The 72,089-nt window shown below is 45.0% G+C and overlaps 1 protein-coding gene across 1 annotated transcript; it reads left to right on the top strand.

Annotated features, from left to right (window-relative positions):
• The first annotated feature begins 5,088 nt into the window (after positions 1–5,088).
• On the top strand, positions 5,089–56,399 carry LOC138371271 (tripartite motif containing 13-like). Its single transcript, XM_069336070.1, has 3 exons — positions 5,089–5,408; positions 24,153–24,223; positions 55,473–56,399. Exons 2-3 carry the CDS (start codon positions 24,218–24,220, stop codon positions 56,232–56,234), a joined length of 768 nt encoding a protein of 255 aa, XP_069192171.1. The 5' UTR covers positions 5,089–5,408; positions 24,153–24,217; the 3' UTR covers positions 56,235–56,399.
• The last annotated feature ends 15,690 nt before the right edge of the window (positions 56,400–72,089 follow it).

The following is a 72,089-nucleotide window of genomic DNA, read 5'->3' on the forward strand; positions in this document are numbered from 1 at the left end:
TGAGTGTCATACCTTCCCTGATATCCTTAAAAAAGCAAGAGTAACGCCAGTTCATAAAGGAGGTAATCCGGCAGACATAAACAACTATAGACCAGTATTGAACCTACCCATTCTATCAAAAATATTTGAAAAAATTATCTACAAACAGCTCTACTCCTATCTCGTAAAATTCGACATTCTTAGCCCCTGTCAGTTTGGCTTCCGCTCTCAAAAGAGTACCAACGATGCAATTATTAGTCTCCTTCATATAATTTACTCAGCCCTTGACAAAAATGAGTTTCCGATTGGACTCTTCATTGACCTGAGAAAGGCCTTTGATACTGTTAATCACGATTACCTCTTATGTAAACTCCATCATTATGGAATCCGAGGCCATTCACTGGACTATATCCAATCCTATCTTAGTGATAGACACCAATGTGTAGCCATCAACAATATAACCTCTCCCATTCTACCAATAACCGTTGGAGTGCCACAGGGCAGCATCTTTGGACCTCTTCTATGTCTTATTTACATCAATGATCTGCCTAATGTCTCTAACATTCTGAAACCTATTTTGTTTGCTGATGATACTACCCTCATCTACTCCAACCACAACCCACATACATTAAATGATGTTGTTAATAATGAACTAAAAAAAAGTCCACTTATGGATGTCAACCAACAAACTAACACTTAACATAGAAAAGACCTACTACATCTTATTTGGAAGCAAATCTACAAATGCAATTCAGCTTCAGATAGACAATGTAAACATTAGCAATAAAAATGATGGAAAGTTTCTTGGCCTATTCCTAGACAAGAGACTCAACTTCAGTACCCACATACAACACATAACTAAGAAAGTCTCTAAAACAGTTGGTATACTCTCCAAAATCAGATATTATGTACCTAACTCTGCTCTCATCTCTCTATATTATGCATTAATCTATCCCTATCTCAACTATGGTATCTGTGCATGGGATTCAACCACTGCAAACCACCTCAAGTCCATCATCACCCAGCAAAACTCTGCCATCAGAATAATAACAAATTCTGCTTTCAGACAACACTCAGCCCCCTTGTTTAACTTCCTAAACATGCTAAACATAATCTCACTCCACACATTCTCTTGTGTCAACTACATTTACAAAACCCTGTTCTTAAATGCAAATCCTGCTCTGAAACTCTTCCTGGGCAGATGTAATAGGACCCATTATCACCACACCAGAAATAAATATCTCTTTGATATCCCCAGAGGTAAACTTAATCTGTGTAAACACTATGCAAATAAAGGGACCCAGTTTATGGAACTCACTCCCTACTGAATTGAAAAGCTGTCCAACTTTTACATCATTCAAAATCAATACTAAAAAGTACCTAATTTCATCTTCATAGTTTTTCACTTTTTGCCTTAAAATTGCACTGTGTCTATTGCTACCCAATCTCCCAACCTTTATGTTCCCAATTTGAACATCTTTACCATTGTGATCATTGCTGTCTTATATGTGCTGTCAATCTGCTGTATGGTGTTTAATATTAATCTTGTTTAAATTACCAATCAAGCTGTCAATGTAATCAATCAGAGCTTTAATATAACAATGTGCTTTAATATACTTACTAAGCTCTCTCATCTCATTTTTCTCTTGCAATGTATTTGTTATCATTTATCAATTCTGATAGAAATTAGCTACTTAAAATTATGTGTTAGATTAAGGACCTGCCCGAAACGCTGCGCGTACTAGTGGCTTTACAAGAATGTAAATACTGTACTATCCAATGTATTCTCACAAACCCAATGTACCTTCTTGTATATATATAAATAAATAAATAAATAAATAAATAAATAAATCGATCTTACATTCAAGTTAATTACAGAGATATTGTGATTATGTGTTAATACATTGTTTGCATCATGAGCTGTAAAATATCTGCAATTTTGATCATTAAAGTGATGATTGTCATAGATAGTGGATAAGAGGTTTAGTTCTGGGTCTATACTTATCTGCATAAAAAGGCTGGTTGTAGGAAAACAAGGCAAGAATGGCAATTACAAAACAAAATTTTGATATAAAAGGGGGAAAATTAAAATATAAACAAGACCTATACAAGACAAACACAAAATGAAGAAAAAAAAGAAAAATGAGGTAGATTGCGTACAAGTACTCTCAGGTACACTGTAAGTAATATTTTGCATTTTGAGACACAGGCAAAGCCAGGGGTACAATGGAGTAAGGGAGTATGGCGAGGCTAGGCAACAGAGGTAATAATGAAAGCAAAGAATAAAGTTGAATAATAAACATAGGCAAGTTTAATCTAAAGATTATTAACTATAAATAGTTTAGTTATGATCCTATAATTAATAAGAACTAAAGAAAATATTAAGGCACTCAATTAATTAAGTCCAATAAATGACTAATATACATTAAATTAAAATTTACTTTAAAAAAGTGTAACAAAGAGACTTAGGATACGTAGCCCACACTAGATGACAAGGGGGTTAATTATGTTGACTCAATGAGAGGGATAATAAGGTGAGACAAACCACATTGGGAGAGGAAAGTGTTGAGGTTATCCTCATTAGCAATTGTAAACATTTTACCTCCTGAGGTCTTTCTCACTTTAATCAAGCCATCTCTAACGAAGCACTGATGAATCGCATCTGGGTTTTGATGACGGATTTGACGCAGGCGGTGGAGGAGTTGCTGTCTTTTTCTAGTCAAGCACTCGTTGATGTAGATTCCCTTTCGTTGGGATGCAGCTGTCCGGACAAGATGCGATTTTATGGACTGGGAAGCTAGCTTGAGGCGAATTTTTCGCTGGTTCAGACCTGATGGAATCTTTTTGCCTACTCTGTAGGCAGCAATAATGTCGGTTTTATTTAGAGTGACACGCAATTCGTCTTTTATGAGAGCATGAACTATTTCAAAACACTTTTCACCTTCACGTTCCACAGGAATATTTTGGGACGACACAATAACATAGTCAAGCAGCTTTTGCTGGTCCTGTTCATCCTGGGAGATGGAATGTTGGGCAGATGACACATTTGCAGATAACACTAAGATCTATGATAAAGAAGGAAGTGAAAGTGATATTGAGACCTTACAAAGAGATCTACATAAACTCCACCAATGGTCAGATGACTGGCAAATGCTCTTTAATGTCGATAAATGCAAGACCTTGCCTGTAGGGCATAACATTCCACGTCACAACTACCAAATTGCCCACACTACCTTACAACAGATAGATGAAGAATGCGACATTGGAATCAGAATCCATCATTCACTAAAAGTTGCACAACAAGTGGGAGCGGCAGTAAAAAAGCGAACCAAACTTTGGGAATAATCAAGCGTGCCTTTACCTTCAAGTAAACTAAAGTAGTCCTTCAATTGTATAAGTCTCTGGTGCGCCCCCACCTGGATTATTACATACAGGCATTGAGACCTTATCTTCAGAAAGACATAGCTGCTCTGGAGAAGATGCAACACCGGACAACAAAAATCATACCAGAGCTTAGTCATCTCTCGTATCAGGAAGGGTTGAGGGCCACTGGCCAAACAACACAGTAAACCAGGCATGACAGGGCGGAGCTCATCGAAACACTTAAAATACTAAACAATTTGGACGATGTTGATCCGGACACTTTCTTCACAAGGTCAGATGTAACACGAACGAGGAGCAACGGGTTCAAGCTCAACAAGCCACAATGTAGGACAGAAAACAGGAGAGGCTTTTTCTCCCGTATGGTGGTAAACCCGTGGAACAGCCTACCCGCCAAAGAGTAGGTAAGGTAAACATAATAATAATAATAATAATAATAATAATAATTTTTATTTAGGCAAAGGTACATACATAAAGAGATTTTACAAAGTTTGTTGGCTTTATAGATAGAGCTAGTACATACAATGCCTAAAGCCACTATTACGCAAAGCGTTTCGGGCAGGAAAAAACACTACTGACTAAAGCTTAAAACTAATGGGTAAAAAGAAAAAAATGTGTTGAGTACAAATAAAAATAGAGGTAAAAGAGGGGGGGAACATTGTTGAAAAAACAGCACAAATACAATTATAAATTATTACAGAAAATTACATTAAAACAGCGTTGATTTGTAAAACAAACAAAAAAAAAACAAAAAAAACATACATGGGTTGACAATAGAAGGGTAAGGTAGGTTACATGGAATTTATTAGGTATAGCTTCGTTTTTAACTTAAACTGGTTGAGAGAGGTACTGTCTTTAACATGGTTGGGAAGGTCATTCCACATCCTGGGCCCCTTGATTTGTAGAGCATTTCTGGTTTGATTAAGTCGTACTCTAGGAATATCAAAACTGTATTTATTTCTGGTGTGGTGCTCATGGGTTCTGTTACAACCTTCTATGAAGCTTTTGAGATCAGGATTGGCATTACAATTTAGCGTTTTGTATATGTATAATACACATGAGTGAATGTGCAGTGACTTAATGTCTAACATATTCAGAGATTTGAGTAGGGGTACCGAGTGATGTCTGGGGCCAGAGTTGGATATTGTCCTAATAGCAGCTTTGTGTTGAGTAATTAGAGGACGTAAGTGATTTTGGGTAGTAGAGCCCCAAGCACAAATACCATAGTTGAGATATGGATAGATAAGGGAGTAATAGAGTCACCAGGGCAGGGCGTGGTACATAATATCTGATCTTAGAAAGAATGCCCACAGTTTTTGAAACTTTTTTTGATATGTTTAGAATGTGTCCCTGGAAATTCAGCTTGTGGTCAATGAGAATGCCAAGGAATTTGCCATCTAATTTGTTACAAATTTGGGTATTGTTTATTTTGAGATTTATTTGATTAGAGGATTTATTGCCAAACAGAATATAGAAAGTTTTGTCAATGTTAAGGGTGAGTTTGTTGGCAGTTAGCCACAGATGGACTTTATTTAGCTCAGTATTTACTGTGGCATTTAGAGCAAGGGGATCAGGACTGGAGTAAGTAAACGCCAAAACTCTACTGGGTTTTAAAATACAGATAGAAAAGATCGTCCAGGCAAATGGGTAGGACCTTTGACAAGCCGCCAACTTCCTGTCATCATTGAGGCCACCAATATTAGTGGCTCTCAGGTTAATTAAAGGTCGGCAAAGATCAGTAACCAAAGAAAATGGGAAGAGCACCGTGGCGAGTAAGCGAGCGAGCGAGTGACGTCATCACAACAAAGGTTGATATAGACGTCTCCACGACTCGTGAAGTTCGCCTGTCTTAAAGACCTGTGTCCACAATACCCGCCAAATTGTCCCTCCCACAGTACTCTCAGGACACTTATGGCAGTGTAAGTGTGTGGTGAGGCCACACCACTGAAGACATTGAGGATATACCACGAGGGAGAGACAAAACTGTTGAAGGAAGGAGTCACTGGCTCCACCTGACCACCTTGTTTCTTGCACTCTCATCATCCTCCGTAAGTACTTGAGTGCATTACTTGCTTGATAGGGTTCTGGGAGTTCTTCTACTTCCCAAGCCCGGCCCGAGGCTAGGCTCGACTTGTGAGAGTTTGGTCCACCTGGCTGTTGCTTGGAGCGGCCCGCAGGGCCACATACCCACCACAGCCTGGCTGATCCGGAACTTCTCTTAGAAAACAGTCCAGTATTCTCTTGAAGATGTCCACGGTTGTTCCGGCAATATTTCTTATAGTCACTGGGAGAACGTTGAACAACCGTGGACCTCTGATGTTCATACAGCGAAGAGTTAGGGGTGACATGATAGAGGTTTACAAGTGGATGAATGGACACAACAAAGGGGATATTAATAGGGTATTAAAAGTATCAGCACAAGACAGAACACGAAACAATGGGTATAAATTGGATAAATTTAGATTTAGGAAAGACTTGGGTAAATACTGGTTCGGTAACAGGGTTGTTGATTGTTGATTTGTGGAACCAATTACCGCGTAACGTGGTGGAGGTGGGGTCCCTCGATTGTTTCAAGCGCGGGTTGGACATGTAAATGAGTGGGATTGGGTGGTTATAGATAGGAGCTGCCTCGAATGGGCCAATAGGCCGTCTGCAGTTGCCTTTGCTCTTATGTTCTCTGATTGTGCCTATGGCACCTTTGCTCCTCACAGGTTCAATCCTGCAATTTCTTCCATATCATTCACTCCAGTACGTTGTTATTTTACTGTGTAGATTTGGGACCTGGCCCTCCAGTATTTTCCATGTGTATATTATTTGGCATCTCTCTCGTCTCCTTTCTAGAGAGTACATTCGGAGAGCTTTGAGACGATCCCAATAATTTAGGTGTTTTATCTCAACGATGCGTGCCGTATATGTTCTCTGTATTCCCTCTATTTCAGTAATCTCTCCTGCTCTGAAGGGGGGAAGTGAGTACTGAGCTTTCTGCTCCACCATTGTCTGCTCCAATATTGTCTTACACCCCTAACATACAATTGTTAATAATAAAAATAATAAAAATTTATTTAGGAAAAGTACATACATAGTTGCAGAGTTACAGTACAAACATTCTGTTTGATTTAAAGATAGAGGTAGTACATACAATACCTGAAGCCACTAGTACGCATAGCGTTTTGGGCAAGGTGAGGTAGGGAAAAAAACCCACTTAGACTAAAACTTAATAGTAATTAAGCTTAAAGTATAATTGCATTGAAAGAAAAAAAAAATAATAAAAGATGAAAAAAGGGGGGGAACATGGTAGAAAATAGCCAATATACAAGTTGGTCAACAAACAGCATGTTTTTTTTCTTCAACAAAAATGTTGGGGTATGGAAATAGGACTATGGAATTGTTGGAGGTGTGGACGTTGGCTAGTGGAATTGTTGGGGTAAATTATATGCCTGGCATTGTTGGGGTGTGGACATTGGCCTATCAAATAATGATAACTTTTATAATAATAATAATAATAATAAGAAATTTCACTGGGACTGTGTAGTGTTGCAAACCCATGACCAAGGTATTGCCAGCTGCATACTCTACTACTGTACCACCACTGACTTTCTTACAATTGGATTTCTGCTGATATCACAGGAACGGCCAAGCGGACAGCACGCGGGACTTGTGATCCTGTGGTCCTGGGATCAATCCCAGGCGCCGGCGAGAAACAATGGGCAGTTTCTTTCACCCTACGCCCCTGTTACCTAGCAGTAAAAATAGGTACCTGGGTGTTTGTCAGCTGTCACGGGCTGCTTCCTGGGGGTGGAGGCCTGGTCGAGGACCTGGCCGCGGGGACACTAAAAAAAGCCCCGAAATCATCTCAAGATAACCTCAAGTCTGTGATATCCTGATATCACAGTCCTGAAGCCAGTCCAAGTTTTATGTAAGACCCCCAAGCACTCAGGTGAAGGATAAAGTTCTGTAGTTCAACATTGTATGCTCAACTTCAGATACACAGAAAATCACACTGTGATATACATCAATGAACAATCCACTGAGGCTGTGAGGTGATGCAAACATTGCAGGTTTGCATCATCTCACAGCCCGAGTGAATTTTCTCATTGATGTATATCACTTTAGTGTGATTTTCTGTGTAAATAATAATAATAATATTATTTATTCAAAAGATTGTGTGTACAAAGAACATAAGAATATTGTTCAATTGAAGGGACAGAAGTTACACATACTAATAAAGCCACTATTATGCAAAGCGTTTTGGGTAAAATTAATAATAATATAGAAATTTTTTAATTAAAGTTGTGACGGGATAAAACACTTAATACTGTTAGAGAAGTAAGCTAACAAAATGAGAATGTTCAAGGAAAATAAAAAATGAATACAAAGAAGGTGATACTTAAGGATGACAAGCATAGACTATTACATTATGGAGTCAGTAGTTCTAGCAACAGTACAGTAGTTTATTTACATTAATTATAGAATGGAAATACAAGGTGTAATTTAGAAAAGCAAGTGAACTATTCCTCATAACATTTTCTTTGAACATATCAGAACATAGAGTAACATACTATAATTTAAGTTTAATTTGGCCAACAGTTTCAAATAACCAAGATCATAAAGGACACGAGTAAACACTTTATCAAAGAAATGCATGAAATTAAATGACATTAAATGTAGATAGTAAATGTAGAAATTAAATGTGTGTACTCGCTTGAATGAACTATATGGGGCATATGTGGGATATTTGGGCTTGATTCTGATTAATTAATAATTAAAGTAGTAAATTAAATTACGAAGGACCACCCGCTTTTAAAGTAAAGAGGGAAACTGAGAATTTCAGATCATTGGATAAAATTCTAGAGAAAACCAGTGACTATGGATATAACTAGAAAGCATGATCATAAGAATAATTAATGGGCTGTATTATTAAAGAAACAAACCTCAAACACCTACATTGGGGGGTTATTACTGGAGGTAAGTACGTCCAGGAATCAGTGTGATTCGTTCACTAATTCAATTAATAATAATCTAATCCTATAAATAATGCTGAATATAATATCATTCACATAAAGAAGAACATGAATATGAGCATAATAATGAGTTACAGTAAATCACACATTAATATCAAACATTCTGAATAAATCAAATTGCAAGGAAATGGAAAAAAAAAGAAATAAGCCTTAGCTTGAAGCAGATTCCTTTAGATAACCATAGTAGTCCTCTTAATTCTCCAGATTCGGTACACTGACGAGTGGTACGGGTTAACATGGAGGAGGCAGCCGGAGGGATTCTTCTCTCGGGCTGCAAGATAAATAACTACCAGTAGCAATTGATTTAACTACTCAATCCATATTCAAAAATATTAATAACTACAGATGGAATTCTAATCACCTGTTATTAGGTGTTATCCCGCTGCGTAACGAACAATCACCCTGCTATTAATAGACCTGTAAATGATGCATCAAATAAAGGAATACTTAGCTGTGGGCACTGTATAAGTATTAAGATTGCCGTGATTTCGCATCCCAGGCTCCGGTGAACCTATCCTGGATAGTGATGCGTTTCAAGCTGGCTGATCACGTGTCGTCAGGAACCAAGTCAAGGGGTCCCTTATTTAACACCAGCACTAGTTGAAGATATTATCTGCAAGGTCATTCACGCCTCACAGTGGCTGCTTTCATCTGAGGATGGATCACACCTGTCCTATTTGCTGGACAATGGCGTCTTTTATGGGTACGGTAAGCGCAGCTTTGCTTCCTTTCGGCTCTGCACGTGTCCGCGTACTAAGGGTGGTGGCGTCTCTCCAACCCACGCCGAGTCGACGTTCATAACACAAATTATTGTCACGAACATTAATATTTCTCGCATTCGCGCTTAAAACTTTAAAGACTGGACGGGTTTATTATTTAGAGGAACGACATATTATTATTTAACTATTTAAAAATAGTAAATATATAAGGGAGAGGAATTAATGTCTCCCCATGGCATTCACTGATGACGTTAACTCTATCGCGAGGTAGACGCTATGATTCTAACGCTCTATTCGGCTTTTAGTTAGAGGACAATTCGTCTGCAATCAGTTATCATACAGAATGCTTTAATTATGGAGAATCGTATTTAATTCTCACACAAATTGGATATAATGTGTTTACTGTAAGGAAATCTGACGCAATACTGGCGTCAGGTGACGTGAGAATTCTAGCCTAATGCACAGATGAATTATTAGTACATGAGAATTCTACGAGTTGTTAATTTTACTTACTACAATATTTAGTATGGTTAGTAATAAGTAATAAGAATACAACAATGTTGTATTCGGTGTTGGAAATATCCAACATAACTCCGGGGGGAGGATCCTAGGGTCGCAGTGTACTGTGTTGTACTGACCTATCCCGAAGTGATATTAAGATTAATACATTAGTATGTTAATATGTTAGTATGTCAGTACACACATAACGAACGTCCCGGATTTATCAAGGACTTACAAGAACTTGAGTCTTGCTATTTTCATGTCAACTGAAACATGTTGTTTGTAGCCTACACAATGTTTATAGAATTTAACTCTCCCAATTTAAACTAACAGAATCTACGGTGATGCGATATCCTGGGTCATAGTGACGTGTAATGTTTCGTTACGTGATATCACATCGTAGCATCATCACAGTTTTCTCAGTGGGAAGTGAAGGAAATTACTCTTCTTCAGAGTTGTAATAGGCTTGCAGTTTCCCTTAGTGGAAACATGCATGAAATAATGAAACATTAAATGATTAAGTTATCGGTAATCAGGAACGCTCTAAAGCTCACAATAAACTCAACAACTAGGGTTGCAGTGACATGTAATGGTGTATTACGTAGCTGCTGAATCGTAGGTAAACTCAGAATAAGTTCCTAAGAACTGATAACACTATTGTATGATTATACAGTAAAGTGTTATTAGTCATTTAAGATCAAGGAGACTATGACACTACAGTAAGGTCGCTGTGACTTGTAACTATTGAGTTACTAGACAATAACATCACGCAGCATCACGATCACCTCAAATTCAAATGAGGAAATTGAATTAAATGTGCACTGCCGTGCAGTAGTCATGCTGACTGATGGTACAACTAATTTGCTAACTAGCTAAAATAATAGAAAAGTAGAGAACTCAAAGTTTATTCATTAAAATCAAGGAAAATTCTGAGTCGACAGTGAGATTAGTAGCCTAGTCATTCTGACTTATGAGCTAATTAAATGGCAGCTCATAGGCTTGACACTGTAAACTGGTTAATACGAAATCACCTTTACATGAATTTGAGTTTATTAAATCAGTCTCTATAAGTATAGTCAACTGTAATTAATGGTGAGTACAGATTAGGCTAGTACTCAGTTGACACTACTAAAGTCCCTAAACCTACCTAAATAAATGGTTTGAATTTCGAACCTACCTAAGTGAGGGACTAAGCTAATTGTGAGCAAAAATGTACTCGAATTAACATTGTGAGCAGTATTGAGCTCATTAACAGGTCGAGTTATATTGAACTCGTGAACATGGTGAGCTACAGTGAGCTCGTCAGCAGTGCTGACAGGGTGAGTTACAGTGAACTCGTCAACAGTGTTGACAGGGTGAGCTACAGTGAGCTCGTTAGCAGTGCTAACAGGGTGAGTTACATTGAACTCGTCAACAGTGTTGACAGGGTGAGCTACATTGAGCTCGTTAACAGTTAACAGGGCGAGTTCAGTGAACTCGTCAACAGTGTTGACAGGGTGAGCTACAGTGAGCTCGTTAGCAGTGCTAACAGGGTGAGCTGCAGTGAGCTCGTTAACAGTTAACAGGGTGAGTTCAGTGAACTCGAATTAACGAGGTGGAGTTTTGTCATTCAATTGTCATGGCGAGCAATATTAAACTCGTACGCATGGTGAACAAGCACTCATATTATTACGTTAATTCTAAGGTGAGCTATATTAAGCTCAGGAAGCATGTTAATTAACAATGCTAATGTTTAACGATAATGCATTAAACATATTAGTTCTCTGGAAATTCACTTACATGTTAGTAAGTTTGCAAGTTTGTTCGTGCTGCGCTCCTACACTAAATAAGCAGAAACGAAAGAAAAAACAACTCAAACAATTTAATGCAAGTATTTATCACTAACTCTTAGTGCAGAAAACATGGTATTAAGAAGGCTTTCTTGGCAAACCTTTAAGCGCAAGTATAGTGGACCAGTGGTCCTAGTGAATTTATAATTAAATTCAGGAAATGCCAGTGGCATTAAGTGCTAGATTCTCTAGCCTAACATTATTAATTCCTAGGGAGTACTAGATTCTCTAGCCTAACATTACAATTTAACTAGGAAGACTGAGTGTGGTCAATTACTACTTGTCGAGAATAATTCTAGGTCTGCAGTGAATTCAATGGTTTGGTCGCGGTGACTTGTACTTGTTTGAGTACGGACCATTGGTTTTCACTGAGAGCTATGAAACATCTCGGCGAGTATCAATTGCACTACATTCAATCTGAGTTTATTACTCAGCTGTGTTTCTCCTTTTAGCTTGCTGCTGGAGAATTGATTTACTGCTGACTAATTTATTATTATTGTTAGCAGGTTTAGGCTTGTTCACATTCAGAACTTTACCAGTAAGTAAGTAGCCTCCTGCAGATTGGAGCATATTCATTCCCAATCGTTTAACATGTCCAGTTATGTACTGGTAATAGTAGTCGGCTCCTACTAGTACATCTACATTGTTAAGGCGGTCAGACATTAATTTGTTGTCAGCCAAATTAATTTCACGTTCCTGCAGGAAGTGGGCTGTGTACCCCAGACCCTTAATATTTAAGTCTAAAGGTATTTGATCTACAACAATGGCTTGGACAGCCTTGGCTTGACTACCTAGTCGTACAAGCGGTTGAACTACTGAGTATTCATGGGTTCCTCGATTTATCATGGACCCTGACAAGTTTAATTTTACCTGTCCTATTGGTTGTAAATTAAGTGCCTCTGCTGCCCTTTGAGTAATGAAAGTTCTCTGGGAACCTTGATCAAATAGTCCACGTGTGGTGATCTTGGCTCCTCTGTTCTTCACTTGAAGTTGGGCAGTAGGCAAAGCAGCATCCACTTGAGATGCTTGTGAAGTTATGCTGTACACATGTCGCACCTTGCAGCACTGTACTGGTGTAGATTCTCTACGTCCTATTCTAGGATTGACATAATTAGTCCTAACTGATTTGCACAGTGCAGCATGATGCTTCCCCTTTCTACACCTATTGCAGGTGTTCAGTGGGGTGTCACAGCTGTTAACATTATGTGGTTTGAGACACCTAGTACATTTGTGTAACTGTTTGAGTCGTCTGACTCTTGTGTCTCTATTAGGATAATTAGTACATTTGTACAGAGAATGTTTTTGATTGCAAAACAAGCATATTCCCCATCCTACAGATCGTTTAGGTGTTACCGGTTTAGGTAAAACAGTATTTGCAGGTTGTGATGGTTTTGCTGTTTGCATTTGCTTGTCATTTATTCTCTTGTGAGTACTTGGTGTACTCTGGGGAACCATTAAGAGGTTCTTGGGAGTGCTCTTTGGACTATTAGGTCTCTTAGGAGCACCTGTGAACTCATTGGGGGTGCTCTTTGGACTATTAGGTCTCTTAGGAGCACCCGTGGAATCATTGGGGGTGCTCTTCGGACTATTAGGTCTCTTAGGAGCACCTGTGGAGTTATTAGCAGTGCTCTTTGGACCATTAGGTCTCTTAGGAGCACCTGTGGGACTCTTAGGTCTCACTGATGAATCAGTGTTTGACTGATTTTGGTTACATGGATTATTAGCAGTGCTCTTTGGACTATTAGGTCTCTTAGGAGCACCTGTGGGACTCTTAGGTCTCACGGATGAATCAGTATTTGACTGAGTGTTGTTACATTGAGTATTAGCACCTTGGTTACCTAGTGACAGTGTCACTTTAGGAGTTTCAGGCAAGGAAACTGATGTAGGTACAGTTTTGGTGCATTCAGATTTAGCATTAATTGCTTGGTCTGCTGTATGATTGCTCATATTACGCAAACCTGTAAATATATCCTGCATTGACAGGGTATTACCATTCTGGCATACATATAATTTATTAAGTGTGTCACCAGACAATTTTCTCTGGATGATAATTTTATTCATCCACTCAGTAGTTGGGTGATCCACCTCTTTACTGAAAGAATTTATCAGTGACTCAAGCTGAAAACTAAAGGCTTGTAAAGAGTCAACTGATTGTTCTGGTGAAGATAAATTTAATAATTGGTGTACAAGGTTTATAATAGTCTTCTCATTGTCAGCACTTACTTTAGAAGGCTGTTGAGAGCAATTGTGACCATTACTTGTGTTGCTTAAGGCTTCTTGCTTAGCCTCAGCTTTGATTACAGCTTCGACTGCTGCTGCAGCATTAGCTTTATCATTTTCTGGTTCAGATTCACTGATCACTGCAGCTTTACTTGTTTCTCTGGGTTCTGGTGATAAGCTAGTTAATTCAGTAGCCTTATGTATTGAACTTATAGAATCCAAGGAACATTGAGAAGAGTGGTCTGAAGTTTGATCAGACTCTGTAAACAAATCATCACATGAAGCTGTATTAGATGAGAGGTTAGAAAATGAAAGTTGAACTTCAGTTGTTGATCTTATATAGTGATCAGCATTGATTAGAGGATTCTCCTCGTCTTGATGTAGCTCATGTATTTCATCTGAGCTGTGTGCTTGCTCGGTTGTAGTTTTTCTACAAAAACGTTCTATCCAATCAGGATCATTTTGTTTCGCAAGCACTCTTTTATAGTGATCTAACTTGTCTTGAATGGTATCTTCATATTCATCAAGATCATATTCGATCTGACTTAATTCGTCTGGGTCAGTAGTACTGCTAAAGAGTTTGTCTTTATAAGCCTCGATGGTCTCCTTCACCTGGACGTATTTTTCATTAGCTGCCTCTGTGTAGAGGTTGAACTCAAAGAAGTCAATTGGATTGTTTTCTAAACAGTTGTCGCAGTCCTTAAGTCGTCTTGATAGGTACCTTTGGAGACTTCTCAAGATAATACTGATTCTCTTTAATATTTCAGGAGTATCCATTCTGGATGTAAATTTGAGCCTTATAAGGCTTATATAGCTAGTGGTATAGCTATAGTCTGCTCCTTGATGCAGAGCAGGTATAATTATTGACAGCCTGATATTTCTTGAGGCTGGTTGTAATTTACCTCATTTAGAGGTTAGCTACCTACCTAATAATAAGTAACTAAGATTTGAGTGGTACCTTGGTTTCACTACAGGTGTTCCTCAGCTTAGCTCTTCTAAATCAGCCTCGGATGGGTAGTGGACTTACAGTAACACTCAAAGACATACATAGAAATATGCAATAAAATAATTACACAATAAATGGTTAATCCCACCCTTGATAGGGTCAGCACAAAAGAATAATATATGTGTCACTAACTAGCTCAAGCCTAGTCGTGAGAATTTCTACTTGAGAAACTACAACTTATATTTAGTCGGTGCTTGTGCCAAATTCAACACAATCACAGCCTAAATTGCTACCTAATAAGGTTGGCAAAGATTATATTATGGTGCAGTAATGTGCAAATAATTGTGCTGTGTTTTTGGGTTTTTTGTATTTTATATAATATACACTTGTGTAATTATGTGTATAAGAAATTAAATGAACACAAAGGAATTAATTGTGTTTGGCAAGTATTCTACTGCCGTAAATATTACCTAACTCCTGAATGTACTCCTAATTGTGGAATAAAATGTTATCAGGGTTAGTAATGATTAACTAGTATGAGATCAGTAATTTATATTAGTATACTGGATCCCTAAATGTTAATGATCCACTGACTTGAGTGAATCAGTAATTATATCATGGATTCAGGCTATAATGGACAGTCTGCTGACAGCCATATATTGAAACATTGGTATAGCCTAAATGATTAACACTTAATTGGTGTTAGTGATTAATATAAGGTTATGAGCTGTTGCTCTTGGTGACCTAAGGATTCTACTTCAGTATGAAGTGTAGGTCTAAATGTTGTGGGTAATTGGTTATGACCCACTAAAGCTATGTATAAGGTAGCTATGTTAGTGTGATCTAGGCTAACTGATGTGTTACACTGTTAGTTGACACAATTAATTAAATAGTTAGTCTAGTTTCTATCACACAAGGATTAGTTATTAATGGTTAATATTTTAATTATAAATTTAATGCCTATTCGGTTCGAAGGACCATAATGTGGGATATTTGGGCTTGATTCTGATTAATTAATAATTAAAGTAGTAAATTAAATTACGAAGGACCACCCGCTTTTAAAGTAAAGAGGGAAACTGAGAATTTCAGATCATTGGATAAAATTCTAGAGAAAACCAGTGACTATGGATATAACTAGAAAGCATGATCATAAGAATAATTAATGGGCTGTATTATTAAAGAAACAAACCTCAAACACCTACATTGGGGGGTTATTACTGGAGGTAAGTACGTCCAGGAATCAGTGTGATTCGTTCACTAATTCAATTAATAATAATCTAATCCTATAAATAATGCTGAATATAATATCATTCACATAAAGAAGAACATGAATATGAGCATAATAATGAGTTACAGTAAATCACACATTAATATCAAACATTCTGAATAAATCAAATTGCAAGGAAATGGAAAAAAAGAAATAAGCCTTAGCTTGAAGCAGATTCCTTTAGATAACCATAGTAGTCCTCTTAATTCTCCAGATTCGGTACACTGACGAGTGGTACGGGTTAACATGGAGGAGGCAGCCGGAGGGATTCTTCTCTCGGGCTGCAAGATAAATAACTACCAGTAGCAATTGATTTAACTACTCAATTCATATTCAAAAATATTAATATCTACAGATGGAATTCTAATCACCTGTTATTAGGTGTTATCCCACTGCGTAACGAACAATCACCCTGCTATTAACAGACCTGTAAATGATGCATCAAATAAAGGAATACTTAGCTGTGGGCACTGTATAAGTATTAAGATTGCCGTGATTTTGCATCCCAGGCTCCGGTGAACCTATCCTGGATAGTGATGCGTTTCAAGCTGGCTGATCACGTGTCGTCAGGAACCAAGTCAAGGGGTCCCTTATTTAACACCAGCACTAGTTGAAGATATTATCTGCAAGGTCATTCACGCCTCACAGTGGCGGCTTTCATCTGAGGATGGATCACACCTGTCCTATTTGCTGGACAATGGCGTCTTTTATGAGTACGGTAAGCGCAGCTTTGCTTCCTTTCGGCTCTGCACGTGTCCGCGTACTAAGGGTGGTGTCGTCTCTCCAACCCACGCCGAGTCGACGTTCATAACACAAATTATTGTCACGAACATTAATATTTCTCGCATTCGCGCTTAAAACTTTAAAGACTGGACGGGTTTATTATTTAGAGGAACGACATATTATTATTTAACTATTTAAAAAAAAGGAAATATATAAGGGAGAGGAATTAATGTCTCCCCATGGCATTCATTGATGACGTTAACTCTATCGCGAGGTAGACGCTATGATTCTAACGCTCTATTCGGCTTTTAGTTAGAGGACAATTCGTCTGCAATCAGTTATCATACAGAATGCTTTAATTATGGAGAATCGTATTTAATTCTCACACAAATTGGATAAAATGTGTTTACTGTAAGGAAATCTGACGCAATACTGGCGTCAGGTGACGTGAGAATTCTAGCCTAATGCACAGATGAATTATTAGTACATGAGAATTCTACGAGTTGTTAATTTTACTTACTACAATATTTAGTATGGTTAGTAATAAGTAATAAGAATACAACAATGTTGTCTTCGGTGTTGGAAATATCCAACAGCATAGCCGATTCATTCCAGTGTGGAATTCATTCCATCCGTTCGGCCCCAGCAACTCCCTTCCCCCCCCCCAAAAAAAATACAATCACATTAATGCATATGCCAGTCCACATTTGCCTTATGAAAAATTTAAATAATAAAGAATTTGTATTGCAATGAAATAAATTGATATTGCACGTTACAGTACTGTACTTACTCTACCAGTTGAGTTTATTAGTGCAAACTTTGTTAGCCTTAATATCCTGAGAGTGCCACACATATGAATATAAATTGTTTAAAGAACAGTAACTTTTCTAACAAATGTACATTATACTCTACAGTCTGTACATGAAGTACAGACCACTAGAATCACACTACTGCAGTACACTTATATCATATAAACTACACTTTGTATATTTAATGTCATTAGAACTGTGCTGTACAGCTCAATTGGTACTCCCAGGTAAGTTATGGCTAGTGCTGGGTGCTGGTCCAGTTGCCTGGGCATCCTTGGAAGGTGAGTCCTTGCTAGTGCTGGGTGCTGGTCCAGTTGCCTGAGCATCCTCGGAAGGTGAGTCCTTGCTAGTGCTGGGTGCTGGTCCAGTTGCCTGAGCATCCTCGGAAGGTGAGTCCTTGCTAGTGCTGGGTGCTGGTCCAGTTGCCTGGGCATCCTCGGAAGGTGAGTCCTTGCTAGTGCTGGGTGCTGGTCCAGTTGCCTGGACATCCTTGGAAGGTGAGTCCTTGTTAGTGCTGGGTGCTGGTCCAGTTGCCTGGACATCCTCGGAAGGTGAGTCCTTGCTAGTGCTGGGTGCTGGTCCAGTTGCCTGGGCATCCTCGGAAGGTGAGTCCTTGCTAGTGCTGGGTGCTGGTCCAGTGGCCTGGGCATCCTTGGAAGGTGAGTCCTTGCTAGTGCTGGGTGCTGGTCCAGTTGCCTGGACATCCTCGGAAGGTGAGTCCTTGCTAGTGCTGGGTGCTGGTCCAGTTGCCTGGACATCCTCGGAAGGTGAGTCCTTGATAGTGCTGGGTGCTGGTCTAGTGGCCTGGGCATCCTCGGAAGGTGTGTCCTTGCTAGTGCTGGGTGCTGGTCCAGTTGCCTGGACATCCTCAGAAGGTGAGTCCTTGCTAGTGCTGGGTGCTGGTCCTGTAGGCCTACTGTGAAAGCGTAAAAAAAGCTTTTGAATCTTAGTTTGTTTCTTTGTTGTGAGCTACATTATAATATCTTTCATGTCCTTTAGGTGCTGGTAATAATCTGTCAGCTCTTCATTATCAGTTACAGCAACCAAATCATTAACCTTTTGCAATGATGCAGCATATGGAATAGATAACACACTATCATCTTCCTCTTCCACATCCTCATCATTATTACCAGTAACACACTGGATAATCTCATTATCAGTTAATTCACCATAACCTGGATCATCAGCATCATTATTTAACCACTCATTCACATCAGAAAGTTGCAAATCTTCCTCACCTGCATCTCTGAATGTCTCAAAAATCGCATTATCAAAGCCCTGAAAATCATAGTCATCTTCGTCTTTATTCTAACCAGGTACAGACTCGGAATTTTATTCCATGCATTCTTTAATGTGGTGACCTTTAACTCGCTCCATTCCTTGGCCTAGTTGTAAATTGCATCTTTAATTGAATATTTCGTGAAATTTTCTAGTGTTCTACTAGCCTTCGTATCCTTATTAGGCATCTCGTCTTCCTCAGACAGCAGAACTTCCATAATATCTGAATTCATAGCTCTTTTATAAAGCCTTTGAGAGCATAGATAACCCCTAATCCATTGGCTGTATTACAGATGTAGTATTTTGTGGTAAAGCCATACATGTTATTTTGCCATCAGGTGATGTTAATTTAGCAATGGGGTGAGCTGGGGCATTGTCAGTCAACAACATTGCCCTTACCTCAGCTGGATGAATTCTACACATATTGATCTGCTGCTTTTTTACTTCTTTACAAAAGTGATTCTGGAACCAATCCTCAAAAATAATCTGTGTGAACCAGGCATTTTTTGTGTTGTAGTAGATGACAGGTAGTCTGTTCATGCAGTTTTTCAATGCTCTGAGGTTGGCAGATTTCCCAACAATTGCGTACTTTGTTCGGTGACTGCCATCTGCGTTACAGCACAATAATGCTGAAAATCTTTCCTTCTTTACCTTGCAACCAGGAATACCCTTCTCAAGCCTGAAGGCCAAAGTGTTTCTTTGAAGGTATTTCCAGTTAAAGCCTGTTACATCTGCATTGTACACTTAAAACCAGCTTAGATTATTAGATATAATGTACTGAAAAAGTTTATGCTTATATGCATTAGCACTTCCAACATCTGCACTTAATGCATCGCCACAATTTTTCTTGTTAATGATGCCATACCTCTCTTTAAATTGACATACCCATTCAATACAAGCCTTGAAATTGTCTATGTTTAACTTTACAGCAAGTCTTTCAGCTGCATTTCTAATAGAATCAACTGAAACAGCAATTCCTTTCGTACCATGCTGTGTAAACCATTTAAATACAGACGAGTCCATATCCGTATGCTTAGCAGACCTCAATTTTTTCTGTTGCTTATTGCATCAGTTTGAGCAAAGAATTTCTTAATATTATCCTTCTGCTTTTTTTATATCACAAACTGCAGCTTTACCGTTGTTGAATTCTTGGGCGAGTCGAGTGACAAAGTATCCATGCTCTACTTTCTCTGTCAAGTCAACTGTCTGATAAATTGACAAATATTTTCTCTTTTGTTTTATACCTTCAATACCATGAATGCTGCTCTGAGACATCTTGGCAGATTAAATGAGTTCAAACAGTAAAAATTGTTCAAATTTATCACGAAAATCCTTCGCGCGCGAGCCCGACATTTTTACCCCAGGAAGAGGAGAAGCACATGGTGCCAGTCATCTCATCCAGGCCCAATGCGTTGACATGACCTGTGCTTATTTTATAGGCATACTCAAAATTTAATGTACTGTACAAGTTACAAGTTGTCAAATGACTGTTACAAGTTGTTTTATTTAAAATATTATTACAATGGGGCCTCGACTTACAATGCTAATCCGTTCCCAGAGATGGATCGTAAGTTGAAGCGATTTTTCCCATAAGAAATAAAGGAAATTGAATTAATCCGTTCCCCACTCTCCAAAATATTAACTTACAAATACATTTTATACTGAGTACAATGTTTTTTTTTCTAACTACAATACAGTACTTAAGTTGATCTTACCTTTATGGAGGGGTCTTGATGACGTATGGAAGATGGTGATAAGGGGGGAGGAGGAGAGTTGTTACTGTTTGGAAGGGGAGTCCCCTTCCATTATCACATCAGGCAGTGATGTTTTCTCTGGGGTACTCTCTCTCCTACGTTTTTCCTGAATACCACTAGGACCTGGTTGTGGTTCAGTGCTTGTTTGTCTCACTACAAATTTGTCAAGAGACATTTGTTTTTCCCTTCGTTTTAACATTTGTCTGTAATGATTGTAATGATGCATCATAGTGTCATTGAATAGGTTAAGGCAACGATCTACTGCAGCTTGATTTGGGCGAGTCGTTTCAGCAAAGGTTTGCAATTCTTCCCATGCTGCACACATTTTCTTAATTGTTGAGGATGAGACATTTTGTACTCTTGTTTCTGCTCAATGGTCATCCTTACATGGGTTTTCATATGTTGAGCCTTACCACTGAATTTCCTGGGACTCATGGCGGGATATATAATAATTACTTTAATGTTCAAAATGCAAAAAATCACCACAAAAGCGGAATTTCTTATAGGCGCGATCGTCACTAAGTGGGTAGCTGTAGTAAACTGAGGCAGGTCGGCCGCGTGACTGGGAACCACGCGCTCGGTCGACCCGAATATGTACCAACAAATATCGGAAGTTGACGACACTATCTGATGTCGAGTCACATTTTTCGATGAAATTTACATCATAACTCGAAATTATCGTAAGTAGGGGCAATCGTATGTCAAGGTGCCACTGTATTGTTATAATTAGAGAAATATTGTTAGTTTTGAAGTTTTATGCATTTTATACAGTACAGTTCTGTATTAACCCTTAAGCTGTGCATGGCATACATATATGACAGGACCTGATGGCAAAGTTCAATTTCTCAAATTTTTCTCTAATGCTTTCTATTTTTTTGTGCATACTGGTAAATCCTGCAACTTTGTATAAATGATCACAAACGTAACTTGAAAAATAAGAAAATAAAAAATAATTATAAAATTGAATATTGAAAACTTCAGATTTTGAGATCAGCTGCAAAAATATAAACTATCACCAATTGTTCATTTGGTGTTATTATGCTCTCAGAATAGTATATGATCTTCATTTTCATAGATTTAGAATATATGTTTTCAGTTTAATTTACTGTAAAAAAATAGTCAATGTGGCATTTGAATTATGCGCCAAATTTAGAAAAAAATTGATAACTACAAACATTTAGGGTTTGTGAAAAATCCATTCTAATAGGATTGTAGAACAGACAACTATGCACATTATTTGTAACAATGGTGAGAATCGGTCAGAAACTGAATTTTTTTAAGCTGACTCAAAGTTTTAGAGATAATTGAAGTTGAAGTTATCGACAATGAATAGGGTAGTTCTAATTCATTAATTTACTTATATGTTTTAATAAACGTTGTTTGGCATTCGTACTCGAATATGTGAAAGTTGTAGGTCAATATGTGTTGTAATGATGTCAAGAAAAAATCCCCCAAAAACTAAATATAGGGAAATTTATAATGATTTAGGGAATAAAAATGTATATTTTATAAAAGTGATAAAGCCCTAATTGGGTCCCTAATCATCAAAACAGCCTAAAGAGACAAAGAAAATACAATCTGAAATCTGTGAAAAACTCAGTAAAAAAAAATCAAAAAATCAAATCAACTGGCAGAATCAGTTCTGCCAGTTGTGACTGATTCAGTTGGTGACCAATTTCATTCTATCTTGACATAGTTAGGGGATGGGTATGCACTCTCCAGGATGTAGAGGTTACAACAAAATGTGATAATAAACAAAGGAGACAAAAAAAAATGGACATGGGTGAAAGTAACAGATATTAACATTAGACAATGCATTTTTATGATATTTAACAAAATAGAGCATGATAACATACTCATTATTATTGGTATTATTATGTATTACTCAGCAATGCTATACAGACACCAGCTGCATATCTACTTTGTGGACACTTCTTGCTACTATTCTTCTTCTTTGTACATTGGACAAGTGCTTGCATCTCTTTATTACTGCATTATCCCTCAGTTCCAGTTAACAGGAGCTGTTCTCCTTATCAACAAAATGTTCTCCTTTTTTTTTTAAAATTGTCTAAAATACATTTCTGAACATATTGGAATGAAACTTTCATGATGCTTATGCCAATAAGTTGGAGATTTGTTTAACATTTAATATTAATTTTCACATACTGTAATTCAAATATTTTTTGCCCAGCCCCAGCTGCTACAGCCCAGGCTGTAGCAGCTTTAGGGTTAATGTATGTGGTTTGTATTACGTAGGCTTTTGTTTTATTATTATTTTCTACCACAGACGTGGCCACACATTTACAATGCTAACCAGCATATATACATTTTCTTCTATCCTCCATGGACAGGGTTAGAGATGTGTTAAACATATAGTTCAAGGGTTTATTGAACAATCAACCACAGAAGGTGATTCGGTGCTTTTAAAATGCTAAGCTAACCTACATACGTAAATACATAGATACACAGATTTACGTATGCCCTACATAAAGTGTTCGATGTGTCTTTTACTTAGTGTCATTAATGTGCATTTACAAAAGTGAAATGTAATTCTGATCAGCTTCCATATATACTTTATACACATACATATACATACACACACACACACACATATACGTACATATACATACATATACATACATATATACACACACACATGCATTCACATACATTTGTCTCTTTTACTCTGACAGGGTGAGATAGCTAATAGAGAAACTAGTGTGCAATTAAGCACTTAATCACTGAAGGTGATGAAGGTGCTTTTACAAGCTCAGGTTATATAGTTACATCACATACATACATTGTATAATTGATACATTACATGGTTAATCTTGGGTACAGTAGGCTGTTAGAGAGGGAGGGGAGGCAGCCGAGAACCCACCCATACCCCCTTCCCCTTTCCTGCCCACCCGTCCTTACTCCTGCCCACCCTCCTTACTCCTGCCCACCCTCCTTACTCCTGTCTACCCTCCTTACTCCTGCCCACCCTCCTTACTCCTGCCCACCCCTCCTTACTCCTGCCCACCCCTCCTTACTCCTGCCCACCCCTCCTTACTCCTGCCCACCCTCCTTACTCCTGCCCTCCCTCCTTACTCCTGCCCACCCTCCTTACTCCTGCCCACCCTCCTTACTCCTGGCCACCCTCCTTACTCCTGCCCATCCTTCTTACTCCTGCCCACCCTCCTTACTCCTGCCCACCCTCCTTACTCCTGCCCATCCTTCTTACTCCTGCCCACTCTCCTTACTCCTGACCATCCTCCTTACTCCTGCCCACCCTCCTTACTCCTGCCCACCCTCCTTACTCCTGCCCACCCTCCTTACTCCTGCCCATCCTCCTTACTCCTGCCCACCCTCCTTACTCCTGCCCACCCTCCTTACTCCTGCCCACCCTCCTTACTCCTGCCCATCCTCCTCACTCCTGCCCCACCCTCCTTACTCCTGCCCACCCTCCTTACTCCTGCCCACCCTCCTTACTCCTGCCCACTGTCCTTACTCCTGCCCACTGTCCTTACTCCTGCCCACCCTTCTTACTCCTGCCCACTCTCCTTACTCCTGACCACCCTCCTTACTCCTGCCCACCCTCCTTACTCCTGGCTGCCCTCCTTACTTTTGCTCAAAGCACAATACCTAAGAAAAATTATTAAATTTTTCTAAAAATTTACTATGTTTTGGTGGGAAAAATTTAGTCATAGAAACCTTAAATTTGTTTTATTTTGCCTTAATAGGTAATACTGCTTCCAGTCTCTGCTCGGCTACCCAGGACGATAGCAAACACAACTTCTGCCCATTAATGATGGTAAGGACAATTTTATTCTTACTGTACTACCAGTGTGTGTGTGTGTGTGTGTATCATGATATTGTCATTAACTAGTGATGGTAAGTATATTTATTATGTTGTCATTAACTAGTGATGCTGAGTGTATTAACCCTTTAAGTGCGCAACACATCATATGATGGGTTGAGTGACTTGCAGTAACTTGCGCTCCACATCATATGATGCATTGGAGTACCGCGCAAGATTTGAAAGGCCCGTGGGGTAGAGGGAGCTCTCATACGCTGCTTAGGGGCTATAGTAAACAGACGCCATTTTGTAAAAAAAATCCAGCTCGCGCTACCATCGCGTGGGAGGCATCAGCTACCCAGCAACCACCATGTTGAGTGCACGGCCGAATGCTTCCCGGGCACGCACCACGCAATCACTCGCCCAAGAGCAAATAACCAGTGAATTATTTTCTGATGGTGAGGAAAGTGATTTTGATGACTCTGACATTGATAAAGACTAAACACACAATTGACCGATAATAGTAGCACGGACAGTAAAAATGAGATACAGCCTCCTCCCATAGCGAGGCCTACATGCTCACCCATACCACCTCACCCATTGTCTACTCCAATTCACCCTCGGCCACACAGTTTATTTATTTATTTATTTATGCATATACAAGAATGTACATAAGGAATGTGAGGATACAAATATGGTAATTACAGTCTTGTGAAGCCACTAGCACGCGCAGCGTTTCGGGCAAGTCCTTAATCTAAGAAAATTTTAAGGAGGTAAATACTTGCAAAATTATAGACAAAAAATGATAACAGATTACATGAAATGAAAAAAAAGATGAGAGAAAATTGTAGGTACAGTATATTAAAGCACATAGGTAGCTAAGATTGATTGCAATGACAGCTTGAATGGTAGTTGACAAAAAAATTGGTAGGCATAATACAGCAGAAACAATATAAGATTGGTTGCAATGACAGCTTGAATGGTAGTTGACAAAAAAATTGGTAGGCATAATACAGCAGAAACAATATAAGATTGGTTGCAATGACAGCTTGAATGGTAGTTGACAAAAATTGGTAGTCACAATACAGCATATGGCTAGCACATAAAAGAAGACAGCAATGAACACAATGATAAGGTTGTTTGAAATTACATAAAAATTAGGAGATTGGGTAACACTAGGTACAGAGCAAATTTAAAGCTCAGTGTAGGAAAACTAAGAAGATGAAGTTAGGTACTTTTTGGTTTTGCTTTTAAATAAGGCAAAAGTTTTACAGTTTTTCAATTCACTAGGGAGTGAGTTCCATAAACTAGGTCCCTTAATTTGCATAGAGTGTTTACACAGATTAAGTTTGACCCTGGGGATATCAAAGAGATATTTATTTCTGGTGTGGTGATAATGGGTCCTATTACATCTGTCCAGGGAGAGTTTCAGAGCATGGTTTGCATTTAAGAACAGGGTTTTGTAAATGTAGTTGACACAAGAGAATGTGTGGAGGGAGTTAATATTTAGCAAGTTTAGGGATTTAAACAAGGGAGCTGAGTGTTGTCTGAAAGCTGAGTTAGTTATCATTCTGATAGCAGATTTTTGCTGTGTGATGATGGGCTTAAGGTGGTTTGCAGTGGTAGACCCCCATGCACAGATACCATAATTAAGATAGGGGTAAATTAGTGCCTAATATAGTGAGAGGAGAGCAGAGTTAGGAACATAATATCTGATTTTGGAGAGTATACCAACTGTCTTAGAGACTTTCTTAGTTATGTGTTGAATGTGGGTGCTGAAGTTGAGTCTCTTGTCTAGGAATAGGCCAAACTTGCCATCATCTTTATTACTGATGTTAATGTTGTCTATCTGTAGCTGAATTGCATTTGATGATTTGCTTCCAAATAAGATGTAGTAAGTCTTTTCGATGTTTAATGTTAGTTTGTTCGTTGACATCCATAAGTGGACTTTTTTTAATTCATTATTCACAACATTATTTAGTGTATGTGGGTTGAGGTTTGAATAGATAAGAGTAGTATCGTCAGCAAACAGTATAGGTTTGAGAATAATAGAGACATTAGGCAGATCGTTTATATATATAAGAAATAGAAGAGGTCCTAAGATGCTGCCCTGTGGCACTCCAACGGTAATTGGTAGAGTGGACGAAGTTGTATCATTGATGGTTACATAATGGTGTCTGTCACTAAGATAGGATCGGATGTAGTCAAGGGCAAGGCCTCGGATTCCATAATGCTGGAGTTTAAGTAAGAGGTAGTTGTGATTAACAGTATCAAAGGCTTTTCTTAGGTCAATGAAGAGTCCAATCGGAAACTCATTTTTGTCAAGGGCTGAGTAGATAACGTCAAGGAGACTAATGATTGCATCGTTGGTGCTCTTTTGGGACCGGAAGCCAAACTGGCAGGGGCTGAGTATGTCGAATTTTACGAGGTAGGAATAGAGCTGTTTGTAAATAATTTTTTCAAATATTTTTGATAGAATGGGTAGATTTGATATTGGTCTATAATTGTTTATGTCCGCCGGATTGCCTCCTTTATGGACTGGCGTTACTCTTGCTTTTTTGAGGATATCAGGGAAGGTGTGATACTCTATAGATTTGTTGAACAGTAGTGCTATGGGTGGGGCAAGGGCATGGGAGGCTCTCTTGTACACAATGGACGGAATTTCACTGGTGTTCCCTGCCTTGGTTTTTAGAGAGTGTATGATGGACACAACATCTGCCGGGCTGATTGGTGAAAGGAGAAGAGAGTTTGGATAGCTGCCTGAGAGATATGTGTTAATATGTGTCTGAGTCTGTGGGATTTTACTGGCAAGATTAGCACCAACCGATGAAAAGAAACTATTAAATTCATTTGCCATTTCTAAATCAGTTGACGGTATATCCCCATCCTTGTAGAGTTTTATTTGGTTATGTGAGTGTTGCTTAGTTCCTAGGATACTAGAGATAGTTTTCCAAGTGTTTTTCATGTTGCCTTTTGCTTCATTGAATCTATTCACATAATATGCAAGTTTTGCCTTTCTTATGATACTGGTAAGCATTGATGAGTACCTATTAGCTACTTCCTTTGAAACTAGGCCAATCCTAACTTTTCATATTCATGTTTCTTGTTGATTGAGTTGAGAATGCCACTTGTGAGCCATGGATTGTTTAATCTTTTGTCAGTTACTTGCTTTGTTGTCAGTTCTTGTGCTTATTTAGAGTCTTAGGATATTTTCGGTGATGAGTCAGAGGAAGGTGACTCTTTTTCTGGTTTTAGTGAAGTGGAATCAGAACATAGTGTTACCGAGCCTGGTGCCAGTACCAGTGGTGTTACTGGGCGAGAATTTGACGCGTCAGCAGCGTCTCGCCCAGCCAAGCGCCACCGCATGAAACAACATGAGGCACCAGGAGTAGTGTAGTGATGGTGATGTTCTTGGGTAGTGTGGTGATGTTCACGTGCTTCCACTTTATGTGCACGTAGCGGCCGTACTATGCGCAGACGGGCTTCAGCTCCTGGTCCACGGTGTACATCGCTTCCTCGCCATTGTGCCCCTGTTGTGTCTCGCAGGACACCAGGTGTACTAGTGTGGAGTGATGGTGCTGGTTTTATTCCTCGAATTCCTGCCTTAGACAATAAAGACGGGATTACCGAGCTTTTCCCTGATAATGGTGATGATATTAGTGAATTAGATTATTTTACAGCATTCAATGATGAGCCGCTCATGGAATATATTGTACACCAAACGAACCTTCATGCGGCTCATCTCATTAGAAGAGAGATAACAGAATTTTCACGATTGCATTGTTGGAAAACCACCAATGTAGGTGAAATGTATGTGTTTTTAGCAATATGTATGTTGATGAAGCACTGTGTCAAACACGCTATCACAGATTACTGGAGCAAAGATCTGACTATTTCAACACCTTTCTTAGGGAAATATATATCCCGAGATAGGTTTCAGATACTCCTCAGGTGTCTGCATTTTGCAAGTAATGATGACCGGACAGAGGATGATAGACTTTGGCGAGTGAGGCACTATATGAATGAAGTGATTGATAAGTTCAGAGATTTTTATGTACCAGCACAGAAGCTGGTGATTGACGAATCCCTTGTGCTTTTCAAAGGATATGTTTCATTCAAGCAGTATATTCCCTCAAAACGAAACAGATTTGGATTGAAATTCTTTGTACTGTGAAACAGGATACGTGTTACACATGATTCTGTATTCAGCTAGCGATGTAGACATTCCCGGTAACGACGAATATATTTTCTCGGGTAGTGTGGTGAAGTCACTGATGGCACCATGGATGAACAAGGGCCACATCTTATACACAGATAATTACTATACAAGTCCATTGCTAACTAGGTTTTTGGTTGAAAATAGAACTGGATTGGTTGGCACAGTAAAGGCACGAAGGAGGGAAATGCCAGTGTTTGACGGTAGACTTGCAGTTGGTGAGTGCCAGCTATGGAAATGTGATCAAATACTCTCGATTCGGTGGAAAGACAAGAGAGAAGTGAACATGCTGACAACCATTCGTGAGGGTACAATGGTGAACAGTGGCAAGGTGAACTGTGTAACGAAAGAACCAGTATATAAGCCAGATTGTGTTCTTGACTATAATATCAACATGCGTTTGATTGATAAGGCTGACATGATGATTGGCACTATCGAGTGTGTGCGGAAAACATTGAAATGGACAACAAAAGTGTTTTTCCATCATGTTGACATGAGCATGTTGAACTGCTATAATATGTATCTGGTGAAAACTGGACGTAAACCTAGTTTCCGTGCGTTTGCTTTTACACTTGCAACACAGTTATTAGCAAAGTTTGGTAAAGATGTCCCTGGCATACAAAAACCAATCATGAACCCAGTGTTGCAGCATGCTGCAACACCCAGGCTTGCTCACATGGAGGCCTTTCAGCAACACAGACTAAAACATTTGCCACCAGCTGGAAAGCTTGCAATAGGCCAACGTGAATGCCTAGTATGTAAAACAACAAAAAGGAGAGTACAGAAACGTAAAGTGGTGCAAACATGGTGTGAAGCGTGTGCAGTTCCATTGTGTGCTGTCGACTGCTTCAACGACTACCACTCTCTCCAAGAATTCTAAATGTGCAATAATAGTGCAAAAACCTGTAAATAGTGCATGCTTGTGTGTACATATAATAATGAGCATTGTGATTACATAATGGCGTAATGGAAAACATTTGTGTGCACATGTGTATACTCGATGTATGTAACATTTATTGACAATGACTGTGATGTAACATTATGTGCAACACAATTAGTGACTAATATTGCTAATAAAATAGGCCTAGACACTGTAAATAATGGACATTAGAGAGGACATTAGGCAACCTAGACTAGTTTTAACAATTAGACTAGGAGAGGACATTATGGCAACCTTAGAAAATTTTTTAGTGAGTATAATTGGACAGACTTGTTGCTAGGCAAGGAAGTGAATGAGATGTATGTCAGGTTTTGTGAAATATATGATAAAGGCACAAAAAAATTTATACCAAAACAGAGAAGCAGAACTAAGAAACAGGATTGGTTCAACAGAAAGTGCGAGAGGGCCAGAGACCAAAAGACACAAAAATGGAATCAATACAGGAGGGGGCCAAACCCCCAAACATACCAGCGATACAAAGATGCGAGAAACAACTACACGGCAGTGAGAAGAGAGGCAGAAAGAAATTTTGAAAAAGGGATTGCAGACAAATGTAAAACAGAACCAGGTCTATTCTATAAATTCATTAACAACAAATTGCAGGTAAAGGATGATATACAGAGGTTGAAAATGGGAAATAGATTCACGGAAAATGAAAAGGAAATGTGTGAAACATTAAACGAAAAGTTCCAAAGTGTGTTTGTACTAAATGAAATCTTCAGGGAACCAGATACAATAAGAATTCCAGAGAACAACATAGAGCACATAGAGGTGTCTAGAGACGAAGTGGAAAAAATGCTCAAGGAGCTAAATAAGTACAAAGCAGTTGGTCCAGATGGAGTTTCACCATGGGTTCTGAGAGAATGTGCACCTGAGCTCAGCATTCCTTTTCAACTGATTTTTCAGGCATCCCTGTTTACAGGAGTTGTAGCTGATGTGTGGAAAAAGGCTAACATAGTTCCAATCTACAAAAGTGGAAGCAGGGAAGACCCCATTAATTATAGACCAGTATCATTGACAAGTGTAATAGTCAAAATATTGGAAAAAATAATTAAAACTAAATGGGTAGAACACCTGGAGAGAAATGATATAATAACAGACAGACAGTATGGTTTTCAATCTGGAAGATCCTGCGTATCGAATTTACTCAGTTTCTATGATTGAGCAACAGAGATATTACAGGAAAGAGATGGTTGGGTTGACTGCATCTATCTGGACCTAAAAAAGGCTTTCGACAGAGTTCCACATAAGAGGTTGTTCTGGAAACTGGAAAATATTGGAGGGGTGACAGGTAAGCTTCTAACATAGATGAAAAATTTTCTGACTGATAGAAAAATGAGAGCAGTGATCAGAGGTAATGTATCGGACTGGAGGAATGTCACAAGTGGAGTACCACAGGGTTCAGTTCTTGCACCAGTGATGTGTATTGTCTACATAAATGATCTACCAGTTGGTATACAGAATTATATGAACATGTTTGCTAATGATGCTAAGATAATAGGAAGGATAAGAAACTTAGATGATTGTCATGCCCTTGAAGATGACCTGGACAAAATAAGTATATGGAGCACCACTTGGCAAATGGAATTTAATGTTAATAAATGCCATGTTATGGAATTTGGAATAGGAGAACATAGACCCCACACAACCTATATATTATGTGAGAAATCTTTAAAGAATTCTGATAAAGAAAGAGATCTAGGGGTGGTTCTTGATAGAAAACTGTCACCTGAGGACCACATAAAGAATATTGTGCGAGGAGCTTATGCCACGCTTTTTAACTTTAGAATTGCTTTTAAATACATGGATGGCGATATACTAAAGAAATTGTTCATAACTTTTGTTAGGCCAAAGCTAGAATATGCAGCGGTTGTGTGGTGCCCATATCTTAAGAAGCACATCAACAAACTGGAAAAGGTGCAAAGACATGCTACTAAGTAGCTCCCAGAACTGAAGGGCAAGAGCTATGAGGAGAGGTTAGAAGCATTAAATATGCCAAAACTAGAAGACAGAAGAAAAAGAGGTGATATGATCACTACGTACAAAATAGTAACAGGAATTGATAAAATCGACAGGGAAGAATTCCTGAGACCTGGAACTTCAAGAACAAGAGGTCATAGATTTAAACTAGCTAAACACAGATGCCGAAGAAATATAAGAAAATTCACCTTCGCAAATAGAGTGGTAGACGGTTGGAACAAGTTAAGTGAGAAGGTGGTGGAGGCCAAGACAGTCAGTAGTTTCAAAACGTTATATGACAAAGAGTGCTGGGAAGACAGGACACCACGAGCGTAGCTCTCATCCTGTAACTACACTTACGTAATTACACTTAGGTAATTACATCGTGCATGAGTGATCATGCAGGATGTGACGTCATCGCTCATCTTGTCGGCTCAATTACGTCGTCGGTAAGTTCAATTGAATTTGTTTTTCTCGTGGTCAGGGAACACGACTTAACAGGTTAGGAAGAAAAAATATTTTTTTTTTTTGGTATGTGCCAGTGGGTGACAAATGCTAAATAACCTGGAGGCACACAAGGGTTAATCTTGGTGTTTTCATTACCCAGTGATGGTGAGTGTATTCATCATATTGGCATTACCCAGTGATGTTGATTGTATTAGTCATGGTATTATTAACCAGTTTTGTTGAGTGTATTAAACCTCTGAAATGCATTAGTGCCTAATTTCGCTCGATCAAGGGGTGCGCATAACACCTTAACCACTGCACTGTGCCAAACGACAAATGCTTTTCGCCAATAACTGTCCCCACCAACAAAAGTTTTTATTTTTTCGTACACGGTCAAAACACGCTCGTGGTAGGTTGTATACAAAATGAACTCTTGGGACCTCCAGTGAGAGGCACAGCTTTCTTTGAAAAAAATTCCCAGAATGTCCTAGGGCTGCTGGCTGGGTTAGTATTGAGTGAGTAACCATGGGGTGGTGCACGCCCCTCTGGCTCCCAAACACCTGTCCAACGCAGTGTTGAAAGATTGCTCTCTGTCGGTGAAATTCAGACCTTACAGCTTGAAGAACATAAGGGTCATGATATTGATGAAGCTAGGCGCAATAAGGACCTAACACAAAGGTCGGATGCAAGTGATACCGCACCTATGAGGACGATACAGCGAGCGTATCCAGTTGTAGCTGTGAACACCACCCATGCCCACCTATGCCATCTCCAATTTATATAGGTGATACATAGATGAATCATTTTCTGGGTTCAGTGATGATGCGTCTGATACAAGTAGTATAGATGAACAGTGTTAGCGGTTTCCATTGTGGTGTTTTCCATAGACATCTTCAAGATTAGCTGAATCTCTTCCAGAATGGCTGAATCCCTTCCAGATTGACTGACAATTTCCGAGGATGACTGAATCTCTTCCAGAATGGCTGAATCTCTTCTAGATTGACTGACACTTGCCATAAATGACTGAATCTTCCAGTCAGGGACCTTACAAAGCAATATTTTCAAGACTACCTTACGCATTACAAGCTTGGCTACATACCACTTTCAAGTACTAAAGCCAAGGGTGTACGTGAGTGTGTTATTTACAAGCATACAGAACAAAGAAACAGCGAAAATCTATCTGTACCTGGTGCAATGAGAGCGAAGTCGCGCTTTGTTCCATGGACTACTTCATTGATTATTACTCACTTCCGAAGTACTGATTGTGTAATACAGTGTGTTAGTGTGTAAATAGTGTGTGAAACTATACATATTGTAATCTTAGTGATTTTTTTAGCAAGTACTATTGCAACAATAAACATTGTGGATACATTACTGACACACAGTATCACAGTTCCATGGAACATTATGAACGTTCTATTGTATACATATTGTAAATAACAAAAATATGCATCATATACAATAAAAAAAACTAATAAAACCGCATTGGAAATACATAGAACAAATAATTGAAAATATATTTGTGGCAACTCGCAATGCTTGAATGGCCTGCACACTTGCTTCTGGGAGTTACTGGTACGGGCGACAAGCCGTGATGACGTCACAGCGCACCTTGTCCACATCCCCACAGCCAAAGTAAGTGGAATTTTGTATTTATTTTTACATAGACATGTTCAGGGAAGGGAATTTATAATTTTACAAACAAAAAAGATTTTTTGGGGAACACTTGATTTCATGCGCACGGGGAATGTCAAAATAAACTCTGCGCATCACAGTGGTTAACCCTTAAAGTGCGCATCACATCATATGACGTGCTGGACGTTGTTCCAGTAAACTGCGCATCACGTCATATGTGTTGGAGTACTACGCAAGATTTAAACAGCCCGCGGATACACGGGGTTCACCACACCTTCATCAGGGCTCTTGTAAACAGACGCCATTTTTTTAAAAAATCGTGGGCCAAACTCCCGGGTGTTATTGGCATCAGTATTGAGTGAGCAACCAAGCCTGACGCACGCAGCATGAGCTAACAGCACTGCTGTTCAGCTTGTGACCACAGCATCGCCTAAAAATGCCAAATTATACTTGTTCATGCTATTATGTAGCGATGATATTATTACAGAAGACCCCTGACTGTGATAAAACTGACCAGGGTTCTGATAATAGCAGGATTGTGGTGATATTTAGCGCTGTGCGCCATGGAAGGAGGTGTAATGCTGTGGGAGGGAGGGTGGTAGCGATGTCTTTTGACTGTGTGTGGCCACCTTTTATTGACTGCACTCACCATACCAGCTTAGTGGTTCGCTATGGTGAACACAAATGTAGATACTTATATATAACGTGCGTATAGAGGGTATAAACAGCAAGAGAAGGTTTGGAGCCGCCATTTTGGTGAGGGCGGTGGCGTCGTCTGCACGACGCCACCGTGCAGACGACGGTGTTATTTACTGGTTACCACGATGGTCTTTGGGCACCATACCAGTTTATTTGTACAAGTATGATGAATAAAACAGGTAGATATTTATATATATATGTCTGTATATAGCGTAATAACACCACACAGTATTGTTGGAGGAGAAATATTAGTGCGTCTGGCCTTGAGGGCGGCCGCCGATCAGCTGACTGTGAGTAGCCACATCTCTGTGCCTTTACTCACCATGCAAGCTTAGATGTACAGTTATGGTGAACAAAACATGTAGCTACTTATATATAACGTCTGTATATAGTGAATTATAGCAAAAACATTATTGTGGGAGGAGAATGAGGGTGAGTCAGATGACTGGAGGGAGGGCGGGAGTGGCTGGCTGGTACACGGCGGTCACTCCTCATTACTTTTTGACTCATAATAGCTACTTAGTGGTTCGTTATAGTGAACAAAACATGCAAATACTTATATATAACCTGTGCTTATAGTGTAATAACCGACAAAGTATTTGTTCACTGATTGATGAACATAATTGAATCAACAATATGCACACCATATTTTTGAGTACACCAACGATTCACTCATTTTATTATATAAATATATCAAACTACACACTATTGAATAATATTACAGCAAAAAAAGTATGAAAAATCAATCAGAGACATTGAAATAATTCGGTAATTATCTCTTTGTGGCAACTCTGGCCTGACAGCTTGCGAGCAACAGACCGCCTGGGACGCACGCTGAGTCAGTGCCTATAATTTGCCAGACTTCCCCGCCCTATAGCGGGCAATATATGCCACTTACGATTTTTTTATTATTTTTCCCGTGATCAGTGAACACAAATTAACAGGTTAAAAAGAAAAAATAATTTTTTTTTTTTTTCAAAATGACATGCACCTGTGGGGATGGCAGGATATTAAACCCCGAGCATGTTAAGGGTTAAGGCACTGGTAGGTATATTGTAGGGTTCAAAATTTGGGTACAAGATGGATTCCTGAGGTGTTTGCCAGCTTGAAAAAAATTCCCAGCATTCCCCACGGTTGTGGGCAAGCTCATATTCAAGGTAGCAACCATTTTGTATGTATCCATATTGAGCTCCCAGTCTCTAGTTGGCCATGTTTTTGAGAAAACACTCTCTGATGTTGAAATACAGGGCATATTCCTTGAAGATGAGCATGCCAGGGATTTTGATAACTCAAATCTGGAAAAAGACCTAACACAGGTGTCTGATACTAGTGATACAGATATTGAAGTGAACGCTGTGGAGAGTGTGTACAGTACACAACTCTCACAGCCCTGCCATGCCGGCCTAGGTTATCACCATCAGTGGAACAACACAAAGTAATTTTTGTATGTTCCACTGAACATTTAGCGCCAAATGCAATTTGTTCGGACTATCCGGGAATTCTTTAGAGTAGGGTTCGTTAGAGTGAGGATGCACTGTAATTGAATCACTAATATGCTCACAATACTTTTTGAGTATAGCAATGGGTCACACATTTTATTATATAAATATATCACACTACACACTATTGAATAATATTATTAAAAAAAATGAAAAAAATCAAAGACATTGATATAATTAAGTAATAATATCTTTATGGCAACTCCCGCCTGACAGCTTGGGTGAAGCTGACCACCTCCGATGATTACTCTGTCAACGCATCACTTTTGCCAGACTTCCTCGCCCTATTGTGGCCAAAATATGTCACAAATTATTTTCTATTTTTCCCCATGATCAGGAAACACAAATGAACATTTTTATAAGACGTGTTGCACGCTAAAATTGCAAGAGCAGCCCAGGGGTTAACAAAAAACAACTAATAATATCAGCGGTTTCGCGGCCTGATGAGGGTATCTACATCATAAAACCAAAACACGCTGAGTCCCTGATGAAGGTAATGCCGTCATCAATTAATGCATTTTTAAAAATTCCATTTATTGTCCAAATATTATGGGACTGGTTTTAAATATGCCACTTTATATTGTGAAGAATTTGATAGCAAAATGAATGATGTAGCACGAAAATTGAGGTTAGAAAGCTGAAAAGAGTACAGTTCATCTTCACCAACGAACCCCGCTCTAGCGAATTCCCAGAAGATCTGAACAAATTTAATTCGGTACTAAATTTTCAGTGGAACATACAAATGTTTGATTAAGCGAGGATTGTTCATCCAAGCAGTCACCGAGACCGAGCGTGGAGGTGGCTGTCATCAACTATGATTCACCAAAGTATAAACAGTTATACAGTGTTTTATTATGCTTACCCATTGTTTCTAGGGAGAAATAGTTGAAGGATGATAAAATGGTGTCATGGGTCATTGGTGAGAGTTGTTGTCAGGGGGCAAGTGGTGTCAGTAGGTAGGGTTTATTGTTAGGGGGGGCAGGTGGTGTAAGTTATTCTCATGGAAGGCAGGTTGTCAGTGGTGCAAGTTGTCAGGGAAGATGGAGTAACAGTGGTGTTAGGGGAGGCAGGTTGTGTCAGTGGAGAGCTCTGGCTCGAGTTATCATGTAAATGGCAACACGTGGCTGGCGCCTCCATGGTCCACCTCGATAGTTCACTCACTGTCTGCTTTTCACCAAATTAGCTGAGAAAATGTTACCATTTCAGTTGTTTGTAACACAAAGCTCTATCATATTCCATAGTCAAAATGGACAATTTATAATAAATTGTGGTGTCAGTGTTGAGAGGATGTATTAGGGGGTGGAAAGGTGTCAGAGAAGGAGGGTTAGTAGAAACGCCAGCTGACTGCTGCAGCACATGCCTGCTTTGATACTAAGCTCTCTTGCTGCTTTTGACAAAATTAGGAGAGAAAATTTTACCATTTCAGTGGCTTGTAATGCATCGCTCTACCATATTCCGTAGTCAAAATGAAGAATTCATAATAATGTGTGGGGTCAGTGGTGAGGGGATGTATTGGGGGGGAGGGAGGGGTAAGGAGGCGGCTAGCCTCTATGCAGTCAACATTGGGTCGAGTTTCGTCGAGGTCTGGGTCCAAGGCCTGGTCTGAGGTCTGGGTTCAAGGCCTGGCCTGAGGCTTGGCCTGAGGCCTGGTCTGGCCCAAGGCCTGTCAGTCTGGCTGCCACCCTCCCCCCCCACTCCTATACTGCCAACATGCTACAACCCCCCCCTTCCTCCTCCTCTCCTGCACCTGACTACCAGCGGCGCCCTGACCCTCCTTCCCCTACCACCGGCAGCCCGCCAACCACCCCTCCTCTCTTCAGTTTGTTGAGAAAATTATGTGATTTTGCTTTTTTGGTTTCAATAATGCTCATATATGTAGAATTTTTAATCCAAATTGTTTGTAAGTGATTGTTCTATCAAATGCCATAGTGAAAATGAAGACTTCATAATAAATGAATTGTTTATGAATATTTATGTAGACTGATACAGTTGGCTTATGGAAATCATGGCCATTACATCATATTTGCGGCCACCAATAACAGTCACATAGTTTTGATTTTAATATGGAATTGTTTACAATTGATTGTTCTATCATGTGCCTTATTCAAAATGATAAATACATAATAAATAGATTTTCTGTGATTTTTTGTTTTGTTGATAGTGGATGTAGGACCTTTGTTATTTTCACATGAAGGGGAGGGACAGCCTGGGGCTGACGGGTAGAACGAATTCCGCAGTGAAACGAATCGGCCTCGCCTCATATAACGCCTACGCCTCGTTCGAGTGAGGTCACACTGTACAGTATAAACATTTCAGTGTGGTTTCTGCGCTCACGGCCAATGCTCAGCCTTCGTTGCAGTGTGTGCCAGGTCGCCTGCCAGGCCAGCAAAAGAGTTAATCTTCCTTCAAGATTTCAATTTACCGAGTCTAAGATGGAGAATGGCAAACACAAATATCATAGCAGGGAATGACCCGGGAAATAACCAACCACAGGTCAGAGAACTTTGAGATTCTGTGACAAATTCTCACTCAATCAACAGATTACAGAACCAACTAGGAAAGAAAACACACTAGACTTGTTTTCTAGTGTGTTTTTGTTGTTTTCTAGTTTTCTAGACTTATTTTCTAGTTCATCATTTGTTCACAAACAATGATGAACTAATCAGAGACATCACAATCTCAGATACTTCATACTCAGACCATAAGCTCATTGAAGTGCGAACTAGCATAAATAACGGTAGTAGGTCTTAAGAGACCCAACAAGCGAGAAGGAATATTCAATCAATTATATTTTAACAATAAGAGGATCGACTGGGAAAAAATAAATGTAGACCTTGCAACCATTCAATGGGAGACAGTCATAAACGACAAAACTCCCACACAGGGAATAGCTCAACTGACAGCTGAAGCTTACAAGGTCTGCTTGAAGCACGTGCCTGTGAGGAGGGGCAGAAAGAGGACCACTCTAGAAAGAGAACGCAGACAACTGTACAGGAGAAGGAAAAAAATAACGGAAATGCTTCGGCAGACACAACTATCACAAGCAAGGAAAATAAGCCTAAGCAGGGAGATCGAAGAAATAGAACAAACGTTGAAGCGATCATATGAATCTGAGGAAATGGAATTGGAACAGAAAGCTATACAAGAGATAAGGAAAACTCCGAAATATTTTTTCACATACGCAAAATCAAAATAAAAAACCTCTACCAGTATTGGACCGTTAATTACAAATGAAGGTACGTACACAGAGGACAACAAAGAGATTAGTGAAATTCTAAGAAGCCAGTATGAGGCTATGTTTAGCACACCAATAAACAACATGAAAGTTGATGACCCAGACTGCTTCTTTATGAATGACATTCAAGCTGCAGATAATATAACGGATATTACCACAAACTCGGAAAACTTTGAAAGAGAAATTGACAATATGCCTATGCACTCAGCTCCTGGGCCTGACTCATGGAATTCAATATTCATAAAGAAATGTAAAGTACCAGTAGCGAGAGCACTCAGCGTAATTTGGAGAAAGAGCCTGGATACAGGGGAGATACCAGCAGCACTTAAATCTGCAGATATAGCTCCGTTGCACAAGGGGGGGAGTAAAGCCTTGGCAAAAAATTATAGGCCAGTTGCACTAACATCACACATAATAAAAGTGTTTAAAACGTCTGTATATAGGGTAATAACACCACAAACAGTATTGTTGGGGGTGAAACTTTAGTGCGTCTGACCTTGAATGTGTGAAGGAAGCAGCCACCACCTGACTGTGTGTAGCGACGTCTCTTAGTGCCTGAACTAACTATATCAACTTAGTTGTACAGTTGTGGTGAACAAAACATGTAGATACTTACATATAACATCTGTATATAGTGAATAAAAGCAAAAACAGTATTGTGGGAGGAGAATGTGGGTGAGGGAGGGAGGAAGTAGCAGCCAGAGGCGGGCTGCCACTGGTTGCCACTGCCACTCAGCATGCCAACTTAGTGGTTCGTTATGGTGAACACGAATGTAGATACTTATATGTAATGTCTGTATATAGTGAATAAAAGCAAAAACAGTATGGTGGGAGGAGAATGTGGGCGAGTGAGGTGTTGAGGGAGTGGGTGGCAGCGAGTGACTGGCTGGTGTGTGGCGGTCACTCCTCGTTGCATTTTGACTCATATTAGCGACTTAATGGTACGTTATGGTGAACAAAACATTCAGATACTTATATATAACCTGTGTATATAGTGTAATAATCGACAAAGTATTTGTTCACTGTTTGATGAACATAATAATTGAATCAACAATATGCACACCATATTTTTGAGTACAGCGATGATTCACTCATTTTATTATATAAATATATCACACTACACACTATTGAATAATATTACAGCAAAAATACTATGAAAAATCAATCAGAGACATTGAAATAATTAGGTAATTATCTCTTTGTGGCCACTCCTGCCTGACAGCTGGCGAGCAACAGACCGCTTGGGACGCACGCTGAGTCAGCGCCTGTTTTTTGCCAGACTTCCCCGCCCTATAGCGGGCAATATATGCCACTTACGTTTTTTTTTATTATTTTTCCCATGATCAGAGAACACGAATTAACAGGTTTAAAAGAAAAAATAATTTTTTTTGGTATGCGCCTGTGGGTGACAAATGCTAAATAGCCTGGAGCCACACAGGGGTTAAACATAATACAGGGTACATAACATAATCAAATTTGCCCATAGTAGGTAAGCACCATGTAAAGAATTTGGGAATAATGATGTCTAACGACCTAATGTTTAGGGAGCATAACCAAGTCAGCCAGAAAAATGATGGATTACGAGAACTTTCAAATCCAGGGATCCCATCACAATGGTTGTGCTCTTCAAATCACTTGTGTTGTCGCATCATAAGTACTGCTCAGTACTCACTTTACCCTTCAGAGCAGGAGAGATTGCAGAAATAGAGGGAGTACAGAGAACATATACGGCATACATAGACCCGATAAAGCACCTAAATTATTGGGATCGTCTCAAAGCCCTCCAAATGTACTCACTAGAAAGACGACGAGAGAGATATCAAATAATATACATATGGAAAATACTAGAGGGCCAGGTTCCAAATCTACACAGTAAAATAACAACATACTGGAGTGAATGATATGAAAGAAAATGCACAATAAAACCAGTGAAGAGCAGGGGTGCCGTAGGCACAGAGAACACTGTATAAACATCAGTGGTCCGCTGTTGTTCAACATTCTCCTGGCAAGCATAAGAAATATTGCTGGGACAACCGTGGACATCTTCAAGAGAAAACTAGATAGGTTTCTCCAAGGAGTGCTGGACCAACCGGGCTGTGGTGGGTATGTGAGCCACTCCAAGCAACAGCCTGGTGGACCAAACTCTCACAAGTCAGAGTTTGAGGAGTAGAGAGTACTCCTCAAGTACTTCCAGTAGAGTAGAAGGAGGAGTAGAACAACTCCCAGAACCCCATCAAGCAGGTAAACCGCCTCTAGATACAATGAAGATAAGCCTTGGGCTACACAATGAAACTTGTAAAAGCAACTGTATTGCTGCTGCCTCTAATATCAACTGGGAGTTTGAAATAGGTGACATAGTGAATATCAACCTTGCAGTGCAAACATTTCTTCACAAAACTTTTAGCCTTGCCTTAAGGCTACCTTGAGGTGTTTTCTGGGCTTAGCATCCCTGCTGCCCGGTCGTCGACCAGGCCTCCTCGTTGCTGGATTGGTCAACCAGGCTGTTGAATGCGGCTACTCCCAGCCTGACGTATAAATCACAGCCTGGTTAATCAGGTATCATTTGGAGGTGCTTATTGAGTTCTCTCTTGAACATTGTGAGGGGTCGGCCAGTTATGCCTCTTATATTTAGTGGAAGCGTGTTGAACAGTATCGGGCCTCTGATGTTGACAGAGTTCTCTCAGAGTACCTATTGAACCTCTGCTCTTCAACGGGGGTATTCTGCACATGCTGCCATACCTTCCGGTCTCAAATGATATTATTTCTGTGTGCAGATTTGGGACCAGCCGCTCTACTATTTTCCACGAGTAAATTACAGTAGTTGCATGTCTCTGCACCTTTTCCAGTTTGTTGATGTGCTGCTTAAGATATGGGCACCATACAACCACTGCATATTCCAGCTTTAGTCTGACAATAGTTGTGAATAATTTCTTTAGTATTTTGCCATCCATGTATTTAAAAGCAATTCTGAAGTTAGAAAGTGTAGCATTGGCTCTTCATACAATGTTCTTTATGTGGTCCTCAGGTGATAGCTTTTTATCTAGAACCACTTCTAGATCTCTTTCTTTATCCGAATTCTTTAAAGATTTCTCACATTTCATAGAGGTGTCTGAATATAAAGTGAAAAAAATGCCAAAGGAGCTAAGTAAGAACAAAGCATTTGGTCCAGATGGAGTTTCACCATGGGTTTTGAGAGAATGTGCACTTGAGCTCAGCATTCCACTGTTACGAACCCGGATCCGACGTCCGAGCACGGAGCAGTGACAACTGCGCCATCTGTGGGTCAGCTTCCGAAACCCCCTCCAAACGGACGACGACACCTGGTGAGGACGACGTATATTGGCCACAAGGGCCAGTTTCCAGTCCTGTGCAGCGCTCAACACAGCCGCTGCTGACCTCTGGTGAGGTGGTGCTCAGACACCAGCGCCATCTATGGAGTGGATAGGTGGGCGTTTGTGTCTGAGCCTGTAAGTGAGGTGCCTTAGTGTGTCCCAGTTATTGATGACGTGTCTGCTTACAGAGTCGACCTGGGACTGTTGTGATGGGAGTTGAGTCAGTCTACCCGAGGCAGCCGTCTCCATACCTTGTACTTTGCTGCAGCAGTTGTGAAGTCGTCCCCCCGGAAGAACACTGTGGTGTGTTAGCCTGCCAGTGGAGTGGCAGTGAAAGGATTACCCGGGACCAACTGTTGGAGACGATCATCCACTGGGGTATCGAGGACAGGAGAGTGATTTGTGGTGTCACACGAGGCTCCTGTCTAGGGCGTTCCCCTTATATCGTTCGTGGAGTGGCCTGACCAACGTTGTGGGTCCGGAACCTGCCAGCAGACCGGCTGAATTTGTGGTTGACGGCCTCCACGGCGGTGCCCCCAGTGGACCTGTGTTTTGGCTGACCTGTGGCCAGGGTAGGCTCAACTTCTCAGAAGAATTCGTTGTGAGGCCACGAAGAAGCACCGAGAGTTTTGCACCAGAGTCTTCAGCAGAAGACTACAGTGTATTTTCCCCTGTAAATAAGTGTTAATACCCCTCCCCCTGTGTAACTTTTATATATTATTTATTGGTGTTGGAAATCATTATATTATATTAAGTTCTTAACTTTCTTTCCCTTCCCCCTTTAAGTTTCTTGCGTCACGGATCACATCCCTTGAAAGCCACTACTGGCTTGGGGTCGGATACAACTTCCTCTAACAACATCAGAGTAAGGACCCCGTTGCGTCCCGAGAGGGCCGTAACATAATTGGCATCCCCAGCGGGATCCGTCCCCTTGTTAAGTACGTTTGACAGGGGTGGTGAAGTGGCGTAATCCCTGTATATAATTCCCCCTGTGTGTGACGATTGCGACGTTATACGTCCTGTGCGGTGCTCAAGAGTGACTAAGTGCAATATTGTGCAGTGCGGTGCTCGCTGTGACTAAGCGATTAAGTGCAATATTGACTAGTGCGGTGCTCAGTGATTCGGTGCAATATTGTAGAGCGAAGTGTTCACTGTGATTCAGTGCAATATTGGGTAGTGCGGTGCCCGAAGTAATTACGTGCAATATTGGCAAGTGCAGTGTTTGGTGCGATAAAGTGCAATATTGACGTAGAACAGTACTCGGTGTGTGAAGTGCTAACGTGAAAGCGGTGTGTTAAGTGCTAGTTGAGTGTTCCATCTGTGACAATGGCAGAAAAAGCTACCATCGATGATCTGGACGACGTTCAGGCTTTTCTGAACAGAGAGGACTGTCTTGCCAGATTAAAGTATCTGAGCAAACTGGAACTTGTACTAGTGAGCGCCTACCTGGAGATCAAGATCCGTGCCAGTGATTCCCGTGTGGAGATCTTGTCCAAGGTTCACCGGCACCTGAAGGCAGAAGAGAAACAGGAAGGCGGGGCTCCTAGTACAAAGGAAGGTGAGGAAATAGCTTCCACGGAAAAGGAAGATAAGGGCAGCGACGTTGACAGTGATGCAGGTGAGCTTAATATCAGCTTCCTAACAGTCAAAATGCGTGCCCTAGAGATCAATCGTGAGATAGAGTGGAAGAAGTTAGAATTAGAACGAGAATTAAAAGATAAAGAAATGGAGATGAAAGAAAAAGAATTGGCGATGAGGCGTTTAGAATTAGAAAGAGAAGAAAGAAGAGAAGAACGAGAAAGAGAAAGGGAAGAACGAGAAAGAGAAAGAGAAGAGCGAGAAAGAGAAGAGAAACGAGAAAGAGAACAGCGAGAGAGAGAAGAAAACGAAAGACAGAGACAACATGAACTAGAAGTATTATGATTAGGCGGTGGTCGGAGGCCAACAACGGACACCAGCGGTTTCGATCCGGTAAGAAACATCAAAATGGTCCCCAAATTCAATGAGAGGGAAGTCTCGAAGTTCTTTGCAGCCTTCGAGAAAGTCGCTGCCTCTTTGGAGTGGCCAAGGGAGAATTGGGCCATCATGATACAGTCAGTCTTGACTGGGAAGGCCCAAATCGCCTATTCTACGTTATCCCTTGACGACTCCGGCGATTACGACAAGGTGAAGAAGGTTGTGCTCATGGCGTACCAATTGGTACCTGAGGCATATAGACAGAAGTTTAGAAACCTGAAGAAGACCTCGGAGCACACTTTCACCGAATTCGCCACCATCAAGGAGCGACTTTTTCAAGAATGGTGTGCCTCTCGGAAGGTGGAGACCAAGGAAGACCTCGAGCAGCTGATTCTGCTCGAGGACTTCAAGGATTGTTTGTCTGGAGACCTGAAGACGTACTTAGAGGAACAGCAGGTAGAGACCTTGAGTGCAGCAGCCACCATGGCTGAAGAGTACATCCTGACTCATAGGCCGTCTGCTAAGTACGTCCCAAGGAATTACCAGCGCCGGTTTGACAGACCTCATGACGAAGAGGAAAGACCCGTCCCACAAAGTGCTAAGAAGACGCCCCCAAGTAGCCCTCGAAGGACTAGTCCTAGTAGTCCGAAACACCGTAGTCCAAGGAGGAATATGGTGTGCTACTTGTGGGCAGAAGGGGCATGTAGCTGCTAGGTGCCGAGGCAGAAGAGGTGGCAGCGTACGTAGGGAGGTAATGATGATGAGCTGTTACCCCACCAGCAGGAAGCCAGTCGACGACTACGCAGGAAGAACCCAGATTGTTTTCCCCTCACACTTCAGGCGGGTATGTATCGCGTGATCATACTGGTAGATCTGTAGTAGTGCTCAGAGATAGTGGAGCAGCCCAGTCCCTGATCGTGAAGAGCTCGTTACCCGAGGGAGTAAGTGTGGATGTGAGACAAAAGGTTGTCCTGGTTGGGTTTCCTAGGACGCAGTACATCGCCCCCTTAGTGACGGTACATCTCGACTCGCCTTACTTCAGCGGCACATGTGCGTTGGCAGTAGTCGATACCCTCCCTGTGGCTGGGATTGACGTGGTACTAGCCAATGACTTGGTGACCGATTGGAGCACCAATCATCCCAAGATAGCGGACGAGTCAGCCAGAACAGCAAGGTCTGAGGTAACGACGGGCCGTGGTAATGTCCAGGTAAAGACAGACCCGGATTTGAACATGTCTAATTTGTCCTCTCACCCGCAGATTGACAGCTATCTAGCAGTGTCTCCTGATTCTTCTCTCGACAAGGAACATGAGGTTACGATGGCAGAAGTACCTGAGCTAGAAGAGAGGCCTTGTGTGCAGGCACCCACGGATACCAACGAGTCTGGAGCGAAGGCGGAGGTGTGCTTGCGGTATGGCAAGTTACAGCGTGTATTGAACCAGCCAGAGATTCCCCAGACGTCAGAGGTATGTGAGGTGTGTTCGAAAGGTCTAGTGGTCCAAACCAGGCTAGTGGATATAGCCTGCTATGGACATGACAGGCTCAGGAAGCTTATCCCTCAGGTAACCAAATGTTTCTTAGCGGTATTTTGTTGTGTTCTCGTATGTGTTCTCGGTGTTCTCAGTAAGGACCAGTGGACGACCCGACGGATGATGGCTCCCTTGAACATCGTGAAGAGATCCCAGGGATTGGAGATTTGCACTGCAAGTGTTGCAGTCGACGAAGGGACCTGGAAAGTAATAGTTGATACAGGAGATACGAGAAATGATAATATGAGTGACTGTTTCCGACAGGTTGACACCCCCCGCGTGATTGCTGAGCCTCAATACAGCGTTATACGGAACGTTGGTCGACCTGACGTGGGCAGAGCGAATGCCATCTTCGGTGTGCAAGCAGCCCTGTTGAAACTAGGTGTAAGCCTAGTAGAGGTGTATGCAGTAAGTATTGACTTACCCATTGTCGCTATCACTCTGAATTATCAGACCCCTGTATTCCAGGTTCCTGTCTCCCTGAAGGACCATCGGACCGGTACCAGAAATGCCGTCTGTGATCAGCCATCATCGGTGCCACGACATAGGGAAGTGTCGAGTCGCCCCAGATCGTGTCTACACCGATCCTTACTCGAAAGGTGTGAGATGATGCCCCTGTTTGACATCGCTGTGGAGACGTGGAAGGTTACGCCAGGCAGGACATCGCCTGCCATTTTCAAGTTCCCTTTGTGCCAGGGTTTCTCCGTAGTACAGTTCTGTGGACAAGACAGCCTCGCCATTCCAGTTCATAGAGTAAGTGAGTCCATTTGGAGTTGTGTCGCCATACTAATTTGGTCTGTGTTTCTTTTTATAGAACCCCAAACCAAATTCTTTTTGGTGGGGAGGTGTTACGAACCCAGATCCGACGTCCGAGCACGGAGCAGTGACAACCGCGCCATCTGTGGGTCAGCTCCCGAAACCCCCTCCAAACGGACGACGACACCTGGTGAGGACGACGTATATTGGCCACAAGGGCCAGTTTCCAGTCCTGTGCAGCGCTCAACACAGCCGCTGCTGACCTCTGGTGAGGTGGTGCTCAGACACCAGCGCCATCTATGGAGTGGATAGGTGGGCGTTTGTGTCTGAGCCTGTAAGTGAGGTGCCTTAGTGTGTCCCAGTTATTGATGACGTGTCTGCTTACAGAGTCGACCTGGGACTGTTGTGATGGGAGTTGAGTCAGTCTACCCGAGGCAGCCGTCTCCATACCTTGTACTTTGCTGCAGCAGTTGTGAAGTCGTTCCCCCGGAAGAACACTGTGGTGTGTTAGCCTGCCAGTGGAGTGGCAGTGAAAGGATTACCCGGGACCAACTGTTGGAGACGATCATCCACTGGGGTATCGAGGACAGGAGAGTGATTTGTGGTGTCACACGAGGCTCCTGTCTAGGGCGTTCCCCTTATATCGTTCGTGGAGTGGCCTGACCAGCGTTGTGAGTCCGGAACCTGCCAGCAGACCGGCTGGATTTGTTGTTGACGGCCTCCACGGCGGTGCCCCCAGTGGACCTGTGTTTTGGCTGACCTGTGGCCAGGGTAGGCTCAACTTCTCAGAAGAATTTGTTGTGAGGCCACGAAGAAGCACCGAGGACTCAGCACCGAGAGTTTTGCACCAGAGTCTTCAGCAGAAGACTACAGTGTATTTTCCCCTGTAAATAAGTGTTAATACCCCTCCCCCTGTGTAACTTTTATATATTATTTATTGGTGTTGGAAATCATTATATTATATTAAGTTCTTAACTTTCTTTCCCTTCCCCCTTTAAGTTTCTTGCGTCACGGTTCACATCCCTTGAAAGCCACTACTGGCTTGGGGTCGGATACAACTTCCTATAACAACATCAGAGTAAGGACCCCGTTGCGTCCCGAGAGGGCCGTAACATCCACTTAACAGATTTTTTCAGGCATCCCCGTGAACAGGAGTCCTAGCAGATGTGTGGAAAAAGGCTAACACAGAACAAATGTTTGCACTACAAGGTTGATATTCACTGTACTACCTATTTCAGATTCCCTGTTGATATTAGAGGCAGCAGCAATCTACAGCAGTGGCAGCAGGGAAGATCCCATCAAATATAGACCTGTATCATTGACAAGTGTTATATTCAAAATATTGGAAAAAACCAGCGTTGAATGTAATGAAACGCCATTTTCTGGGTGAGACCCGGAGGCTCCCCGGAGCTTTACCAGGCTGATATGCTAATGTCAGACTTTGGCATCAGTCATGTGTATGGAGTTCTAGGGCCTACCGGGGACCACGGCCAGAACCTGGCCCCCTCAGAGAGGCAAGGGGAGCAATGGCCTATAGAATGGCTTATGCATCGTTAACGATGCATAAGCAACAGGGCTCCATTAAGGAACATATAATCTCTTCCCACAACCAGACCATCACCAGAGAAGTCTTATAAAAAAACACGGAAATCATCGATAGATACAGCGATAGCAGGCGGCCTGATATCTGCGAGGCACTACACATTAAGAAGTCGATACCAGCAATCAACAGCCAATTAATGCACAACTATATTCTACCCACTTCAAGACTCCGCACCAATATAGAAGCATCAAGAAATATGGGCCAATAGGCCCACTGCAGTTACTTACATTCTTCCTTTTAACTTACAAAATATTATACCCATTGTTTCGTGTTCTGTCTTGTGTTGAAAATTTGTTTTCACCTCATGCAAAACTGTTGTAACATCACCTCACCCAAATGCAGGTATAAAATCAAAGCTGTTTAACCCTTACACTGCTCAGGGGTCCTGGGGACATTTACACCCCTGTGCGCAAGAAAAAAAGAATTCAAAATTTTTTTTCCCTCTTCTAGACATGTTAATTTGTGTCCCCTGAGCACGGGAAAAAAAAAAAATCGTAGGTGACATATTTTGGGCGCAATTGACCGAGGAAGTCTGGCAAAAAGTGGGCGTTGACAGAGCGGTCGTCAGACCCGGTCAGCGTCACCCGCGCTGACAGGTGGGAGTTGCCACAAAGATATTATTACCTAATTGTTTCAATGTCTTCGATTTATTTTTTCTTAGTTTTTTTGCAGTAATATTATTCAGTAGTGTCTATTGTAATATATTTATATAATAAAAGTGATGAATAATCGCTATACTCAAAAGTATGATGTGCATATTAGTGATTCAATTATGTTTATAAAACGATAAACAAATAGTTTTGCTGCTATTACACTCTATACACAGGTTATATATAAGTATCTGCATGTTTTGGTCACCATAACGAATCACTAAGTTGGTATTGAGAGTCGAAAAGCAACGAAGAGTTACCGCCACACACCAGCCAGCCACTCGCTGCCACTCCCTCAACACAATCACTAAATTTTCTTCCCCCCAACAATACCATTTGTGGTGTTATTACACTATATACAGACGTTATATATAAGTATGTATATATTTTGTTCACCACAACTGTAAAGCTAAGCTGATATAGTTAGTTCAGGCACTAAGAGTCGTCGCTATACACAGATGGCGGCTGGCGGCTCCCTCACTCTTTCAAGGTCACACGCACTAAACTTTCTCCCCCAACAATACTGTTTGCAGTGTTATTACCCTATATACACATATTATATATAAGTATCTACATGTTTTATGCACCGTAACTGTACACCTAAGCTTGTAGTGCGCCCAAAGAGCATAGTGGCCACCCTCTAAACAGCTAGACAAATCGTGCAGACGACGTCACCTCCGTCACCCAAATGGCTCCTCCCAGCATAATCCTTTTGCTGTTATTACACTAATACACACATTATATATAAGTATCTACATTTGTGTTCACCATAGAGAACCACTGACCTGGTATGGTGAATGCAAACAATAACAGGTGGCCACACAGTAAACGATGCTGTCTCCCTCCGTCTCTCAGCATCACTCTTCCCACAGCGCTAATTATTACAAGAATCCTGCCATTATCACAACCCTGGTTATTTATATCACAGTCATGGGTTATCTGTGATATTGTCATCGCTAAATAATAACAATTATATATTTTGACATTTTTCGGCGATGCTGTGGTCACAAGCTGAACAGCAATGCTGTTCGCTCATGCTGCATGCGCCGGCCTTGGTTCCTCCAACAGTACTGTGCCTCTTACACCTGAGAATATTGCCCACGATTTTTTTTTAAAATGGCGTCTGTTTACAAGAGCCCTGAGGAAGTTACTGTGAACCCCGTGTAGCCGCGGTCCATTTGAATCTGGCCTGGCTCCCTATGGCATATATATTCGCCATGCGCACCGTGGGACATGTTACTCAGGGCGTATGTATACACCATGAGCAGTTTAAGGGTTAAACTCTGTTTAGTGTTTGCAAGTTAGTTGTGTGTGTGTAAACTAAAGTCTTTGAAAATGTAATAATTTATTACGAAACGTGTTCACATGTCAAGCCGCCTGCTATCGCTGTATCTATCGATGATTTCTGTGTTTGATAATCATCGATAGATACAGTGATAGCAGGCGGCTTGACGTCTGCGAAGCACTACACATCAAGAAGTCAACACCAGCAATCAACAGCCAATTAATGCACAACTATATTCTACCCACTTGAAGACTCCACTCCAATATAGAAGCATCAAGAAATATGGACCAATAGGCTTTCTACAATTACTTCCATTCAATACCCATTGTTTCGTGTTCTGTCTTGTGTTGGAATTTAATACCCATTGAATACCCATTGTTGAAAGTTCGTTTTTTCACCTCCTCCACCTCACCCAAATGTAGATATAAACGTCGAAGATGTGTAAGCTCTCTTCAGTTTCAGTTGTGTGTTTGTAAACTAAAGTCTTTGAAAATGTAATAAGTTTTACAAAACGCGCTCAAGTGTCGCGTCAGACTAGAAATAAAAATGAATTTTGGAGAATTGATCTTTGAATTACCATCAACAGTGAAAAGAAATGTAAGAAAGATAGAGAAAATTCGTGTTAGAATTATTAATCTTACTTTTTCGGTCATATTTAATAATATATGTCTACAGGAAAGACTGCTACCAAAATATACTAATATACAAGAGTTGTTACATTCTTGTACAGCCACTAGTACGCGTAGCGTTTCGGGCAAGTCCTTAATCCTATGGTCCCTGGAATACGATCCCCTGCCGCGAAGAATCGTTTTTTCATCCAAGTACACATTTTACTGTTGCGTTAAACAGAGGCTACAGTTAAGGAATTGCGCCCAGTAAATCCTCCCCGGCCAGGATACGAACCCATGACATTGCGCTCGCGGAACGCCAGGCGAGTGTCTTACCACTACACCACGGAGACTGCCAAAATATTGAGAAAATTTGTGTTAGAATTATTAATCTTATTTTTTCGGTCATATTTAATAATATATGTCTACAGGAAAGAATGCTACCAAAATATACTAATATTTATATATATATATATATATATATATATATATATATATATATATATATATATATATATATATTATATATATATATATATATATATATATATATATATATATATATATATATATATATATATATATATATATATATAAATATATTTTGGTAGCATTCTTTCCTGTAGACATATATTATTAAATATGACCGAAAAAATAAGATTAATAATTCTAACACAAATTTTCTCAATATTTCTTATGTTTCTTTTCACTGTCGATGGTAATTGAAAAATCAGTTCTCCAAAATTCATTTTTATTTCTAGTCTGACGCCACACTTGAACGCGTTTCGTAATAACTTATTACATTTTCAAAGACTTTAGTTTACACACACACAACTATAACCTGCAAACACTAAACAGATTTCTTACTATGCTATAATTCAAATGGCTTTTCATTTTATATACCTGCATTTGGGTGAGGTGATATGTTACAACAGTTTTGGATGAGGTGTAAACAAACTTTCAACACAAGATAGAACACGAAATATTGGGTAAAGTTAAAGGGGAAGAATGGAAGTAAATGCAAACGGCCTATTGGCCCATATTTCTTGATGCTTCTATATTGGTGCGGAGTCTTGAAGTGGGTAGAATATAGTTGTGCATTAATTGGCTGTTGATTGCTGGTGTTGACTTCTTAATGTGTAGTGCCTCGCAGATATCAACATCTACTAAGTTCTTTGAGGCTTACAGTCCCTAAGTGGGCATTTGAAGGCATAGACGACATTGGTCTCTTTCAAAGCGTTCTGCTTTGTGTCTGGAGAGTTTCTCATGAGTAGGTTAGCAGTTTTCTTGGTTTTATAGTAAATCGTCAATTGTATCTTCTGATTTTTGTCTGTAGGGGTAACGTTTCTATTAACAATATCTTTCAGGACCCTTTCCTGCGTTTTATGAGCTGTGGAAAAGAAGTTCCTGTAAAATAGTCTAATAGGGGGTACAGGTGTTGTGTTAGTTGTCTCTTCAGAGGTTGCATGGCATTTCACTTTCCTTCTTATGATGTCTTCAATGAAACCATTGGAGAAGCCGTTGTTGACTAGGACCTGCCTTAGCCTACAAAGTTCTTCATCGACTTGCTTCCATCCTGAGCTGTGGCTGAGAGCACGGTAGACATAAGCGTTAACAACACTCCTCTTGTACCTGTCTGGGCAGTCACTATTGGCATTGAGGCACATTCCTATGTTTGTTTCTCTAGTGTAGACTGCAGTGTGGAAACCTCCGCTCCTTTCCATGACTGTTAGATCTAGAAAGGGCAGCTTCCCATCCTTCTCCATCTCGTAGGTGAAATGCAACACAGAATTCCGCTCAAATGCCTCATTCAGCTCCTGCAAATGTCTGACCTCAGGTACCTGAGTAAAAATGTCGTCAACATACCTGCAGTATATGGCCGGTTTCAAGTTCATGTCAACGAAGACCTTTTGTTCGATGGTCCCCATGTAGAAGTTCGCAAACAGGGCACCTAGGGGAGAACCCATGGCGACCCCATCTACTTGCTTATACATGTGCCCATCCAGGCTCAAGAAGGATGCCTCTTTAGTACAAGCTTGGAGTAGTTTCCTTAGAATGTTTTCTGGTATGTCAAGAGGAGTACAGACCAGATCACGATACACTCTGCCCGCTATATATATATATATAAATATATATATATATATATATGGTGCATGGTGCATGGCCGTTCTTAGTTGGAGCGATTTGTCTGGTTAATTCCGATAACGAACGAGACTCTGGCCTATTAACTAGTCGACGGATCTCCAGCAATTGGTGTCCAGTTCGCAACTTCTTCTTAGAGGGATTAGCGGCAATTCTAGCCGCACGAGATTGAGCAATAACTCGCCCAACATCATTACCCCCTGCACTAATACAAATAATGGGTTTGTTCCCATTTCCCGTCATAATATCATTCATGTTTTCAACAATATCACCAATTCCAGCTCCCGGATAGCAAACCCTTAATCTGTTCTCCCTATCTCTGGCACAAAACGTTCTGTCAAAATATTTCACCTGGGAATCTCCCACAACCAAAATTCGCTTCGGTACCGCCCTAACTTTCTGAGCAGCTTGAGGGGCCTGCGCTCCGCCGTTCCTCGATGATTTCCTCGCTGCAGGCGCACTACAGCACTCGTCCTCCAACACGGCAAATGAATTTGCCGTGTTTATATATATGTGTATATATATATATATATATATATATATATATATATATATATATATATATATATATATATATATATATATATATATATATATATATATATATAATATACAGTGGCACCTCGACATACGATTGCCCCTACTTGCGATAATTTCGAGTTACGATGTGAATTTCATCGAAAAATGCGACTCGACATCCGATGGTGTTGTTGACTTACGATATTTGTTGGTACACGTTCGGGTCGACAGAGCGAGTGGTTCCCAGTCACGTGGCCGACCTGCCTCAGTTTACTACAGCTGCTCGCTTAGTGACGATTGTGCCTTTAAGAAATTCCGCTTTTGTGGTGATTTTTTGCATTTTGAACATTAAAGTAATTATTATATACCTTGCCATAAGTCCCAGGAAAGTCAGTGGTAAGGCTCAACATATGAAAACCCATGTAAGGATGAGCATATAGCAGATACAAGAGTACAGAATGTCTCTTCCTCAACAATTAAGAAAATGTGTGCAGCATGGGAAGAATTGCAAACCTTTGCTGAAACGACTCGCCCAAATCAAGCTGCAGTAGGTCGTTGCCTTAACCTATTCAATGACACTGATGCATCATTACAGACAAATGTTAAAATTAAGGGAACAACAAATGCCTCTTGACAAATTTGTAGTGAGACAAACAAGCACTGAATCATAACCAGGTTCTAGTGGTATTCAGACAAAACGTAGGAGAGAGAGTACCCCAGAGAAAACATCACTGCCTGATGTGATAATGGAAGGGGACTCCCCTTCCAAACAGGTACAACTCTCCTCCTCCCCCCTCATCACCATCTTCCATACGCCATCAAGAGCCCTCCATAAAGGTAAGAGACACTTTGGTACTGTATTGTAGTTAGAAAAAAAATTGTATTCAGTATAAAATGTATGTATATTCAGTATGTATTTGTATGTTAATATTTTGGAGGGTGGGGAACGGATTAATTCAATTCCCTTTATTTCTTATGGGAAAAATCGCTTCGACTTACGATCCGTCTCTGGGAACGGATTAGCATCGGAAGTCGAGGCCCCATTGTGTGTGTATATATATATATATATATATATATATATATATATATATATATATATATATATATATATATATATATATATATATATATATAATATATATATATATATATATATATATATATATATATATATATATAATATATAAATATATGCGAACAAGCCTGAATGGTCCCCAGGACAATATGCAACTGAAAACTCACACCCCACAAGTGACTCGAACCCATACTCCCAGGAGCAACGCAACTGGTATGTACAAGACGCCTTAATCCACTTGACCATCATGATCGGACATAATGAGGTGATAGCCGAGGCTATTTGAACCACCCCACCGCCGGCACTCGGATAGTAATCTTGGGCAAGGAATATATAAATATATATATATATAATATATATATATATATATATATATATATATATATATATATATATATATATATATATATATATATATATATGCAATTGACGATCACAAAACACTGATCATTTTATGCGGAAAATCCACAGAGAAATAAATAATATATATAATATAATATATATAATAATATATATATATATATATAATAATACAGAGAAATAAATAATATAGTACAGTATATATATATATATACTGTACTTAGTTTATAAATTAAATAAGATTTGGTGGTCTTATCACCACCAAATCAACTAAGCCCAGATTTGTGTGAGACCAATAGTCAATTTATCCATCATGGTTATGTTTGGGGAAGAGTATCACTCAATCTCAACAATCCTGTAATGTAATTGTGTGTTCCCATAGTAAGTGTAAAATAACCCAGAGTTGTTCAATAAAACCCATGTGTTAAGATGTAACCCACAGTGTATTTATTGTCCAACTTAGACTAAGAATACTTGATCTTTCCCCCATTATCACATACGATACATACATTTCCTTCCATTATTCATAATAAAGTAAGGATGGGTTTTGTTAGTCTGCACTCTCAGGTATGGATTACAAACAGCCCTGCTGCTGCAATATGTTACCTAAATATATTATCCCATACTCCGAGATATGTTTATAAAAAATATTGGCCTTGCTGTGAATGTGTTAATCTGTCAGTAATATTAACCCTGCTTTGAAATAGCTAATGCAAAGAATGTATAAAAATATTATGTAATTTGTATTAGTAAATAAAGTACTGTAATATTAGTTTTAAATGTAAATACATCTAGCAAACTAAATATTCTTTTCCACAGGATAACAAGCCAGAGGAATGTTCAGTGTGTTTTAACGATTATGATGACAATCAGCTACGACCTCGCACACTGCCATGTGGCCACACATTCTGCTCCCAGTGTATTGACAATGCTATCAAGAATGGTCAGCTGACCTGCCCCAGCTGCCGTGCCGAGCACACTGCCACAGCTGCTACTCAGTTCCCAATTAGCTATGCTGTGGAGGCTTTTGTTAGGAAACTCAAAAATATCCAGCTAACAACTGAGGAAGTAGTGCCAGCAAAACCTTATGAAGGTCCCGCCAGAGGCATCAGTAAGACATTACGTTCCCTGGTGCAGGAGCAGAAGAGCATCATCAGCAGCCTCATTACTAGCTGTGAAGAGGTACTGTCCCAGCTGGGGGAGTACCGGGGGCAGCTGGGGGACTGGAAGACTCACCGCCTCCAGCTCCAGGACAGACTCTATGCTCTGGTAGAGCAGAACAAGTCAGCAATGAAGCTCTTGGAACTGGAGGATACCAGTGTGGTGGATATGACAACACAAGGAGAGGAAGGGAAGACTCAGCTGCAGGCCATGTTGGGGAGCCTCGACACAGTCAACACCCCACAGGAGGTTGGCACAACCATAGACACAGCTGATGAGTGCAAGATGAAGGTAGAAGATTGGCTCCTGAAGTGCCAGGAACTCTTCCCAGATGTCAACACTGTCCACACCTCGGTGAAGGTACACTACCGAAGGTCACATTGTTCTCACCCAACTGAGTGTAGTATGGCCTCTATATAAACACTTTTGACATGGAGACACATCAAGATGAGAGTTGACTTTATAGATAGGAAACATTTTTATTAATAAAGTCAACTGTCATCTTGGTGTTTCTCTACACTGTGGTCAGTGTAGAGAAACACCATTACTTATATTGTGAAATTATTTTACTCAGAGCCTGATGCTTCATTATAGTCCAGTTACTTTACTCAGAGCCAGATGCTTCATTATAGTCCAGTTACTTTACTCAGAGCCTGATGCTTCATTATAGTCCAGTCACTTTACTCAGAGCCAGATGCTTCATTATAGTCCAGTTACTTTACTCAGAGCCTGATGCTTCATTATAGTCCAGTTACTTTACTCAGAGCCTGATGCTTCATTATAGTCCAGTTACTTTACTCAGAGCCTGATGCTTCATTATAGTCCATTTACTTTACTCAGAGCCAGATGCTTCATTATAGTCCAGTTACTTTACTCAGTGCCAGATGCTTCATTATAGTCCAGATACTTTACTCAGAGCCAGATGCTTCATTATAGTCCAGTTACTTTACTCAGAGCCTGATGCTTCATTATAGTCCAGTTACTTTACTCAGAGCCAGATGCTTCATTATAGTCCAGTTACTTTACTCAGAGCCTGATGCTTCATTATAGTCCAGTTACTTTACTCAGAGCCTGATGCTTCATTATAGTCCAGTTACTTTACTCAGGGCCTGATGCTTCATTATAGTCCAGTTACTTTACTCAGAACCTGATGCTTCATTATAGTCCAGGTTCCATCATTAATGTTTGTGTTGGTAATGACAGGTGCAGGAGACCACCAGGGAGGCCCTGGAGATGACGACCACAGAGACAGGTGCCACAGCTGACCCCGTACACCTGGGAGACTCAGCCTCCACCATTAATGTTTGTGTTGGTAATGACAGGTGCAGGAGACCATCAGGGAGGCCCTGGAGATGATGACCACAGAGACAGGTGCCACAGCTAACCCCGTACACCTGGGAGACTCAGCCTCCACCATTAATGTTTGTGTTGGTAATGACAGGTGCAGGAGACCATCAGGGAGGCCCTGGAGATGATGACCACAGAGACAGGTGCCACAGCTAACCCCGTACACCTGGGAGACTCAGCCTCCACCATTAATGTTTGTGTTGGTAATGACAGGTGCAGGAGACCATCAGGGAGGCCCTGGAGATGATGACCACAGAGACAGGTGCCACAGCTAACCCCGTACACCTGGGAGACTCAGCCTCCACCATTAATGTTTGTGTTGGTAATGACAGGTGCAGGAGACCATCAGGGAGGCCCTGGAGATGATGACCACAGAGACAGGTGCCACAGCTGACCCCGTACACCTGGGAGACTCAGCCTCCAGCATCATGGATAAAGTTCAGGAAATCACTTTAGAGATCCCCCAGAAGCAATTAACAGTAAGTTTGTTATTTTCTCTCATAGGTCATACCACAAGTTATTGAGTTGCGTTTTGAGGAGAGGAAGCCTGTTCTTAGGTTTATCGAGGTTCCCCAAGGTCAACTACTGACTTTCCTTAACATACAATCCACAATAGTTGCCTAACTCCTGGATAAATATTTACTGGTTGGTGAACAGAGGCAACAGGAAACATGTTAACCATTTCTGGCCTGCATGGTGATTGAACCCGCGATCCTGGCCCCCTCACAGAGAGCGGGTGACACTCCACCAACCTTTCCAAAAAAGTATACCTGGTTGATGGGGTTCTGGGAGTTGTTCTACTCCCTAGTTGTTCTACTCTCAAGTCAAGCCACAAGTTGTGGCTTGACTTGAGAGAGTTTGGTCCACTAGGTTGTTGCTTGGAGCGGCCCGCAGGCCCACATATCCACCACAGCCCGGTTGATCTAGCACTCCTTAGGGGAAACAATCTAGTTTCCACTTGAAGATGTGTACGGTTGTTCCGGCAATATTTCTTGTGCTCGCTGGGAGGACGTTGAATCCAGTAAGAGAGCGAACCAAATCAGACCACTGCTGGGTACGAAGAAACTGAAGCCTTAAAATTGCCAACGAACTCCACAACAACGCCAGCACCAACCCCATGCCAGTAGAGGGATGGGGGGCGGGGGCTGGAGCTACAGGTCCAGCACCAACCCCCGGCCAGTAGACGGGGGCTGGAGCAATAGGTACAACACCAAACCCCTCCCAGTAGAAGGAGGGCTGGAGCTACAGGTCCAGCACCAATCCCCTGCCAGTAGAAGGAGCGCTGGAGCTACAGGTCCAGCACCAATCCCCTGCCAGTAGATGGGGGCTGGAGCAACAGGTACAACACCACCCCCCTGCCAGTAGAAGTGGGGATGAAACTACTGGTCCAGCACCAACTCCCACTGCCAGTAGAGAGGGGCTGGAGCTATAGGTCCAGCACCCACCCCCCTGCCAGTAGAAGGGGGCTGGAGCTAAAGGTCCAGCACGAACACCCCGCCAATAGAGGGGGGGGGGGCAGGAGCTATAGGTAAAGCACCAACCCCTGCCAGTAGAGGGGCCTGGAGCTACAGGTCCAGCACCAACCCCCTGCCAGTAGAGGGGGGGGGGCTGGAGCTACAGGTCCAGCACCAACCCACTGCCAGTAAAGGGGGGCTGGAGCTACAGGTCCAGCACCAACCCACTGCCAGGAAAGGGTGGCTGGAGCTACAGGTCCAGCACCAACCCCCTGCCAGTAGAGGGGGGGCTGGAGCTACACATCCAGCACCAACCTCCTGCCAGTAGAGGAGGGCTGGAGCTACAGGTCCAGCACCAACCCACTGCCAGTAAAGGGGGGCTGGAGCTACAGGTCCAGCACCAACCCACTGCCAGTAAAGGGGGGCTGGAGCTACAGGTCCAGCACCAACCCCCTGATAGTAGAGGTGGGAGGGGGCTGGAGCTACAGGTACAACTCCAACCCCCTGCCAGTAGAGGGGGGCTGGAGCTACTGGTCCAGCACCAACTCCACCTGCCAGTAGGGGGGAGGGGGCTGGAGCTACTGGTCCAGCACCAACTCCCCCTGCCAGTAGAGGGGGGCTGGAGCTACAGGTCCAGCACCAACTCCCCCTGCCAGTAGAGGGGGGCTGGAGCTACTGGTCCAGCACCAACCCCCTGCCAGTAGAGGGGGGCTGGAGCTACAGGTCCAGCAGCATCCCCTGCCAGTAGAGAGGGGGCTGGAGCAACAGGTCCAGCACCAACCCCCTGCCAGTAGAGGGGGGCTGGAGCTACAGGTCCAGCACCAACTCCCCCTGCCAGTAGAGTTGGGCTGGAGCAACAGGTCCAGCACCAACCCCCGGCCAGTAGAGGGGGACTGGAGCTACAGGTGCAGCACCAACCACCTGCCAGTAGAGAGGGGGCTGGAACTACAGGTCCAGCACCCACCCCTTGCTAGTAGTGTGGGGCTGGAGCTACAGGTCCAGCACCAACCCCCTGCCAATAGAGCAGGGCTGGAGCTACAAGTCCAACACCAACCCCCTGCCAGTAGAGGGGGCTAGAGCTACAGGTCCAGCACCAACCCCCTGCCAGTAGAGGAGGGCTGGAGCTACAGGTCCAGCGCCAACCCTAAGCCAGTAGAGGGGGGCTTGAGCAACAGGTCCAGCACCACCCCTCTGCCAGTAGAGGGGGCTGGAGCTACAGGTCCAGCACCAACCCCCTGCCAGTAGAGGGAAGGCTGGAGCTACAGGTCCAGGGCCAACCCTCTGCCAGTAAAGGGGGCTGGAGTTACAGGTCCAGAACCAACCCCCTGCCAGTTGAGGAGGGCTGGAGCTACAGGTCCAGCGCCAACCCCCTGCCAGTAGAGGTGGGCAGGAGCTACAGGTCCAGCACCAACTCCCCCTGCCAGTAGAGGGGGGCTAGAGCTACAGGTGCAGCACCAACCCCCTGCCAGTAGAGAGGGGGCTGGAACTACAGGTCCAGCACCCACCCCTTGCCAGTAGTGTGGGGCTGGAGCTACAGGTCCAGCACCAACACCCTGCCAATAGAGCAGGGCTGGAGCTACAAGTCCAACACCAACCCACTGCCAGTAGAGGGGGCTAGAGCTACAGGTCCAGCACCAACCCCCTGCCAGTAGAGGGGGCTGGAGCTACAGATCCTGCACCAACCCCCTGCCAGTAGATGGGGCTAGAGCTACAGGTCCAGCACCAACCCCCTGCCAGTAGAGGGGGCTGGAGCTACAGATCCAGCACCAACCCCCAGCCAGTAGAGGGGGGGGCTGGAGCTACAGGTCCAGCACCAACCCCCTGCCAGTAGAGGGGGGGCTGGAGCTACACGTCAAGCACCAACCCCCTCCCAGTAGAGGGGGGGGCAGGAGATACAGATCAGCAGCTACCCCTTGCCAGTAAAGGGGGGCTGGAGCTACAGGTCCAGCACCTACCCCCTGCCAGTAGAGGGGGGGCTGGAGCTATAGGTCCAGCACCATCCCTCTTCCAGTAGAGGTGGGCTGGAGCTACAGGTCCAGCACCAACCCCCTGCCAGTAGAGGGGGGGCTGGAGCTACAGGTCCAGCACCAACCCCCTGCCAGTAGAGGTGGGGTGGAGCTACACGTCCAGCACCAACCCCCTCCCAGTAGAGGGAGGGGGCTGGAGCTACAGATCCAGCACCAACCCCCTGCCAGTAGAGGGGGGGGGCTGGAGCTACTGGTCCAGCACCAACCCCCTGCCAGTAGAGGGAGGCTGGAGCTACAGGTCCAGCATGAACCCCCTGCCAGTAGAGGGGGGCTGGAGCTACTGGTCAAGTACTAACCCCCTGCCAGTAGAGGGGGGGGGGCTGGAGCTACTGGTCAAGTACTAACCCCCTGCCAGTAGAGGGGGGCTGGAGCTACAGGTCCAGCACCAACCCTCTTCCAGTAGAGGGGGGCTGGAGCTACAGGTCCAGCACCACCCCTCTGCCAGTAGAGGGAAGGCTGGAGCTACAGGTCCAGGGCCAACCTCCTGCCAGTAGAGGGGGGCTGGAGCTGCAGGTCCAGCACCAACCCCCTGCCAGTAGAGGGGGGGGGGGCTGGAGCTACAGGTCCAGCACCATCCCCCTGTCAGTAGAGTGGGGCTGGAGCTACAGGTCCAGCACCAATCCCCTGCCAGTACAGGGGGGGCTGGAGCTACAGATCCAGCACCAACCCCCTGCCAGTAGAGGGGGGGGGCTGGAGCTACAGGTCCAGCACCAACCCCCTGCCAGTAGAGGGGGGGCTTGAGCTACTGGTCCTGCACCGACCCCCTGCCAGTAGAGGGGGGGCTGGAGCTACAGTTGCAGCGCCAACCCCCTGCCAGTAGAGGGGGGCTGGAACTACAGGTCCAGCACCCACCCCTTGCCAGTAGTGTGGGGCTGGAGCTACAGGTCCAGCACCAACCCCCTGCCAATAGAGCAGGGCTGGAGCTACAAGTCCAACACCAACCCCCTGCCAGTAGAGGGGGCTAGAGCTACAGGTCCAGCACCAACCCCCTGCCAGTAGAGGGGGCTGGAGCTACAGATCCTGCACCAACCCCCTGCCAGTAGAGGGGGCTAGAGCTACAGGTCCAGCTCCAACCCCCAGCCAGTAGAGGAGGGCTGGAGCTACAGGTCCAGCACCAACCCCCTGCCAGTAGAGGGGGGGATGGAGCTACAGGTCCAGCACCAACACCCTGCCAGTAGAGGGGGGGCTGGAGCTACACGTCAAGCACCAACCCCCTCCCAGTAGAGGGGGGAGGTAGGAGATACAGGTGCAGCACCTACCCCCTGCCAGTAAAGGGGGGCTGGAGCTACAGGTCCAGCACCAACCCTCTTCCAGTAGAGGTGGGCTGGAGCTACAGATCCAGCACCAACCCCCTGCCAGTAGAGGTGGTGTGGAGCTACAGGTCCAGCACCTTCCCCCTGCCAGTAGAGGGGGGCTGGAGCTACAGGTCCAGCACCAACCCCCTCCCAGTAGAGGTGAGGGGCAAGAGATACAGGTGCAGCACCTACCCCCTGCCAGTAAAGGGGGGCTGGAGCTACAGGTCCAGCACCTACCCCCTGCCAGTAGAGGGGGGGCTGGAGCTATAGGTCCAGCACCAACCCTCTTCCAGTAGAGGTGGGCTGGAGCTACAGGTCCAGCACCAACCCCCCTGCCAGTAGAGGGGGGGGGGCTGGAGCTACAGGTCCAGCACCAACCCCCTGCCAGTAGAGGGGGGGGCTGGAGCTACAGATCCAGCACCAACCCTCTGCCAGTAGAGGGGGGGGCTGGAGCTACTGGTCCAGCACCAACCCCCTTCCTGTAGATGGAGGCTGGAGCTACAGGTCCAGCACCAACCCCCTGCCAGTAGAGGAGGGCTGGAGCTACAGGTCCAGCGCCAACCCCCTGCCAGTAGAGGAAGGTTGGAGCTACAGGTCCAGCACCAACCATCTGCCAGTAGAGGGGGCTAGACCTACAGGTCCAGCACCAACCCCCTGTTAGTAGAGGGGGCTGGAGCTACAGATCCTGCACCAACCCCCTGCCAGTAGAGGGGGGGCTGGAGCTACTGGTCCAGCACCAACCCCCTGCCAGTATGGGGGGGGGCTGGAGCTACTGGTCCAGCACCAACCCCCTGCCAGTAGAGGGGGCTAGAGCTACAGGTCCAGCACCAACCCCCTGCCAGTAGAGGGGGCTGGAGCTACAGATCCTGCACCAACCCCCTGCCAGTAGAGGGGGCTAGAGCTACAGGTCCAGCACCAACCCCCTGCCAGTAGAGGGGGCTGGAGCTACAGATCCAGCACCAACCCCCAGCCAGTAGAGGGGGGCTGGAGCTACAGGTCCAGCACCAACCCCCTGCCAGTAGAGGGGGGGGGCTGGAGCTTCAGGTCCAGCACCAACCCCCTGCCAGTAGAGGGGGGGGGCTGGAGCTACTGGTCCAGCACCAACCCCCTGCCAGTAGAGGGGGGCTGAAGCTATAGGTCCAGCACCAACCCCCTGCCAGTAGAGGGGGAGGCTGGAGCTTCAGGTCCAGCACCAACCCCCTGCCAGTAGAGGGGGGAGGCTGGAGCTACTGGTACAGCACCAACCCCCTGCCAGTAGAGGGGTGCTGAAGCTTTAAGTCCAGCACCAACCCTCTTCCAGTAGAGGGGGGCTGGAGCTACAGGTCAAGCAGCTACCCCCTGCCAGTAAAGGAGGGTTGGAGCTACAGGTCCAGCACCAACCATCTGCCAGTTTAAGGGGTCCTGGAGCTTCAGGTCCAGCACCAATCCCCTTCCAGTAGAGGGGGGGGGGCTGGAGCTACAGGTCCAGCACCAACCCCCTGCCAGTAGAGGAGGGTTGGAGCTACAGGTCCAGCACCAACCATCTGCCAGTTTAAGGGGTCCTGGAGCTTCAGGTCCAGCACCAATCCCCTGCCAGTAGAGGGGGGGGCTGGAGCTACAGGTCCAGCACCAACCCCCTGCCAGTAGAGGAGGGTTGGAGCTACAGGTCCAGCACCAACCATCTGCCAGTAGAAGGGGTCCTGGAGCTTCAGGTCCCGCACCAATCCCCTGCCAGTAGAGGGGGGGCTGGAGCTACAGGTCCAGCACCAACCCCCTGCCAGTAGAGGGGGGGGGGGCTGGAGCTACAGGTCCAGCACCACCCCTCTACCAGTAGAGGGTGGCTGGAGCTACAGGTCCAGCACCAACCACCTGCCAATAGAGGGAAGGCTGGAGTTACAGGTCCAGAACCAACCCCCTGCCAGTTGATGAGGGTTGGAGCTACAGGTCCAGCGCCAACCCCCTGCCAGTAGACGTGGGCAGGAGCTACAGGTCCAGCACCAACCCCCAGCCAGTAGAGGGGGGCTGGAGCTACACGTCAAGCACAAACCCCCTCCCATTAGAGGGGGGGGGGGCTGGAGATACAGGTGCAGCACCTACCCCCTGCCAGTAGAGGGGGGCTGGAGCTACAGGTCCAGCACCTACCCCCTGCCAGTAGAGGGGGGGCTGGAGCTACAAGTCCAGCACGAAACCCCTGCCAGTAGAGGGGGGCTGGAGCTACTGGTCCAGCACTAACCCCCTGCCAGTATAGGGGGGGCTGGAGCTATAGGTCCAGCACCTACCCCCTACCAGTAGAGGGGGGCTGGAGCTACAGGTCCAGCACGAACCCCCTGCCAGTAGAGGGGAGCTGGAGCTACTGGTCCAGCACCAACCCTCTTCCAGTAGAAGGGGGCTGGAGCTTCAGGTCCAGCACCAACCCTCTGCCAGTAGACGGGGGAGGCTGGAGCTACTGGTACAGCACCAACCCCCTGCCAGTAGAGGGGGGCTGGAGCTATAGGTCCAGCACGAACCCCCTGCCAGTATAGGGGGGCTGGAGCTACTGGTCCAGCACTAACCCCCTGCTAGTAGAGGGGGGCTGGAGCTACAAGTCCAGCACCAACCCTCTTCCAGTAGAGGGGGGGCTGGAGCTACAGGTCAAGCAGCTACCCACTGCCAGTAGAGGGGGGTTGGAACTACAGGTCCAGCACCAACCATCTGCCAGTTTAAGGGGTCCTGGAGCTTCAGGTCCAGCACCAATCCCCTGCCAGTAGAGGGGGGGCTGGAGCTACAGGTCCAGCCCCAACCCCCTGCCAGTAGAGGAAGGTTGGAGCTACAGGTCCAGCACCAACCATCTGCCAGTAGAAGGGGTCCTGGAGCTACACGTCAAGCACCAATCCCCTGCCAGTAGAGAGGGGGGGGGGCTGGAGCTACAGTTCCAGCCCCACCCCTCTACCAGTAGAGGGGGGCTGGAGCTACAGGTCCAGCACCAACCCGCTGCCAGTAGAGGGGGGCTGGAGCTACAGGTCCAGCACCAAACCCCTGCCTGTAGAGGGGGCTGGAGCTACAGGTCCAGCACCAACCCCCTGCCAGTAGAAGGGGGCTGGAGCTACAGGTCCAGCACCAACCCCCTGCCAGTAGAGGAGGGCTGGAGCTACAGGTCCAGGGCCAACCTCCTGCCAGTAGAGGGGGGCTAAAGCTACAGGTCCAACACCACCCCTCTGCCAGTAGAGGGAAGTCTGGAGCTACAGGTCCAGGGCCAACCTCCTGCCAGTAGAGGGGGGCTGGAGCTGCAGGACCAGCACCAACCCCATGCCAGTAGAGGGGAGCTAGAGCTACAGGTCCAGCACCAACCCCCTGCTAGTAGAAGGGGGCTGGAGCTACAGGTCCAGGACCAACCCCATGCCAATAGAGGGGGGGGCTAGAGCTACAGGTCCAGCACCATCCCCCTGCCAGTAGAGGAGGCTGGAGCTGCAGGTCAAGCACCAACCCCCTGCTAGTAGAGGGGAGCTGGAGCTACAGCTACAGCACCAACCTCCTGCCAGTAGATGGGGGCTGGATCTAGAGGTCCAGCACCAACCTCCTGCCAGTAGAGGGGGGCTGGAGCTACAGGTCCAGCACCAAACCCCTACCAGTAGAGGGGGCCTGGAGCTACAGGTTCAGCACCAACCCCCTGCCAGTAGAGGGGGGCTGGAGCTACAGTTCCAGCACCAACCCCCCTCCTAGTAGAGGGGGGGCAGGAGTTACAGGTCCAGCACCAACCCCCCTCCTAGTAGAGGGGGCTGGAGCTACAGGTCCAGCACCATCCCCCTGCCAGTAGAGGGGGCTGGAGCTACATATTCAGGGCCAACCCCCTGCCAGTAGAGGGGGGCTGGAGCTACAGGTCCAGGACCAATCCCCTGCCAGTAGAGGGGGGCTGGAGCTACAGGTCCATCTCCAACCCCCTGCCAGTAGAGGTCTGGGGGGGACCTAGAGCTTCAGGTCAAGCAGGAACCCCCTGCCTGGAGATGGGCCTGGAGTTACAGGTCCAGCACCAACCCCCTGCAAGTAGAGAGGGGGCTTGAGCTATAGGTCCAGCACCATCCCCCTGCCATTAGAGGAGGCTGGAGCTGCAGGTCAAGCACCAACCCCCTGCCAGTAGAGGGGGGGGGGCTGGAGCTACAGGTCCAGCACCAACCCCCTGCCAGTAGAGGGGGCGGGGGCTGGAGCTACAGGTCCAGCACCAATCCCCTGCCAGTAGAGAGGGGGCTTGAGCTATAGGTCCAGCACCATCCCCCTGCCAGTAGAGGAGGCTGGATCTACAGGTCGAGCATCAACCCCCTGCCAATAGAGGGGGGCTGGAGCTACAGGTCCAGCATCAACCCCCTGCCATTAGAGGTAGCCTGGAGCTACAGGTCCAGCATCAACCCCCTGCCAGTATAGGGGGCTGGAGCTACAGATTCAGGGCCAACCCCCTGCCAGTAGAGGGGAGCTAGAGCTACAGGTCCAGCACCAACCCCCTGCTAGTAGAGGGGGGCTTGATCTACAGGTCCAGCACCAACCCCCTGCCAGTAGAGGGGGGCTGGAGTTACAGGTCAGGCGCAAACCCCCTGCCAGTAGAGGGGGGGAAGGAACTGCAGGTTCAGCACCAACCCCCTGCCAGTAGAGGGGGGGCTGGCGCTACAGATCCAGGGTCAACCCCCTGCCAGTAGAAGGGAGCTGAAGCTACAGGTTCAGCACCAACCCCCTGCCAGTAGAGGGGGCTGGAGCTACAGGTCCAGCACCCACTCCCTGCCAGTAGAGGGGGGCTGGAGCTACAGGTCCAGCACCAACCTCCTGCCAGTAGAGGGGGCTGGAGCTACAGGTGAAGCACCAAATCCCTGCCAGTAGAGAAGGGGCTTGAGCTATAGGTTCAGCAACAACCCCCTGTCAGTAGAGGGGGGCTGGAGCTACAGGTCCAGCACCAACCCCCTGCCAGTAGAGGGGGGCTGGAGCTACAGGTCCAGCACCAACCTCCTGCCAGTAGAGGGGGCCTGGAGCTACAGGTCCAGTACCACCCCCCTGCCAGTAGAAGGGGGGGGCTGGAGCTACAGGTCCAGCTCCAACCCACTGCCAGTAGAGGGGGGAGGCTGGAGCTACAGGTCCAGCACCAACCCCCTGCCAGTAGAGGGGGAAGGCTGGAGCTACAGGTCCAGCTCCAGCCCCCCCCCCTGCCGGTAGAGGTGGGCTGGAGGTACAGGTTCAGCACCAACCCCCTGCCAGTAGAGGGGGAGGCTAGAGCTACAGGTTCAGCACCAACCCCCTGCCAGTAGAGGGGGGAGGCTGGAGCTTCAGGTCCAGCACAAACCCCCTGCCTGTAGAGGGGGGGGGCTGGAGCTACAGGTCCAGGACCAACCCCATGCCAGTAGAAGGGGCTGGAGCTACAGGTCCATCATCAATCCCCTGCTAGTACAGGGGGGCCGGAGCTACAGGTCCAGGACAAACCCCTTGCCAGTAAAGGGGGGCTGGAGCTATAGGTCTAGCACCAACCCCCTGCTAGTAGAGGGGGGCTGGAGCTACAGGTCTAGCTTCAACCCCCTGCCAGTAGAGGGGGGCTGGAGCTACAGGTCTAGCATCAACCCCGTGCCAGTAAAGGGGGGCTGGAGCTACAGGTCTAGCACCAACCCCCTGCCAGTAGAGGAGGCTGGAGCTGCAGGTCAAGCACCAACCCCCTGCCAGTAGAGGGGGCTGGAGCAACAGGTTCAGCACCAACCCCCTGCCAGTAGAGGGGGGTGGCTGGAGCTACAGGTGCAGCACCAACCCCCTGCCAGTAGAGGGGGCTGGAGCAACAGGTCCTGCACTAACCACCTGCCAACAGATCAGGGCTGGAGCTACAATTCCAACACCAACCCCTTGCCAGTAGAGGGGGTATGAGCTACAGGTCCAGCACCAACGCCCTGCCAGTAGAACGGGGGCGGGGCTGGAGCTATAGGTACAGCACCTACCCCCTGCCAGTAGAGGGGGGCTGGAGCTACAGGTCCAGCACCTACCCACTGCCAGTAGAGGAGGGCTGGAGCTATAAGGCCAGCCCCAACCCCCCGCCAGTAGAGGAGGGCTGGAGCTACAGGTCCAGCACCAACCCCCTGCCAGTAGAGGGGTGGCTGGAGCTACAGGTCCAGCACCTACCCCCAGCAGGTAGAGCGGGGCTGGAGCTACAGGTCCAGCACCAACCCCCTGCCAGTAGAAGGGGACTAGAGCTACAGGTCCAGCACCAACCCCCTGCCAGTAGAGGGGGGCTGGAGCTACAGGTCCAGAACCAACCCCATTCCAGTTGAGGAGGGGCAGAAGCTACAGGTCCAGCTCCAACACCCTTCCAGTAAGGGGGTCTGGAGCTACAGGTCCAGCACCAACCCCCTGCCAGTAGAGGGGGCTGGAGCTACTGGTCCAGCAGCATCCCCTGCCAGTAGAGGGGGGCTGGGTCAACACATCCAACACCAACCCCCTGCCAGTAGACGGGGGGGGGCTGGAGCTGCAGGTCCTGCACCAATCCCCTGCCAATAGAGGGGGGCTGGAGCTACAGGTCCAGCACCAACCCCCTGCCAGTAGAAGGGGACTGGAGCTACAGGTCCAGAACCAACCCCCTTCCAGTAGAGGGGGGGCTGGATTTTCAGGTCCAGCACCAACCCCCTGCCACTAGAGGGGGGGGAGGTCTGGAACTACAGGTCAAGAACCAACCCCCTGCCAGTAGAGGGGGGACTGGAGCTTCAGGTCCAGCACCAACCCCCTGCCAATAGAGGGGGGCTGGAGTTACAGGTTCAGGACCAACCCCACCCTGCCCGTAGAGGGGGCTGCAGCTACAGGTCCAGCACCAACACCCTGCCAGTAGAGGGGGGGGGGCTAGAGCTACAGTTCCAGCATCAACCCCCTGCCAGTAGAAAGGGCTGGAGCTACAGATTAAGGGCCAACCCCCTACCAGTAGAGGGGAGCTAGAGCTACAGGTCCAGCACCAACCCCCTGCTAGTAGAGGGGGGCTGGAACTGCAGATCCAGGACCAACCCCATGCCAATAGAGGGGGGCCTGGAGCTACAGGTCCAGCACCATCCCCCCTGCCAGTAGAGGGGGGCTGGAGCTATAGGTCCAGCATCAACCCCCTGCCAGTAGAGGAGGGCTGGATCTACAGGTCCAGCACCAACCTCCTGCCAGTAGAGGAGGCTGGAGCTGCAGGTCAAGCACCAACCCCCTGCCAGTAGAGGGGGGGGGGGGGAAGGAACTGCAGGTTCAGCACCAACCCCCTGCCAGTAGAAGGGGACTGGAGCTACAGGTCCAGCACCAACCTCCTGCCAGTAGAAGGGGGGGGGGCTGGAGATACAGGTGCAGCACCTACCCCCTGCCAGTAGAGGGGGGCTGGAGCTACAGGTCCAGCACCTACCCCCTGCCAGTAGAGGGGGGCTGGAGCTATAGGTCCAGCACCAACCCTCTTCCAGTAGAGGGGGGCTGGAGCTACAGGTCCAGCACCAACTCCCGGCCAGTAGAGGGGGGCTGAAGCTACAGGTCCAGCACGAAACCCCTGCCAGTAGAGGGGGGCTGGAGGTACTGGTCCAGCACCAACCCTCTGCCTGTATAGGGGGGGCTGGAGCTACAGGTCCAGCACCAACCCACTACCAGTAGAGGTGGGGTGGAGCTACTGGTCCAGCACCAACCCCCTGCCCGTAGACGGGGCTGCAGCTACAGGTCCAGCCCCAACCCTCTTCCAGTAGACGGGGGCTCGAGCTACAGGTCCAGCACCAACCCTCTTCCAGTAGAGGGGGGCTGGAGCTACAGGTCCAGCACCTACCCCCTTTCAGTAGAGGGGGGCTGGAGCTACAGGTCCAGCACGATCCCCCTGCCAGTAGAGGGGGGCTGGAGCTACAGGTCCAGCACCAACCCCCTGCCAGTAGAGGTGGGGGGCTGGAGCTACTGGTCCAGCACCAACCCCCTGCCCGTAGAGGGGGCTGCAGCTACAGGTCCAGCACCAACCATCTTCCAGAAGAGGGGGGCTCGAGCTACAGGTCCAGCACCAACCCTCTTCCAGTAGAGGGGGGCTGGAGCTACAGGTCCAGCACCTACCCCCTGTCAGTAGAGGGGGGTTGGAACTACTAGTCCTGCACCAACCCCTGCCAGTAGAGGGGACTGGAGCTACAGGTCCAGCACCAACCCCCTGCCAGCAGAGGGGGGCTGGAGCTACAGGTCCAGCACCTACCCTCTGCCAGTAGAGGAGGGCTGGAGCTATAAGGCCAGCCCCAACCCCCCCGCCAGTAGAGGGGGGTTGGAGCTACAGGTCCAGCACCAACCCCCTGCCAGTAGAGGTGTGGCTGGAGCTACAGGTCCAGCACCTACCCCCTGCCAGTAGAGGGAGGTTGGAACTACTAGTCCTGCACCAAACCCCTGCCAGTAGAGGGGGGGCTAGAGCTACAGGTCCAGCATCAACCCCCTGCCAGTAGAGTGTGGCTGGAGCTACAGGTCTAGCTCCAACCCCCTGTCAGTAGAGGGGAGCTGGAGCTACAGGTCCAGCACCAACCCCCTGCCAGTAGAGGGAGGCTGGAGTTACAGGTCCAGGACCAACCCCACCCAACCCGTACAGGGGGCTGCAGCTACAGGTCCAGCACCAACCCCTAGCCAGTAGAGGGGGGGGGCTAGAGCTACAGGTCCAGCATCAACCCCCTGCCAGTAGACGGGGGCTAAAGTTACAGGTCCAGGACCAACCCCACCCAACCCGTACAGGGGGCTGCAGCTACAGGTCCAGCACCAACCCCCTGCCAGTAGAGGGGAGCTAGAGCTACAGGTCTAGCACCAACCCCATGCTAGTAGAGGGGGGCTGGAGCTACAAGTCCAGGACCAACCCCATGCCAATAGAGGGGGGGCTGGAGCTACAGGTCCAGCACCATCCCCCCTGCCAGTAGAGGGGGGCTGGAGCTATAGGTCCAGCATCAACCCCCTGCCAGTAGAGGAGGGCTGGATCTACAGGTCCTGCACCAACCTCCTGCCAGTAGAGGAGGCTTTAACTACAGATCCAGCGCCAACCCCCTGCCAGTAGAGGGGAGCTGGAGCTACAGGTGCAGCACCAACCCCATGCCAATAGAGGGGAGGGGGGCTGGAGCTACAGCTACAGCACCAACCTCCTGCCAGTAGAGGGGGGGCTGGAGCTACAGCTACAGCACCAACCTCCTGCCAGTAGAGGGGGGGCTGGAGCTACAGGTCCAGCACCAACCCCTTGCTAGTAGAGGGGGGCTGGAACTGCAGGTCCAGCACTGACCCCTACCAGTAGAGGGGGCCTGGAGCTACAGGTTCAGCACCAACCCCCTGCCAGTAGAGGGGGGCTGGAGCTACAGTTCCAGCACCAACCCCCCTCCTAGTAGAGGGGGGCTGGAGTTACAGGTCCAGCACCAACCCCCTAACAGTAGAAGGGGGCTGGAGCTACAGGTCCAGCACCAAACCCCTGCCAGTAGAGGGGGGCTGGAGCTAAAGGTCCAGCACCAACCCCCTGCCAGAAAAAGGCGGAGTGGAGCTACAGATTCAGGGCCAACCCCCTGGCTATAGAGGATGGCTGGAGCTACAGGTCCATCTCCAACCCCCTGCCAGTAGAGGGGGGCTGGAGCTACAGGTCAAGCACCAACCCCCTGCCAGTAGAGTGGGGGGGGGGGGCTGGAGCTACAGGTCCAGCACCAACCCCCTGCCATTAGCGGGGGGGGGGGGCTGGAGCTACAGGTCCAGCACCAATCCCCTTCTAGTAGAGGGGGGTGGGGCTGGAGCTACAGTTCCAGCACCAACCCTTTGCCAGAAGAGGGGGGCTGTAGCTACAGGTCCAGCACCAACCCCCTGCCAGTAGAGGGGGCTGGAGCTACAGATTCAGGGCCAACCCCCTGCCAGTAGAGGGGAGCTAGAGCTACAGGTCCAGCACCAACCCCCTGCTAGTAGAGGGGGGCTGGATCTACAGGTCCAGCACTAACCTCCTGCCAGTAGAGGGGGGCTGGAGCTACAGGTCCAGCACCAACCCCCTGCCAGTAGAGGGGGGGAAGGAACTGCAGCTCCAACCCCCTGCCAGTAGAAGGGAGCTGGAGTTACAGGTCCAGCACCAACCCCCTGCCAGTAGAAGGGGGCTGGAGCTACAAGTCCAGCACCATTCCCCTGCCAGTAGAGGGGGCTGGAGCTACAGGTCCAGCACCAACCCCCTGCCAGTTGAGGGGGCTGGAGCTACAGGTCCAG

The sequence above is a fragment of the Procambarus clarkii genome, chromosome 35 (genome assembly GCF_040958095.1).
Source record: "Procambarus clarkii isolate CNS0578487 chromosome 35, FALCON_Pclarkii_2.0, whole genome shotgun sequence".
NCBI classification, from domain to species: Eukaryota; Metazoa; Arthropoda; class Malacostraca; order Decapoda; family Cambaridae; genus Procambarus; species Procambarus clarkii.